We start from the raw sequence: 71876 nt of genomic DNA, 5'->3' as shown, positions 1-71876 counted from the left end.
AAGGTCTCTGTGAGGAAAACAGGCACCCCGCTACTTCGAGGACATTGAAGGTGGACAGCATTTAGCTGGCAGGAAATAGGTGCAACTGAAACCCATCCTCAAAATAATAATAATAATAATAAAATAGAAAAAATATATAAAAAAATCCATCAATCTCACAGATTTCAAATTATTTATTTTTAACATTCCTTTTGAAATACTTCTCTATGATTGTGCTTACTTCAGAAATGGTACATACACAAATATCCTGTTCTCAGAACAGAAATTACCAGGTTGGACATTGCCACGTACAAAACACACAACACGCTGAATGTCAATGGAGAGGATTGTACAAAAACACCCTACATGCAAACCACAATGTGTGTAATTCTCATCTGCCAAGTGACAATTCCATTTTTTTTGTCCATTGCAAAACAATAAATTTATTTCAAGTGCTGGGAAATTTAGGTGATGGTTCTAACACTATTTAAAGATCCCTGACTTGAAATAATACATGACGTTTATAATAGCTAATTTTGCAGGTGCTTACTACCTTTTTCCTCCTGTCTAGTTTGCTGCCGTAATTATGTTAAACTGAAGCTGAATTTTTTTCCAGTCTCTGTCTAGCTTAAAGCTCGTTGTTTCCATTTCAGACCCAAAGAAGAATCTGTGCACCCTAAAGCTTGTCCAGGTTCTAACTATATTGCATACTCTAATAAAAAAGCAGTGCATTTTGGTATAAACCTTAATTTGCTTATATCCTTAGATCGTCACCGCTACGATTAATCCTAAATTACACAGAGCTGATTATGGAGGTGAAAGTCAACAAGAACTCTAACACAGTCACTATTGCTATTATTGTAGCTGGAAAGCATCTGCAAATAGAAACCCGCATCTCAAAGGCAGCTCCGTGCCTGCCCCACCAGCACCGACCCGCGCTGCCGTGCCACTAGGGCTGGGGCGATGCCGGCTCCCCCCAGCCCCGGGAGGCTGATGGCTGTGCTGTGCTGAGCAGCGGCTCCCTGGCAGTTTGCATCCCTTACCGGGGCATTTTTAGCTGGCTACCGGTTGAGCTTGTGTGAGCGCATGGACGGATCTGACCTGGAGCTAGCAAGGCAGCTGGGTCTTTGGGAGCATCCCTGCTGCAGAAGTGCACGCAGGGTTTTTAATTAGCGGGAGGGAGCAGGCGTTCGGCACAGCTGCCTGTTCCCCAGCCGAGCACGGTGCCACAGGCATGGGTGATCGCATGTTGGTGCCTCTCCTGGCACCAGCTGAGCCCGGGCCGGTGAGGAATGGGGCCTGGCATGGGGAGGGCTCTGCTGGTCCAGGGGGGACGCAGGCAGCGAGATGTGCGTGGATGCCTGCACACCACCAGAGCTCACTCCTACAAACCATCCGAGGAGTCCTGGCCAGGAAAGGCAGGGGACAGGCTGAAGCCAGGTAATTTGGAGAAGGAAATCAACAGGCCTTTGGTCAAAAGAGCAGAAAGTCTGATTTTTGCCTTCTTATTTTCAGAGCTTGTAGGCACTTACTGTTAAGTGGCCACCAATGTAATGTTGAGGACAACATTCAAAATAAAGATGAGTTTTACCAAAGTGCTGGTTCCTACTGGTAAAGCAGGGCTTGACTGCTTTTCTTGTGCAAATGATTTTAATAGCTTGGCTTACGGAGCTTTCCAGGTCACATCAGTGCATGCTGGGCTGTATCAGACACTTTGCTGATTTACGCTGCCCTGCTTATCAACTGTGCTTCACTGCCCACTGAGTAAAATCACTAGAAAAGAGCATGTCATCTAGCTTTTTAGTTCTGTTTTGTAAGGTTTGAGCCCAGGGGCAGTTTTGGTCTCCTCTACAAGCCGCTTTGCTTTAGTTTTTGCCAGCTGAGAAAGCACACATACTTGTCCTCCATTCTCCTTTGCCTTTTCCTGCTTGGCTCCATGGAGTAACATACCACAAATCACCATCTAATTCAATCAATGCTAGAGCAAAACCTTACGGTCATCCAGTTACTGCTTGGTCTTGTTCCAGGCAATGGATCCCAAAGTCGGTGCACCGCCAACAGAGATGCAGTCCTCAGGGCTTGTTGCAGGCCTGCACGGTGAGCACCAACAGGCTGTGCCCTGCTTGAGCTACTGCAGCCTAACGCAGCTCGTCTCTTCCAGGTGGCCTCCCCCCGCAGGAGCCCATGGTCTCAGGGTACAGAAGTTGTTTGGCGGTGCCCAGGTCCCCTCAGGATCTGGACACAATTTTGCAGAATATTGGTGCTTCCATCTGCCAGATTCAAGGCAAAAATTAACCTGAGGATTTGGGACAGACGGTGGGTGGAGGGTGGGAATTGTTGTCATCAGCATTGTCGTTTTACTGAGATTCATTTTAATGCATCACTGCATTAATGAACCAAAGGTGTATTTGGAAGTGACTCACATCAGGGTAGGGGGGAGCGGTTGTGCCAGGACTCATGGTGATTTAGAGACGTGTGTTCTAAGCTGGGCTCAGGCCAGGCCTTTGAAAGGTGCACACTGCTTAAGCCCGCAGAAACAGCAGAAAGCATAGGCCTGTGCAGTCTGTGCCTCAAACTGCTTTGAGGGGCAGGGGCAAGGAAGAAAGTAGAGTGTCACCTTACAAACCAAGAGCCCCCGCCTGGCAGCCTGAATAAAAACGCCCTGTAGCACAAGCATCCCTTCGTGTTCTGCAAGGCCACACACAAAGGAAGCATCCTTGCATTGGGTCCATCCGAGGTCCCCTCATCCCCAGCAAGGCACCATCACATTCCTGGTACTAGCCAGGTTGCTTGTTCATTATTTAACACCATGCACCTGCTGCATCCCATATTTCCCAATGAACATAATCATTTCCTCATTAAGAGAAGCTATTGAATCAACAGTACAGAGCTGTGGCTGAATTTAGGTCATTTGCCTGTTAAGACCAGCACTAGTCTCGTTAAAAATATGTGCGAGTGGGACATCACAGAAGATTCTATTTTGAACCACCTTTTTACTAGTGCTTCCTTTCTGGATGGAAGTGCTCGTTCTGATCTATTTCTGAATACCACTTGTCTCCAGGCCTTTGAAAACCTCCTTCCAGCCCCAGGGTGCTGATCTCACCTCACAGAGCAGCACTTTCCCACCACAGCCCACCTGCAAAGCACCTCAAGGCTGCTGAGGGATGGGGATGTTGCTTCAGCACAGGGAACAGCAGCTCCCCCAGCACCTGCCAGACGCGGTGGGGTCTGTCATGCTCTGCCCTATTGCCACTGGCCCTGCCTGGTGGGGAATCAGCACTCATCGAGGAATGGAGCAGAAATCTGTGCAGAGAGCAAAGCCCCCGTGAGATCCAGACCTGCGATGAACACCGGTGAGGAAGGACACCGTGCTCAGCTCTGCCTCAAGGACAGGAGCCTGCCAGCAGCGCTAATTAAAAAGGATGCTTCCTTAGCGTGGTGGGACAGACTGTGGCTCTGACGCCTGTCTTGGATGCCACTGAGGGCTCAGGGCCACCACATCCAATAGAAAATAAAGTAAGGTTATCCTGGATATTTGTTGCCTTTGGCTGACAAGGTGCAAAACAGCTTTTTTTTGTATTTTCATCATACCATTATTGCTATTATTGCAGGCTATAGCAATGCAGTAAAAGGCAAGCTGCCAAACTGCCACATATTTTGATTCAAGCAATCACTTAAAACATGAACTTGTAAGAGGCTTTATGCTTCAGAGAGCAAGAAAAATCACAGAATATGGTCCTAACTAAGTGCCTAAAGGATTGTTTAAAATATTGTTAGACTGTCTGATGAAATAAAGGCTTTCTACAAGAATTCAGTGTGTACTCAGAAAGAGTCAGTGTTGTCAAATACTAAATTTGAACTCATTCAGTTATTTACATTTACTATGATAACAACTATGATTATATAAATGGATTGAAGCTCTGGAGTGAAACATCCATCCCACGCCTTTGCTTGGTCTTATTACTCCAGCCACTTTCTCTACAGCAATTGCTTGCAGGGTTTTTTTTCCTACCTCATATTGCTCCTTTTGTCCCGTACAGCCTGCAGTGGGAGGCTGCAGAAACTGCAGGCTGATTTCAGATCAGCAGCCAGGTTCCTTTTCTTGTGGAGCCGGTGTGATTGAAAACACCTAATTCTGCACTGCCTCCCTGCTCACAGATCACTGAGAGGGTTCTCTTTCAAAATATTGTCACTCAATATTTATGCAGCGCTTACATGAATAGTGCCTATTCCTCTCTTCAGTCATGCGCCTGCTGCTGTCATTTTGCACAGCAAACGGGGATGCTCCTGAGGCTGGCAGTGGCTTTCCCTGCCTTCTCCTGGCTGCTCCTTCCAGAGCTAGGCATGGGAGGGCAGGGACCCATTTCCAGCTGCAGGAGCACAGCGCTGAGCTCCAGCACCCCCTTGCTGGGCGCTCCTCAGCAAGGAGAGCTTTGTTGGCAGAGGAGAAACGACAAAAAACACAGCTCTGTTCTCCCTCCAGATGCCCTTTGCTGACGGTGTGCTTTGATCTCAGATTAGGAGAGCATGTTTAAAATTTAGTGATGCTAAAACTGGACTGGGCTTAAAGCTGCTACTCTCCTCCCAGCAGGAACCAGCAGGAGCCCCTGGCATCCAGCCCACACTGGCCAAAAAGGTTTGCTTTTCCTCCACCCCACATCTCTGCCAGGGAGCTACGAGAGCAATTAGAGGAGTCAGGCTGGGAGGGGGATGTGTTTATTCCTCCAGATTTTTTTCTTCTGTTTCCAATTTCTTTAGTTTCTCTTTTCATCTCTCTCCTTTCACTCTTGGCTTTTTGCCTTCAGGCCATTTTCCTGCTGATCCACGAGGGAAGGAAGGTGAAGAGCAGAACCAGCACACACAAAATCACCTCCCAGATCTGAAAGCCACAGAGAGCCTGTGTCTGTGCTGTGTGAGAGAGAGGTCTGTGCATCTGACACAGCACGGGAGAGAAAGGGGATGGGAAAAGCAGAAAGAAAACAAGATAAACACTCTCCTAGTGCCAGGATCTGGAGAGAAGCCTTGGGGACGATTTGGGATTAAATGCTGACAGCAGGGGATGTGAACTGCAGGCAGATGGAGCCCAGCTCCTAAATCACCTAGCCACACTTTAGAACATTCACCTCCTCATCAGTCGGAGAACCTGGGACAAAAGCATTGCTTATCCTGTGGTGTGAAGTTGGAAAACAGTCAGCATGAGGAACTGGCACTCAGGGCTTGTTCTTCACCTTTCCTCGAGCCCCCACTCCTCTTGCTCCTCCCGGCACCTCTGCTAGGGAGCAGCACGCACAGCTCCAGCTCTGCTCTGCTCCAGCCTCTGCAGGGGGTGAGGGTGAGCCATGGCTTTGAGACTGCATCCAGGCAGCTGGCATCTGCTCAAAGCCTACACCTGTGGTAGCTGTGAAATGCAGAAACCCAAAGAATGAGCAGTGCCATTGATCATTGCTGGCATTTAAACAAGCTACTGTGGTCAGCTGCAATAGACAGGCTCCTAGACTGGGTCAAGCTTTTGCCATTTCACAAGTCAAAAATGTCCAGAAAAATGTGATATTTAGGTTATCTTGGACCTGTCACAACAGACACAAAATCCTATTAAATTACGCTTGTTGAGAGAGAGAGAGAGAGAGAGAGAGAACCCATGTGAGCTATTAAGAAAAAAATAAAAGCAGATATAAATAAAGATAGAGGCAGAGAATAGTAGATCCTAAAATGTGTGCAATTTCATCTTTTGTACAATAGACACAGCTTCTTTCTTTCCTCAGACTGGAAGGCTAGGCATGACAACCATCTCATCAACAGCAGCATATAATAACATCTCCTTGCTATTAATATGCAAATTGAAATGCACACACTGATTAAAAACATATTAGACAAAGGCTATTGTCAAAGATCTATGAGAACACCATGAGGCTCGATTAGCAAGCAGCGAGCCACGAAGGGGATGCTGCCTAAACTGTTCTCTTTCAAGCCCTGGCATGGCAAATCCAGCTCGTGCCATCGAGGCAGGCAAGCTGCTACCATCACCACTGCCGCACCACTTCAGCGTGGCTCCCATCCCACCTGCCCTGGGGGAGCAGCCCAGCTCTTGCAGCCCCCCAGGGGCCAGCTGGAGCCAGGACTAGGTGGGGGTCAGCTCCAGGACCAGGGGGCTGTGGGTGTGGGAGGAGAGCCAGGAGAGGCTGGCTGGGGCGATGACGGACTCCAGCGCATTTGGTGGCCCTCTGGCACGGAGATACATCCAAGGGAACTGTTTAGCCTCAGCTGCTCACGTTCAGCCCTGTGCCTTTAGCAAAACCACAGCCTGCAACCCGTCTGTTAAAGGATGTGAAATGAGGTCCTGGCAAGGGTACAAGCCAGCTGCACTCGGAGATGATTTTGAGTTGTACTGGCAGGATTATGACATGAACAAAGGTGCTGGGAAAATGAGGAAATGATATAGAGAAGGAATTTTATAGTTTGCTTTAGCTCTCCTGTGACTGAGGGTACAAGTAATAAGTAAGAAAGAGCTATAAAAGTGTAATACATTGCTCAGTCCTGAAGAGTTCTGCAGCTGCCTCCTGGCCCAGCACTCGAAAGCCGGAACATACATAGCAAAGATAAACATCACTAGGTCAATAGGAATAGCTCCATCATCCCTATTCTGACACTGAAAATAGAATTAGACTAGAAAATTTATCCTCAAGTCTTGAAATCAAGTTCAGTGCAGTAATATAAGTGGGGAACACATTGGAAAGTCAATGGCTATTTGCTCTTTCTTAATGTTATGAATATTGAACAACCAAATTGGGTCCTTCCCGTCTCACACTACATCAGCGGCAGAGGTTCCCAATCACTTCTCGCTGGTGGGAGAGGACTTCCAGCTGGCCACACTCTGCAGGAGCTCAGAGAAACCCAGAGAAGTGTGGCAAGCTGCTAGCATAGCCAGGAGGAGGAATGCAGACTTTTGCATACATAATTTGAAGATTATGGAAGGTGGTTTTAAAGGTCAGGACTTGCTAATTAAGTTGATGCAAGAGGAACTTAACAAAGAAAGTACCACTTACATACCAGAAGTATTCTTCTCCCATGATTAATTTCTTTGTATTAAGTGGAGTGTCTCAGGGCAGAGTCACTTTACACACTGTTGCCATAGAGCTTTATTGCCTTAGCACAGGAAGCCAGTTAAAAAACATGTATTATTTGTGCTGTAATATGTCTGCACATTAAACACTACAGAAAGGTAGCGTCTTGCCTTCTGAAACATAACCTGCAGTCTTGCATCAAAGTCTGGAGAAGTGTATTAGCATGTGCTACAAAACTTGAAGAGAACACATCTACAAGACTCCAGCTCTGGTGTTTGAAATCACACTTCCAGCTGCCACCCAGTGCCTGCAGTGCTCCACTTAGCACGGGCTCCTTAGAAATGCGTGTGTGGCAAGACACAACCAGACTGACAATTATTGAGATGTATTTTCCTTACAGACTGTCTTGCACAGAATTTTAAGCTGGGTAACTTTGATCAGAACAAAATTAACTTTTGTAACGTATAGATGTGCTGCATGGAAAATGCAGCCTGTGTTGTTTTAACAAAGAAATTATAAGCAAGTGTTCTTCACCCTTCAATTTAAACTAACCTTCAGGGATGCAAGGGTTTCACTGTATCCATTTTCAAAGCTCTCCAACATATCTGCACACAGCGTTTAAGCCTGGGATGGTATACTGGTCTCAACATCAGAGAAGAGCATGCAATCTGGAGGCATTTCTGTAGGGATCACTGACTTCCCACTAGGAGATTTGTCTTTTTATGCCTTGCTTTGAAGGCCTAATGAACTTAGGAAAAGCAAGAGATTAAAAGGATTTAGGGACCAAAGCCTGATTGACTGGACCAGGACAACGCTGGCAACAGAAGCAAATATTGTGCTGCCCTGGTTACCCTGGCCTGAAGCAGGGCAGCAGAGGGGGTGGCAGGGTGTCTGGCGCTCACCTCGCATGCCTCTTGCTCGCTGGGATGTGGCAGCGTGGGACGTGGCATTGCATCCTCACCGCCTCTCCTCCTGCGCTCCCACCTACCTTCACACCACCCTTGCAGCGTCTCAGGACAAACCATCCATCGCAAAGCTGCCAGAGTGGCATAAAATGTTGCTTTTCTAACTTAGATACCGGTCTCCCACCTTTGTTCATTCTCTAAGACCAGACAAGCTCCAGGCTGGGCAGGACAGCAGGGGAAAAGGATTCGTGTGCTGGCCGTAGGGTCTGAGTTCAACCCAGCTCACTGCAGCAGAAGCAGAGCTGTCTATACACATGCCTAGGGAAAGAAATTGTGTTTGTGCAGTAATTAATTTGCTGCAATTAGCTTGTAGTGATTACCTGAGCACACAAGTTAGAGGATGCTTTTTTCTCCTTGCAAAATTGCCTCTGCAGCAGCCTAAGTGCAACCTGGAGGAAGGAGCACATGTTGCAGGAAGAATCTGGGGGGAAGGAGGCTCAAACGAGCCAGGCTGCACATGTCTGAATGATGTGCCCTATTTCTGTGCATCAGTCTCTCTGTAAAGAGGTGGCTTAGCTTCAGAAACACGGTTTCATATTATTACCCAGAACACAATAAATGAAACAGCCCCATAGCTATGAAACCTAAGGAGATGCTTACTCATCTGTGAACAACCCATTCTCTTCCACACATGAAAGGCATTGATGCAAGTGCACAAATTAATCATATAGAGATTCTTTAGGACTTTTTACCATCCCCAGAGAGTAAACAACTAGATTCTGCAGTGCATCTGACCCTCCCCTTTGTATGGCCGAAGACAGAAATGCACGGGTCATTCCCAGGGGCCGGCTCCACAGCGAGCAGAGCTCCAGGCAGTCCCCAGGATGAGCAAAGGTCCCTCACGCTGCTCGTTCTTGTGCTGTGCTTGGATCCCCCGGCGAGTTAGAGAGATGCTGCTGGCTGGAGGAGCACGGCGTGCTGCAGCGTGGACCAGTGGCACAGCGCAGGGGACAGCTCGGATGTGCAGGCACCTCCCTGCACACCACGAGCTTTCTAACAGGAGAAAGCTGTAGGTGTGGGAGCCTCTCAGTGCAACTGCAATGCAGCACGCACAAAAACAATGCAAGTATTACATATCCGGGCATATGCAAGTACAGGCACACAAATAACATGTAATATGTTTTAAAAACACAACATGAAATCAGCAGGAGTCAGTGAAGAGGTGAGAGCAGTGAAGGGACAGGTTTTAGCGATGAACTCCGTGAGTCCTCTGTAACACAATCATTTTCCTCCACTAGACATTCTCCTGACTATTATGTCCAAAGAAGTGAAGGGAAAAATCACATCAGACAGACTGTAAACTAGAGGAATTTGTAACTTACTTCAGTTGTCCCTTTTGTAAGCAGAGGATATTCTTCAAGCACATCACAGCATCCTGTGCACTTATTTGCAGAAAACCTCAGCACCTCCTCGGCACTCCCCTGACTCCTAAGGGCTGAGGAGCCACGAGCTGAGCTGTGCCCACTGTTCTCGTGGGTGAGATGATCGAAGACACCACCTGCTGCTGCTCGCCACGTGCTGAGCAGGGAGAAAGCTTAACAAGCCTTAAATGCTAATTTCAAATAAGACTGGTGCTTCTCTACATCTTTCACAAAGCCACTCAGGCTAAACTAAACTAAGCACAAACAAAACATAACAGGAAAGATTTTCAAAGCAGATAAAGACATTTAGGCAAAATTTAAAATTCCGCATGAATTTTGTGTTAATCAGCTATGAAGATAACCAATGGATCACTCCATTCTGTCAAGTCAATTAGCCCAGCTGTCATACACACATAGCATGTCCTCTGATTTAACGCCAAATGAAAATAAAGCACTGAACATTAAGTATATTTGCAAATGGATTTCGTACGGAAAAATAAACAAACAAACAAACAAAAAAACCAACACAATGCAAATTCAAAAAAGTCTCTTTTCTTCTCAGACTAGTAGGGGTCTCTTTAGTCTTCATTGCTGGCAGGCAAAATAATGTGGGCTTCTGTGGAGCAACATCTACTATTGATTTTCTTCCTGATTTAGGAGAATTATTTTCCTTCTCTCCCAGAGATTTGCAAAGAGTCTTTTCAAAATAAATCTGTTGAGTTTGGGCTTTTAATCACCTTTTCAAGGTATAAGAATCGTTTTCACCAACAAAAATAGGTTTGTTTTCATTAAAGGTTACCCTGGTAGCGAGGTAGTGAGGGATTTCAGAGTCCCAGGTGAGACAGTGATTAAAAAGCCAGTTGCACAGCATAATCCTAAGAAAGCAAAGCAGAGCAGCTTTCCCTGGCTCTGCTTCCTGCAGCGGCTGTCACGGGGCTGCAGCAGAAACGCTGTGCCACTGGCTGCAGCAGTGCAGATCAGCAGGCCCCGGCAGAGGAACTTCTTCCCACGGTGGGGAGAGGCACAAAGAACAGAACCTTGTCAGCAGCAGTGAGACTATTTCTTGTTCCTGCGGCACCACAAGGTCCCCTCCATGAGAAGTCTGCTCTTCATCCCACAGGCTCAGTTACACCTAGAGTTACTCGTAGCTACACAGTCTTACAGGTACCAGTGCAGGTTTCAGGACAATTACTGCTTAGCATGTGCTGCCTTCTGACTTAATGACTTTAAATATTGCACTTGCCACAAATATGGTTGAGCATAAGTTTACATGGAAGCTGCCTTGATTTTACTTGCACATCAGCCACTCAGATCTGTTCTGCTGTATAATCCCTTTGGGTGGTGCTTCACTCAAACTGAGACCAAAATTAAGGCGACAAGCAGTGCCTACAGCATCCTCTGCTACCGAGCTCACTAACTTGCAGGCAACTGTATTACAAACATACAACAATCAGAATAACACTGTAAACAGGCCAATGACATTTGCATCGTAACTGCAGGTTTCCAAGTGACATGCCCAATTGTCTCTCATCTGAAACAAACAGCACTGCTCAACAACAGAATGCAGAGCAATAAACTTTTTCTTTGCTTTGGTTTATTAATGTGCAGAGAAGCGGATGGAGGACACAGATTAATCACCTATGGATGATTTGTTCACTTGGCAGAAAATTCACAAACCTGCAGGCCACTGTGGTGAGCTGTGGATTAAATTAGAAGTTTCCCGATGCAGAACCAGCAGTGGCGGGTCACTGCTCTTCCATGAGATGCTGGAATTCTCTTAAATGAACTGATGGATCCATAGACATCACTGCTCGCTTCCAGACGCAAGACAGCCTCTACTTGAGTGTGCACAAAAAGGAAATGTCAGAGCCTGTTATTTCAGAGATGCAGAAGCAGGGAAATGGCCACAGTCTCAGAAGAATTGTGCTACTACACATACAAACCAACCAGACTGCTCTTTAAAGAGGTGGTGCTTAATCTCTATCAGCATTCACAAGATAGGTTTGCTGCATGCAAAGTGCACTAACCGAGTTGGTGTAACACAGGCCACAGCGAGGTTTGTTTTGCATTCCTTGTAGGACCTACTTGAAATTTGATCTTGTTTCTTACAGTTCTTTGCATTGCAATGGGCTAGGTAAGAAATCCAGTCTCCTCCTGCTGACCACAGCAGAAAACCTAAAATCATTGTGAGCTCCCTCATTTCCAGTGCATAGAGTTACTTACATATCAGCTCACCCCAAAGCCAGGGAGGAATTCACACCCTCCTCATCAACGAGCACCGAAGTGCTACAGACTGGGACCCAGCTGGGATCTGCACGGCGTTCCTCTTGGACATTCAAGGCTGTTGATTTTTTCCCTTCAAATCCTCTGAGGCTTTTTCTTCCCTGTTAGCAAGGAGCCAGTCCCTGTCGCGGGGTGCTGGCTGCGCAGTGCTTGGACCAGGGTCCCGCACACAGCGGAGCAGAGCCTGGCCTGGAGGGCTTTCCTGAGCAGCCGGCAGTGGGAGGTGTTCCTGAAGGGTCTGCAAGGCGTGCAGCTCCTACGGCTGGCTCCTGCCTTAGCGCAAAGCTCGCCGCACAGCTGCGCTCGCCCTGGCGCAGCCCCAGCTCCCGTGCAGCGAGGGCAGCTCCGGGGACAGGCACAGGTCAGGTGCAGGTTGGCCTCCGTGTCCTGAACGCAGCCTCCTCGCCAGCCTCGTGCCCGGCTGCCTCCCTGCACGTGTGGTGGGCAAAGCGCGTGCAGCAGGGGCTGCGCCACGAGCGCCAGGCTGTAGCCGTGCATTCAAAGTTGGTAAAGCGGATGGCTCCCGTCTAGCCTCTAGGAATCCTACCAGCAGGAAAAGGATCCTACTCTTTCATTTTAGTTTTCTTTGTTCAGTGACCCATTTGTTTCTCTGAAGACAAAGAGGAAAGGAAAACATTCATCCGTTACACAATCCCTGCGATTCATTTTTGGCTGTCTACGTGTTGACACAAACCATTCTGGAGAAGGTGAAGAAAGCATGTTTATTTCTGGTTGAAGACTGATTACATCACTACCGTGGATAACGTAATAGAATAATTTCATACTCTCAGAAGAAATCTAGGAATAAATATGAAAAAGTAAAATATTTTCTTTCCACTGTCTCTGACGATGAGTGATGATTAGGTGTTGTATTTACAGGATAGTTATCATACTCTAGACTCTGTGCTGAATAAATATTATCTTGAAAGGGTAAAAAAATCCATTGAAATATTTTAACTCACCACAAAATTAAAAAAAAATCCATGTATTTGTCCAAAGCGAAGGTTAGTTACATGTTAATTACCGAATCCCCACGGGATCATTGTCCAAGAAAAGTATCCTCTCTTCTCGCTACGCAGTTCCTCCCCGCAGAAGAAGTCTCAGTGCTTTTCCTTGTTTCGACGGATGAACTACTACTGGTTCTTCAGGCTGCAACACAGGAACGGAGCAGAAGTCACTCTCACCCTTGTTATTTCTGGCTTGGGGCTAAGTCCCCATGCTCCTCACTTGTATCTGCCTCTCACTGACCCCCCCCCACCTCCCCAGCAGACCAGACCCTGCCCCATGCCACCACCTCAGCTCTTTTAATGTGAGAGATGAGGAAAGCTCAGTTCTAAAAAACCATATAGGCACACTTTTTCTGCCTAAAACATTTGAAATTTTAAGCACAGAGCATAAGCACAGATATCATGAAAGAAAAGTGCTGTAACAACTTGAAAAAAGGGCACTTTCTTTGAATCCTCAGTTTAAGAGGCCAGCAGAGCCTGCAAGACTTGCCTTGTTTATGAGCTGGCACATTCTCAGCCAACGAGTTCGAGTTCCTCGTTCAGCAGCCATGGGTGAGGCCAGATTTACACTTTGAGAAATCAGGCCGCTAATGCTTTACATGAAAATAATTAATCTGTACAGCAGACAGCATGGAACAAAGTTGCACCAGTAATTCTGTGGCTTTCAAATTACGATCAAAACAGCAGATATCAGAGAGATCTTTATTTTCACTTACTTTAAAGGAAAGGGAGACAATTTAATCCTGTAATGAGAGAAAGTATTACACACTTGCTCTTTATAGGCAGTGTAATTATTCAGCTGCTCTCCAGAATCACCGAAATAATGACAAATTAAAATGCCTTTCAATTCCATCCACCTTTTATAACTATTCATCTTCTGGAGTTATTATCACTCCAAAGGATTCTTTATATTTTAGGCAGCAGCCACTATACATTACAGAAAGCACATGGAAAATGGTACTGCTACCAATAAAAGTTGCAGTCATCAAGGTAAGAAAAAAATCATTCTACTTTGTTGTGAAGCACATGATACAACTCAAGTATTTAATATAATTTTCTGAAATTCTTGAAATTTATTGGAAATGTTATCCCAGCCTGGTGAGACAGGACATCACTGCACTGCTTCTATGTGCATGCTTGCCACATCAAACACCACAGCGAGGAACGTGTCAGCCACAACAGGCTGTAAATATTTGTTTACACTTTCTTAAATAGATTGGAAAAAATATGGAAATGCAATCACAGTGAAGAGTGACATTTGTCCAGGCATGATATTTACAATGTTTTGATTAGCTCCGATTTCTGAATAGCCAAGCAGTTTATGTTAATAAATACCCTATTCCAATTAGACATCTGTGTTCTGAATCAGGAAAAAAAAAAAAAATACTCGCAGGCACTAAGCCTGCTGTCATTTGCTCCTCAGCAGGCCATTAATCATCTGGGCTTTACAATCCAACGACTGTGGGAAGGGCTGGGAGGAAAGATCTTCAGAGCACACCTCAAAGTAAACATGGCCATTCTCAACCCTCCAACATTCGTTTTGGGCAAATACTGCCCTCCTCCAGCATGTTTAGATTCCTACTGAATCAATCCTACCACGATGGCAGCTGCAGGATCAGGTCCCATCACTGCACAAATCCTAAAATTAATCAGAAAGCAGGAGTTTGAAGGGGAAACCTAGATGCGTATTAGCATCTACAAATATGTAAATGAGTGGTTATAGCAAACCAGCACACCATTGCAAATTCTAGATGTGGCAGAGAGGTTTGCCTGATCAAAGAGACAAAATAAAGGTGAGAGGATCAAACCCCTCTATGGATGCTGGAATCGCCACCCCGGTGCAGCCAGGCTCCGAATGGCCGGGGCCCCGCTCAGCTCCCCGCAGCCATGGGGTGGGGGGCAGCACGCAGCTCCCGCTGCCCCACACCTTACTGGGGCGCGAGGCCACGGGACGAGCATGGGCACCAGTGCGGGGCCGGGCTCTGCTCTGCAGCCACGGGACCCGTAGGACCTCCTCGTTTTTCACAGTGCCACAAGCTGACATCCTGCACCAGCATTTCTTTGACCCCAGAACTTGAATATCGCCTCTCCTTTCACAGCCACCAGGACTCTCATTCTCCCTTGTTTATTGAAAAGGACTTTTAGCAGATCTTCGCAGCTCACATAAACCACAAAGGAGTGAAGAGTTTTGTGTCTTTCCTATTGTAAGCAGCAAGGAGCAAGGCCAGCATGTGATTTTCTTCCAGTGTTTCAGAGATAACGTGACCTCATTCGCACGGCTCCTCACAAGCCGCATTTTTCGGTCCCCATAGAAACCAAGCCGCTGGTGCTGACCGCGGTCCAGCTGAGCTGGGCACTCGCAGCCCAGCGCCTCACGCTGCGCTCGTCCTTCTGCTGTTTTCTGCTCGTTTTGGGGGGGAAGGAAGGGAGAAAGGGGGATTAAAAAAAAATCGCACATCTATTTCTGGAAAGCAAGTCAAACAATGACTCAATCATCGCTGTGCAGTTCATAAATCCCTAATTAAAGGTTTAGCTCCCCTTCCCACTGCAGATGTTCCAGAGTCCAGCCACATTTCAAACCCCGCTTCCGTGCAGCCTGTGCTCGCGTTCCCCAGCACAGACCAGCTCCGTCGCTGCACGCCAGTAACCTGCAGCTCCTGCTCAGCTGCTGTGCGAGCGCACAGCTCCCGTCAGAGCGATGATGAGCACGGCCTGACCCCTGACGTAAACTGACTGGGTGCCAGATTTATGATGGCTCAAAAGAAATATTCTTCTGTATCTGGCTCTGGCTCCCAATTCCTCACTTTATTATATGATATTAATAAAAAGGATGCCTTCTTGCTTCATTTTCACATATACAACTTCAAGTATCTGCACCCTGGAGAAAAAAGGGGAGCAAGTAGCCATTGCCTTGCTTTGCAGAATGATTGGCCAGAGGGATAAGGACTAGCTCAGTACTAGCTACCTCCTTCTGCTTCTTTTATTCAACATCAAAATACCAGCCAAGACACTTTCAGTTATTTTTCTCCCCCACACCCATGTTTTGGTCATGCAAATAAATTCAGCAGGAAGCATTCAGATGAAACCCTGACACTCCTGTATATAGCTAGCTGAGCTCTCCCCATCAGACCCCGCCGAAGGAAGAGCAGGTTAGCCACGGGCGAAGCAGCCTCTGACCTCCTGCCCCACTGACGGGGCTCTGGCACCAGCAGCACCCGTGCTGAGACACGAGGGAAGGTGCAAACGGCACGGCCTGCTGTGCAGCCACCCAGGGGCTGCTGTACAGTGGGTTATTTAAAGCAATTCCAGCAATGCCTTGGATGTATGGTGCCCTCTGGAGAGCTCTCGAGAGCTGTAATAAGTATCCACTACTTGAGTTAGTCCTCATAAAAGTTCTTCTCTGCCAAAGCAGCTTTTCAGAAAAGTCTTCCGCCTGGTATATGTTGGGTGCTACCAGTTTCCAACCTGCAATCACCTTCCCGGTTAACCTGTCCCAAAGCTAAATCCCTCTCCTTTACAAGCTCTTTTTTATTATATTAAGTATGACAACTACGTAAAATGTTTTGTTGCCTTGGCAACTGCAATGCACTAGCTTCAATCTGGGTTATAAGGAAGAGGACAGTCTTGACACTAACCCACAATAATGAGAATAACAAAAACCAGTGGGCAAGAAGCTAAACAGGGCATGAGGCTTCCTTACTTTGCATACATGTGCAGAGCAATTTGCTTCTCCTGCACCCACGAGAGCCAAGCTCACGGACAAGGTAGGAGTGGAAATGAGTGCAGAAGAGACACATCTGGATTTCAAAATGAGCTTTCGGTGCATGAAAGAGGTAATCATTTGCAGAAAGCATAGTGTAAACAAACAGAGGCAGCCCTGCCAAAATCTGGTAGGGCTCATGCAGCTCTGCTCTCCCTTTGCATTGGAAGCAAGGCTCGGCAGAGGGCTGGTGCCCCCTTTGTCACCTGCACATTGGCCAAGATACAATGGAGAATCCCTCTTCACAATGTATTCATTTATAGCACTAGTAATGAAGATTTCTTCATCATTGCACTATCGATGTCTTCTATAGTCAGGAACGCAACCTGTAAGAGCAGCTTTACCTTTCTGAATCCCTTCACTGCGTGCTGTTACCATAACCTGCAGAGCCGGCCCCAAGCACTGTGTACGAGCTCTGTGCACGCAGCACATGGAAGAACCAGGGCCAGGAGATGCCCCAGGCTCATCGCAGGGCTGCAGCCCTGGTCCAGCTGCTTTAGCAGCACAGATGGCTCTTACAGACCCCTTAAACTGGAGTGGGGGCTGTGCTGGTTTGGGATAAAAGGTTACGGTAACTTATTTCCTCAGTCCCATATAGAGGACAATGAAGCCACAAAAACGCCTCTACACAAGGAGAGCAAAATCTGGTTACACGCTAATTACAGGGTGGGAAGAGCTTTTGTTTTGCACAAACCCAAGCTGTCGATCTATTGTCTCCCATGCTTCTGTGCTTTCCTATAGGAGCTGCAGAGAGCTGTGCAGTACTCAGATACTTAGGCTCAAAGAAAATTGTATAAGAATGAACAATGGATAAAGGAAATAAAATAATCAGAGCAATTTCCCATAGAAATTGGTCAGACGAATGTCTCTAATTGGCATTTCATTATTACATTTGTAACACACTTTTGTGTGAATTTATTACTTTGTTTCCTCTTGTACTGAATGCCCATGAAAATCCCTTGGGACAAGATTTGAATCATTACCAGTGAATGGTAAGAAACTAAATTTAGAAAGACTGATAAAACCATTAATCTGTAAAAGAAGGAGGTCCTTAAAAGTCCTGCAGGCCTTTGAGCCACTCTGGTGCTCCCAGCACAGGCTGACTTGATCCTCATGGAGATGAAAGAGGAACGGGTCTTCCTATCAATAATTCATGTTTTTTCAGAGCTCCGGAAAGCTTAGGGACCATCTGGGACTTCCACTGCGCCTCGGCCCCAGAGTTGTGCACTATCATGCAGCTTGCATCATCCACATGAGGTGCCCCCAAATGCCAAACCCAGTCCTCACTGCCCTGGGATGTTCCGTACATCATACTCTGGTGCTTTCCTATTGCTCACCCTGTGCCCTGGTGTTTCTGGTCTGGAAGAGTCACTCTTGTGACTAATTGCAGGTGATGAAAAACAAAAGGGGGAGGTGTGGATGTAAAACAGAATGAGCGGCACCCACCCATGCTGAAAAAGAAAAGTGGCACATCTCTTCTGCACAGTCCTATCTCCTGTCCGTGAGGCTGCTCTGATTTGAAATGAACTCCTTTTTCCTTTGCAATAAGAGCAGCACCAACAACAGCAATAAAAATACAAACTCAGAAAGACTGGCAGGGGAAAGACGAATTACAGCTCCATGCCCTGGCAGCACATCACAGCTGCTCTCATTTCAGGTTTCCAACAGGAAGAGCTGTCAGCTCTGTTTTCCTGCAGAGGGAATTGGTTGCGGCGGGTACCGACACTGATCCCATCGGCACCGTCCCTGCATGCGCAGCCTGCTGGAGCAGGGATGTGCCATCAGTTGGACGTACCAAAAGAGAACAGGGAGGCAAAAAATGAAGTACTGAGTCTCACAGGGCAGAGCCTACAGCCACCTCTTGACTGCCTGGCCTCAGCTGTCTCCTCTGCAGAGCCATCCAGACTGGGAGGTGCTGCTGGAGCAATTACGGCCGCTCAGCAACTGCCTCTCCCTCCACTCCATCCATCCTTTGCAAAGAGGGGGAGGCAGAAAAACACCTCATTAGAAAATCTGACGCCATCAGTTCCTTCCGCTAATTAAGATCCTGAATATGACTACATGCTCAGGTCCAGGAAGGGTAATATCTGGAAGACATTCAAACACTCTGTGTGAATAAACAGGGCAGAGATAACATGAATATTACAGGGAATCTTTGAAGGTCTAACATTAGCAGAAGAAGGGCTGCATTTGTCCTTTGGTAGCTTAAGCAAGATGAGGCATTAGCACTTACTGACGGATTTGATCATCCTCCCTCATCATTCAGACTGCACTTAAAACTACCTGTAGTATTTCAGTAACTAATGCACCTTTGATATCCCTTTTCTAATCTGGGCAGCCCTCGGTGCTTCAGCCTGAAATGGTTCCCAAAGCTCACATGTAAGTGTATTAAGAGAGATTAGTTCGTTAATCTACTCTTTGGTACCACGTATCTCTATCACTTCATTTTAATAATTTGTACTAATTGACAGAGCAGATTTCCTCTAAGACTCAGAAACTTGGGTCGTATGTAATTGCTCTAAATCATAGCACAAACATTTTCAGTAGGAAACACCTGAGCCCACTTTGCTTCCAGTGCCTCTCCTGAGGCTTAACACACGAAAGAGGCTCCCGACGCGGTACGGCATCACACGAGGTGCTGTTAACCTCTTGGTTCACTGCTGCCCCTTTGTTCTTTGTCCATCCCAAACCAACATACACTGTTCAGTTTTGTGAGGATGGACAGAAATTTGGGTTCCCAACACACTCTGATACGCTCAAATCAAGCATTTCAGCAGGGAGAGACAGCAAACCTTCCACGCGGCGATGGGCAGGGGATGGCGAACAGACTGCGCTGCCCTTGGGGGGGCACCCAGCAGCCCCCGGTCTCAGCCTGCAGATCCCCCTCCACGGGTGCCTCCAACATCCACGTGTAACACTGGCAGTGCCTCGGATGAGGGGCGTAAAGCATTGTTTTATATTTGCCTGTTCACCTAGGTGGACACAGACAGAAGGGCCCAGGAGCAATTTGATACCCACTTGGTCTGGTGCTTGGAGCCCTTCAGGTGCGCGTGGTACTGCTCTATCGAGTTCAGCGTGACGTTGCAGATGTTGCACGTGTAGCTGCGCTTCAGGCCTGCAAAGAAAAGCCAGAAGTGTTAGTTGTGCACTGGCTGAGCATTCTGGAGTAGGTTGGGGGCAAGCTTAGGGCTATGTAGAGAGAAAAAGCACCTCTGTACTGCAGAAAATGGCAGAATTTGCTCTTACCCATGAAAACTAATGGTGAAAGCGAAGCAATTCTTATCTTGCCTACAGAGAACCATTTGGGGAAAAATAGAACAGTGGTAATGCCGAGAGAAAATGCATGGGTGGTCACCACAGCTAAGGACCTATTCCTCCTCTTTTGCAGTTGCAATTTGCTATTCCTCTTTCCCTCTGCCTTTCTGCTCCACACGCCACAGGCCAGTGGCTGTCACTGTCACTGCAAAAGGCATCTGCCTTAGGAAATGTGCTGAGCCTCCTCATCCTCTGACGGAGAGAAAGTGAGACACCAAGCAGAGGACTTCCCTTCCATTCCAGGTCCCTGGCACAATCCTGCCTGTGCCACAGGCTGTTCTGAATCAAAACGGCAGCTAGAAAGTGCAAATGGATGAAGATGTCTGAAGAAAAAAAAAAAAAAAAACAAACACCCAAAAAAAAGAGCATTAACCCTTGCCCTCTGCTAGCTTCTAATTAATCAGAAGGCACTCAGATCTTGCGTTTCATTTCCAGTTTCCTAGACTTTCTCCTTACAGTAACCTTTCTATTTACTTTTCCAGTCCAGGGTACACAAGCATTAGGGAAGCCTAAAGGAATATTTGTAAAAGGCACAGAGGGAGCAGAACCAGGCAGGGTTCAGAGGCAACTCCCTTGTGGAGACCGCAGTCCCCACCGCTCACCATCGCAGGCACCTCTCTCCCACGACTCTCACAAAGCATAATTTTGCTCACACTAATGAGTACTGAGGTCTCATTTATTCCTCTGCTCTTTTGTAGCATGCACAGATCAGAGCGTTATTCCTCATCATTGCATTTAGAGGCCGGACCACTTAGGGGCTTTTGTTTTCTCCTTCTTCCTTTTTTTTTTTTTCCCCCCCCCCAGAAAGGATCAACTCCCATGTATCCACTGAAATGAGAGGCTGGATTTGCTGAGCACATCAGCTGATCTCCAAAATCCAGGCACCCAGCAGCCTGTGTCTGAAGGTTGAGCTGCAAACCTGGCACGGGTTGCCTGGGGGCCATCCAAAAGCTGGCAGCCAGGAGCTCGTTTGCCTGACAGATTTACTGTTGGCTGCAATACCTGTCTGCACCCCGACCACAGAGCAGCCTTTGCTTTACTAATTTTAGCCCTCCGTGGATGCAAACAACTATTCATAAAGGTGTTACTCTCACTGCTGGCCAGCTGAGCACCACTGAACTAACATCGCAGTGCACTCACAGTGGAAATGTTATTAGGAACTTTTGGGGTTGTTTTCATTTGTTTTGTGTTGGAGTTTTGCTTGTTTTTCATTTTTAACATCCAACAAATCTCTTAGCTGCGCCTGCTGTTTTCCTTTTTATCTATTTATTTATTTTTTAGTATGGCCACAGCTACTAGTCATTTTCCAAGTAAATACCTCACATTTCATTTTATTGTAATGTAAGTTGCAGAAAGCTAATACAAGTTAATGCAAGAGCAGGCAGCCCAGGGAAGTGCTGGTCTCCACTGAAATGCACCAGTAACATGCATGCAAGCTTTATCTGCTGCCAGCAAAGAGGACACAACTGGTGTCAGCAGCACTGAATCAAAGCACATGGGCACCTCCAGGAATACGGGACGAGGGGGGAGCACAAAAGGATGGAAGCTGCATTCCCACACTGGGCCACTGGCCCCATGGGAAAGACGCTTAAGCTCGAAGAGGAGCACTCAATTTCGTGGACAGAAAATGTACTCAGAGTAAGCAGCATTTCTCTGCTAATTCACTGCGCTGTGTCTGGGCAGAGACTGCAGGGCAAAAAAGACCCAGACAATTAGGCAGATTCATGCACATCTCAGACAGAAGCTGCAAAACAATTTATGAGCAAAGTCACAAAAACAGTCTCTGCACATTCACTGGAACACATCCAAGATGAAGAATCAACAAAAATTCACCTGTGCTCCGTCTACTGCCTATGATCACATCTCAAGGGTCCGAGACATTCACTGCAGACAAGACATTTATTCACCTCCAGAGTGTGCATGCACAGAACATGACCACGAGACCCTGCAGGGTTATCAGGGCAGTCACAACGCAAACAAGAGCATGATAACAAGAGATGAGCCACCTTTCTTTGGAGATATTCCCAAGTTACATACAAGCCATGTCTAACTGTTGTGTAACAGCAGAAAAAAAAGCAAGAGATGGGAGATGATTTATGCATACAATAAAAATTGCTCATTTAAAAATTGTAATAGCTTTTACATTGCTACCAAAGTTTTTTTTCTTTTTTTCTTTTTTTCTTTTTTTTTTTTTTCTGTTAACCGGGACTCAGACTGGGAGAGTTATTATTGCTTTTCTTCTGATACCATCCTTTCCACTGCATGTTGTTTCAGACCTTTTAATAAAGTGAATTGTCCTGGTTGTATCTCAGGGAACGGGGAATTTCGGAGTTAAGAAAAAGTTCGGGGTTAAGGGTGGAATTTCTGTACAGCAAAGCATGAGAAAAACAGGCACCTGTGATACCCAGAGAAATTAAAAAAAAAAACTATTCTAAAAGTCTTGCACTAAATAAAAACCAATTTGTCATTTGACAATTTCCTTCCCTGAAGTGTAATTTAATGATAATTAAAATATAATTTAACTTAAGGCTAAGAGCATTCTCAGTTCTCAGCAGTACAACAAAATCAAGACTTTGCCTTCTCTGAAAAACTGAAAATCTATAAATAGTAACCCAGCAGACAGGCAACAATCAGAGTTAGAGGCAGAGGAAAAAGGCCTTTTCCCAAGACAGCTTGCTGCCCAGTGGCTGGTCAAAATGACCAATAGTATTTTTGGTTCGCGTCAGTGTGTATTTCCTGGAAAGATGCTCAATTTGGTCCACTTCTGAAAAAATTTATTCCTAGTGCCCTGCTACACTCTCCCCTCCCTCTGGAAAGGACATTAGCCTGCTTCGGACATCACAGATCAAGTAATTATTTACACACTAATGTTCTGATTTTGCCTTTCTAGACAGGTTTTCACCCAAACCATTCATTAATGACTTGTGCAGTCCCATAAGAACACAATATTGTTGAGAAAGTTTCTCCACAGCTGCAAGGGCCTTTGGGCGTAGCAGATTCAATTTGTTTCTCTTTTATTATTATTATTATTATTTCTCTGTCCGGAAATGGGGAGAGGCAGACCACTCTCTGGGTTCGACATTTATTTTTTGCAGGAGGGATCAGAAGCCTCTTTTAGGAAATCCAACAGCAGTGGCGTCTCCTTGCCTTTCACAGCACCCAGCTCCCACAGGCTGCTCTTGTGCCCCGGTGGGACCTGTGGGGTCTGGAGCCCGTGGGTGCTGCAGCAGGGGCTTGAGGACGGCTGGGGCGAGAGCATCCACGCGGTGCCAGCAGCATGCAGGGACCGTACAGCAAGGACAGGCTCCGTGCCCACCCAGCTCCACGTGCTGTGCCAGAATGAAGGGCAGAAAAACACGAGCAATTTCTGGTTTCTATAAACGGAGCAAACTTGGCAACAAGGCGCCAAGGGTCAGTACAACTCAGAGTGCCAGAGTGCCCGGGAAAGGATAAGGCTCTCTTATCTCTGCCGTGTACATACCATTTAACTCCATTATTCTTTCACCTTGGGAAAAGAGTACAGTGGTTTCAAAGCAGAATTACAGAAACAGTCACTTCTGTGCCTCATCTAACATGTTTTTACTGAAAAGACAGAGTGCGGCTGAGTGTACATTAAATGCCTGTTTCCCTCCTGGATATCCTTGAAAAAGGGAGATGGCAATCTGAGTGTTCTTATTGCTGTTATGTAGGGCAAGACTTGACATAAATTAAGCATTTAAATGCAGGCCTAAGTGTTTCCAATCCCCTGATTCTGTTGCCTCCCTTAATACCCTGAATGTAAGAGAGTGGTTTCTTCTCTCCTCCCCTCTTTTGTATTTTAACATCCTAGTAATTCCCTTGGCATCACAGGCAGTATTAACATCACTGACATTAAACATACATCGGCATTACAGTAAACCATTGATGCTAAAGTAATTTCTGTCCTGTTCTCCTAGAAGTAAAGGGAATTGTGAATTTCAGAGTCTCTGTGGTCAGGTTTCTGCTTTGCACTGATTCACTTCCATGAAGATCTGAACAGAGCATTTCAACCTTAATTGAAGGGCTCAGCTTAAAATACCAGAGTTGTGGGATTCTTACCATGGGCTGCTAAGCTCTTTAAGAACAGTTTTAATGTACCATATATCCGTCTCTTTGAATTTCCACAGTATTATTTCTTCAAAGAAATTGTTCAAATACTCTGTTTAGAATAAGTAATGTACAACATTATCAAATGTGATCAGTTTATGCTTACCATAATTAACCATATAGGATATACACTAACCATTCCCCAGCTATGTCTTGCAGGCTCTCATAAAATCACATTTATCTTTTTTGAACACCAGACCCTAGCTAGACAAAACAGCCCCACTTTGGTCAAACACCTTGAGCATCTCTCACCTAGGAATTTGGCCCAACATAAAGCTAAACATCTTTAAAAATATCCAGGTGAGTACTTGAGAAAAGGGAGTAAGCTATAGGGTAGAGGTATTTAAGCAGTCACCTACATCATTGTGTGTTGCGATGTGGCATGGCAAAAAAATCACACTGCAAATACGTTTTTGGATGCTCTCCTTACTGAGTGTACTGGAGATGCAGCAGCAATGGATTTACAGCCACGCTCTGACCACCGCTGGCAGCCCATGCACGTTGCACTGGGCTCTAGGAGGCAGGGACCAGATGCGCTCATGCCACAGGGCAAGGGATGGAAGAGGCACCGCAGCAGGGACGGGAGGTGCCTCAGCACCTCTTGCAGCCTTTGGACAATGCCGTGACCCCAGCAAGGCAGACACCAGGACTGCAGCCTGAGAACCTGGCAACACTTTAAATTAAGGTAATAAGGTTCTAATGCTCAGCGGCTAGTTTAATGGCAGACACTAACAACAGCCTTACTGACCCTTAATTACTTGTGTAGGTGGAAACACCACCAGTCACTAGAGTTCCGAACTGGGGACACCGATTTCTTTCCACAGCACGTCAGAGCATCTCGCAGTTGCAAACAAGGGGTTGCCCGACCTGCCAGCCAAAATCATGAGCCCTGAGAAGGATTTGTGGAGCTGAAGCCTCAGGTGTGAAATGGCCTCCACTGAAATTAGACACAGAACAATAAAAATAGCCTTGGATAAACTGCAGGATGAAACTAAAAGCAACGATCACTCCCAAAATTAAGAGTATTGATCTCACTTGAGCTTACCAAGGTTGCCAACTCAGTGGAAACTGGTGTCATAAAATGCGCCCAGCCAAAGCCTGAACAAAGCGTGCTGGAGTTGAATATCAGTACAGAAGGTAGTCTGCAATGCCAAGGTGGTCCCAGCCAGAGTAGCTTGTTAGTAAATTCTGTGTTCTGTCTATATTCACATTTACTTTTGCATCATCATGACATATCAGCATTCTCTCCCCTGAATCATGACAAGCATGTAAAATTGAATGCACTCTTATTTCCATTAAATAAAATATTAAAAAGTAAAGTCATTAATGTCATTCTGCATAAAATGCATTAAAACACATTCCAGGGGAGTACTTGTTAAATCACTTCTTACTAACCAAAAGCGACAGCACAGTACAAAAAGTATTTATAAGGCATACAAGGAAATTACGAGCCATGGAGGAAAATTAAACTCAGCTCTTTGCCTGATTTTTCAAGATAAAGTCTGCACCTCTGACAATTTACCTTTGTATGGAGAATACAAAGACTGTAGGTGACAACAACCCTGTGCAACCATTCCCATTCTGCTTTACTGCAGAGGTTGCTATATTTTATTCTAGGGCTTCATGGTGCAATCCCTTTGACAGGCACTGGTTTGGGCTCTAGGGACTGGTGCCTTTCTTGTTCACCAGGTACCAAGTGCTCTGGGAAGACGACTCATGTTCACATGGTTTACAGCATCCCACCTACAGGCTGGCCCCTAATCTGTCTCCATCACTCTGTAAAATCCAAATTTCACTGGCAGGCACCACAGAGAGCCAGCAGAAAGGTGAGACCCAAGGCACAGCACCCTGAAAGGAGCTGCAGTGGTTCAGCTCCCCCTGCTCTGCACTCTGCAGCGCCACTGTAATGGCATTTAATTTTAATGCAATCCCACTACCTAGATCTCACACAAAATCATCATTCTCCATCACCCTGAACTGCACCTACTGCTTGGCCAAAGCATTCAGACTACGTGACCGAGTGCTCACGTGCGTCGTAGCTTTACCTTGGAACGCGCTAGTGAAATGGTGCTGTTATTGAGGCATCTTTTTGCTCCCCCCTCCCCCTTCTCATTTCTGAAAAGAAGTAAGATTTCAAAATTGCAAGATGAGCACTTGGCAAGAAGAATCAATGTTTTTGTTTCCCATAAATATCACTTGTCCAAAAATATAACTCTATTCTTATTTCTCCAAATACACATTCATATTTATCAATAAATATTTTATTATAGCCATTATCAAAGCATCAAAGGCTGCTGAAATGTTGTACTTCAACTGACACTGCTCTTTCCAGGCTTACACAACGCATCAAACGTCTCCCACAGTAGTCAAAATACAATTAATATTTAACTTGTGTTGGGAAAGCCAGGGACAGCATGGAAAGGAAATGAGTCTGCATTCTAGTGAACAGTGAGGTTTCAAAACAAGCAGAGGGAACAGAGAGCACATGGCCATGACACCAACCACGTCCTGCAGACACCAAACTGCAGGACACTGAAATCAATGGTCAGACGAGGTCTCAGTTGCCAGCACAGGACAGGTTGCCATTTGGTAACTCTGAACCTTTTTCTTGAAGTAATACTTGACACAATCTGCCAAAGTAAACTATTTCCTTGGACATCCAGGAGATTTCATTCTGTGTTTTTTGTTTGTTTGTTTGTTTTTGGTTTTTGGTTGGTTTTTGGTTGGTTTGGTTTGGTTTTGTACACCAGCAGCAGCCTGCCCCGCTTTCCTTGGCCTGGCTGTGCAGCTTGCAGCACCTAGAGCTCACCTCTGCCCACGCTGCAGGTGCTCACACCCCACACGGTCCTGCTGGTGCTGGCAGGACACACAGCCCTCCGACTTCAACCCTCCTCAGCAGGAGCTAAATGAATAAAGCACTTCGCCGTTGATTTATTTACAGTTAGTGACATCTTCAGCCACTCCTGAGCTTGGCAGAGTTCGCAGTACTAAGCACTTCCATGTTACTGTCCCAGGTTTTATTTCCCTGTGTATTTTCAGCAGTGGGCAGTGACTCAGCCACATGAATCATTTACGGCACTGTGAGTCACACCGGGTAGCACACGAAGGATCTGGATAACCATTACAAGGCTTACTGGAGATCAAGAAATGCACAACATACCGCACAGTAATTAGTATTTAAAGGAAAATTATTTCATTTAGCAAGGAAAAAGAAGGTATCTTAAAATGTTAATGCTCTCCCATATGGTTTTGAAAATCAAACCTGTAGTTTTTGCTCAGCACATTTCAGTCAGACATACTGTGTACATGCAGGATTATATCTGGAGACCACAGAGAACGCTCTTTCAAATGGAGGTCCTTACCTATTCTCCAGTAATTATATCTCTATATTAAAAAGGAGCTTTGTTCAGAGTTCAGTGTGAGGACACATCCTCAGGTGGTTTAAATTAGCACATCTCCATAAACACACACAACTTTAAGTGAGCTAATGACCAGCATCTGCCTGCCACCAACACGATACACCAGCAGCAGGCACGGCAGCTGAGGAGGGCTCGGCTCGCTCACTGCCTGGACCAGCCCAGAGAGACACTCTCCCTTCAGCAGGAAAACAGCAAATCTATGTTTAACACACCGATAGCAAACAATCAATACTTCTCTTGGGCCCAGGGTGCTGCAGAGTTTCACACACACCAATTAAGTCACATTAGACACTGTGTGCTCCCTCTCCCTGCAGCAGGGTCGGGCTCTGCCTGCAGCAGTGGAGCAGCCCCGCTCCTGGGCTCCCAGCCGGGCTGAGCTCTGCCCTCCTTTCCTCTAGGCTCAGAGGGATCATCCAACACTTGCTCAAGGATGGATGTACTAACAGATGAGACTACTTTAGGGAGAGGCAAAGAAAAGCTTAGAAAACAACTTCTAAATAATGCTGCTGAACCGCAGAGCGCCATCTCACAGCAGCATCCGACTCGGAAGGCAGCAGCAGCCCCCTGCTCTCCCCTTGCCCTCACCTCTCAGCTCGCCGAGGTCCAGGGTCTTCCCCAGCTGCTCCAGCAGGTCGGCTCTGGCCGCGTTCTTCTTGTGCTTCTTGCCGTCGTAGTGCTGCTGGGCCATCATGGGGTTGTTGAACCAGGCGGCGCACAGCTGGCAGTACCGGTCCGAGTCCCTGCGCTGGTGCGGCGAGGACACCACGGGGGGACGGTCCGTGTGTGGCTGCTTGAGGGAGCTCAGGGCGGTTTCTGCAGAAGGGAACACTCGGGGGTTAGCTTTCCACAGCTGATAGCCCCAGACCCTGAAGCAGATCCTGCACTGGATGCCGGGAATAATCAGCAGTGGTTGCAGTGTCCCACCAGATATTCCAGATGGCATTGCTTGAAAATCTACCATTTCTCATAAAATAAATAAATAACATAAAATTTAAAAATTGCCGTTACACATCTCATTGTTGTGACTGAATCTACTGAATTTCTCCTCCTTACATTGCTACTTCCAGGAAAAATTGCCAGTGGAGAATAAACAAAACATGCCAAGCCATCAGCTTCTCAAGATAGAGAAACAGATTTATAATATCTCAGGATTCTTATTTTTCAGTGTATTTGGTATTGGAAAGAACAGGGAAAACCATAATAATTTTAGTGTAGCAGATGGAAAAAGATACTCTATATTCAGACCCCTCATTCAAAGGTTTTCATATTACGAAGTGACAAATGCAGCAATCCACGACCTTAATTTAGTCCCATTTCCCCTCAGATTCACCACAAGACTGTCTGTGATAACAAATGTGATCCAAATACCTTCAAAAGAAAAAACAATGACAGGTCCTCACATAATGGAGCTGCACCTTGTTTGCCATAAGTTTCCTGCTTTGTACAGTATTTTTGTACAAAACCATGGGAAAACAGCTTCAAGTAGAATAAAATTTAGATAGCATTGGAATACAAAAACACACAACTAGTACTTAATTATCACACCTCATTCAAAAATTCCATTTTATGTGACTATTTTTTTTCCAGATGAAATCTCTGCTATCTAAATAATTAACAGACTGCACTCTCTCTGTGCTACAAGGATAGGCAACTTTTAAGGCTGCAGGCAGGAGCTCGAGGCTCGCCTGTGATGGGGAGGCTCCTTGCTGCTCCAGCTGAGCCCCAGCAGAGCACAGGATGGCAAGCAACGGAACCACCTCAGTGCCTGGTGCCAGGAACAGCAACAGGGAGCACAACAAACCCTATTTAGACACATAATTATGACCTGAGCCCACTGCACTTGTCTCCACAGCTCCAGAGAGTTCACGTTGCTGCAGGTCTTCTGTTGACCTACTCGGGATTGCACGTCTATTAACCTTCCTCAAGGAAATCATATCTTACTTATCATGTTACTTACAACCTTATCCATTTCCAGGGCTTTATAAGCCTCTATTGTTTTGATGACACCTGCCAAGGTATCAGGTGTTCTCTGCCCGGATTATTGCTGGTTGTGAGGCACTGTCATCCTCCTGTCCACGTCTCCTTTGGAGAAACACCTGAAGAAGAATTTTCTCACTTCTGCTGATGTGACCCACGCTCTGCACAGCGCTAGCAAAACGAGCTCTTTTGGGCATTAGTTAATAAAGTGACCGCCTAATTGACTCCTGCTGAAGATGTTTATTCTACTCGTTCTGCTGTCTGGCCAACTGCCTCCTCGTTGTGTGTGGATTTATTTCACACAGGGCTGCGATGCACAGCCTGCTCCTGCTCCAGCAACAATCTGCACCTCACCAGGAGCCTTTGTCCTGCTCCTGCCTCTGTCCTTGGCCACAGGAGAGGCCACAACCAGAGATGTGCAGGCTTCTGGCACTGCCCGAACAGATAGCTACTGCGGCAGCCCGGGAGCTCTGTGATGTATTCAACGTGCCACTTGCCAGGCGCCCCAGGCTACAAAGCCAAATCTAAGGGATCCTTTACTCAGCTTTATCCCTCTTTACGTTAGCTGCCGCCAGAGGGGAACCACGGGGACCAGAGGGGAAGCTCTTCGCTCTGCAGAGCTGGTGGTGTCCGCAGGAGTTACGTCTCCCACTCGCTAAGGAAATATGACAGCAGTATGCCATGCTGCTCGGCCGCCAGCTGGACAGCCGGTACCGTGGCCATGCATCCAGGCCTGTCCTGATGCTGTTGGTGCTCACCCGATAGCAGAGAAGGAGGGAGGGTGTCCGCAGGACACGCTGCTGCTGCGGGGATTGTGCTGGTACCCCCCGAGGCTCGCATGGACCCAGTGCCTGCCTCACCCGCGTGCTCTGGCACGGCAGGGATTTCCTCTCAGCTCTCACAACACAAAGCATTTTCTTGTAAAGCCATGTTCCTCAGGGGCAGTTTACAACTACAGGCAGTCCTAAGGCGTGCTGAACCCAGTCTGACAACTAATGAAAACATCGCGTGTCTTCCAAACCCTCCTGAAGAGAAACAGATGAAAGTTGACTTCCCCACAAACGTGGATTTATCGTTTTGTTATTCAGCACATAGCTACTACAGAACAGGAAACATCATCATTCCCTGAGCGGCAACATGAAAATTAATAATAAACACTCACAAGACGTCAAATGTTAAAAACGTTGCTCTGTCCTAACACAAACATAAAAGCTGCAAGTTTGACTATTTCAAGTACTTCAAAATGCTAAACAGCTCACGACAGTCTGCCTTACATTCCTGTTTGCTGTGGGAGGGAAGTGAGAAAGTCTTACTTTGCTGCATGAAGCAAAACACAAAGTTAGAAACAATTTAGCACTCTGGCAATGAACTAATGTTTGACTTATTTCTTGCATGCAAAGCTTTTTATTCATAGCTGTACTTAAATGGCACCTAACTTGTCGTCCTTGCCACTCTTCAGGAATGGAGCACGAGAAGGAGAAAGCAACTGAGCCACAACAAAGGGGCACTGCAGGCACCCACACCTGGATAAATGAAGGTAGCAGGTATTTTTCCCCTGCAGTTCTTTATAACTCAACCTGGTGACTGGATGCAATCTGATGGAAGATGTTGGAAATGATTGGAGAAATTCATCAGAAATAGTGGTGACATAAACCCTCTGAGGGCTACAACCTTGTACAGCAGAAGCAACAGAAAATCATCACCAATATTTTGCTGTAGCGATGAGAGATCACTTTCCTATTGTGAAAAACCTTACGGCTAAGGCACCCCTCCCTTTTCTGAAAGCATCACCGAATGAAGTTGGAGTTCGTTTTTTGAATGAATGACAAAATTATGAGTGTTCAAATATTTGTGTAGAGTCTTTCTCGCTTTTGTTTGATAGCAAACGCAAGTTAAGAAATAATAGTGTCAGAGCTGCTGCCAAATGTTCCCAGGCCGTCTGGCAATCACGGCTTTAATGATTATGTAGAAGAACCTCTGGAGGGGCCTCCCATGGCACTGGGGAGGAAAAGTGCTGGTATCCCTCAGTACTGAGTCTGTACTGAATTCAGCACAGCCAGCCCTCAGCTCCTGCACAGCCTCTGGAGCTGTCTAAGACTGCAGCCTCCCCAGCTGCGCCAGCCAGGAGGGAGCAGGATGGCATTCCAGTGCAGGAATGCTGAGGAATGCTATAGGAAGCCCAGAGAAATGCTATGTCCAAACAGCACATTTCTGAGAACTGCTGGAGAGCAAAAAGGTGCTTATTAACATATTCCTGCGGCTCAGCTTCATCAGATCAAGTATCTAGGGGACTTGATGAGTCCTGAAGTTATTCTTTCCTAGTGATTACTGCAGCTGAAGAGCCCATTACTCACAGAGCATGTGGTGCAGATCACTTATTGCCTCTGTGAGGCTGATCCAGATGATTAAAAAATTAGATAAAAACATAATGCAAAGCTGCAACTCTTTGAAAGTCATGCCTGGACACAGCCCTGCAGCCCCTGTACCAGCAGCATAGCACAGCTGGTCACTGCCAGGACACAGAGACCCTCCGTTAAGCTAGCCCCGTGCTGCTTCAGAGGTCTGTAGCACAGCAGACCGTACAATTTGTCTTATCTGCTCACTGCCTGTCCATGCACATCTCTGACTTCATTTACAGAGGTGCCTATCCCACTGTGCTGGCTCCCATGGGTTCCACAGCCACGTGCCCAAAGGACCAGCGAAGTTCTCAGGTGCATCTCAGCAACCTCAGCAGGGATGCTGCCACACCTTCTCTTAACGAGCCTTCTGAGAACATCCTCCTTAGCTAAAACAAGCAAGCCATAATCTAATGCAAGTCCCTGTATACCCTCAGGGAAAGGCAATAGCATTTCCCAAGCCAATACTGATAGAGGACAAATGATATGCATCAGCATCATCAGTCTGTAAAGTTAAAAACAACAACAAAAACACATAGGCAGACAAAAAAACCTTATTTAGTCACTTCTAAGATTTATGCACATCTTGTTAGGCAGGATATAAAGTGCCCAGCAAAATTTATATTGTTCTAAAAGAAGCACCACTGATACTAACAGTGAAATACAGACTTCTGTCTGCAGGGCTACAGCACAATGGTGCTGCCTGTTTAGCATGAGGAATACATTGTTCAAGTGTCCTCTGCCCTGACAGCCCCAGAGGAAGTTTTGTTTTACAGTATATTAGTGTTTTGCAGGGACTTTATGGTCAAGCAAACAATAAGATGGTTAAATTATCTGATTCAAACATTTGACGTTATAAAAGTGAAAGTTAATAGGCTCACATTATTGGAATCACTGTGGAGGAAAGCGTGAATACCTGTCTGGGCAAAAATCAAAAGACAATTGATCCAAAACATTTTTAAAGACTACGTTTCCCTCTGAGGTAAAAGCAAATAGGATTCTGCTCTGTACAGTAACAGGAAAGGTTTATTAAGTGTATTAGCTGAGCTGTCAAATAACTTCTGATAATTAAAGCGAGGCTCGGCTATTTGTGCCCAGCGGAGATACTGTCTTCCACAGAGCAAAACATTTCAGAAACACGGAGCCAGACACAGAGCTCTCACAGAAAGGCCAGCGCTGGCTGATAAGCCACTAATCTATGTGAACAAAGCAGACAATAACGAGCATCAGCAATGCTTAAAGGTTGTTACAAGAGGGGCACAAGCAAGGTGCCCGTGCGCTGCCCCAGCCCGCTCCAGCCCCACCGCCTCACACCTACCTGCGGCCTTCAGTGCCGGCGGCTCACCTAGCAACAGTTTTAACCTTTTGGCATGGATTTTCCCTTGGTAATGCGATTCAGCCACCACTGCTGAGGTAAAGGACATGTTACATAGTGTGCAGCATTTGTTCTTATCCACTGTGTCACCATCACTGCCCTGGATGGAGACAAAAAAACACAAAAAACAGGTGCATCAGCCCACCAGGCAGCCACGCGGAAGCAGGAGAGGACTCCAGGTTATGTCGAGGATGTGATTTCCAAGGGTCTCCTGCTCCATTTCTCCCCCAGACTCCGTGGGTATCCGCACAATGAAGCATCTCAGCGAGAAGGCTGCGTCCCTTTGCAAGCTCCTGGATGTCAGCTAACAGATGAGCAGAAGTTTTAAAACTTCAAGAGCGTGACTGTATTTCAGTCCCAGCAAGAGGTTCTCTCAGCCACAGTGATGTAGGTAGGGCTCGTCCTTCACAGTCACCAGTAACTGCATTTTTATTTTTACAAATAAGCCCCGATTTAATGAGAATATTGTCTCCGTCACTCACTAATGTTATTCTTGAAAGAAAAAGAGCCAGCATGCCTCTGGCCAGCCGTGTAGCTGAGCTGAGACCTATCGCTCTTAGCACACCCTGTGAGAAGAAGCAGTTGCAGCTGAAGGCTGTCAGCAAAATATCATTAACTCTGCTGCCAGCAAATGTTTGCGAACAAACAGTATCCACAGATACAAGGGTAACCGTACAAACAGCTATTAAGGGGAAAGAGGCACATTTGCACCATTAGTCACAATTAATTATTCAATCCATCCATAAGGGAAATAAGGATTGCATTTAGGACCATATATGCACGGCCTCTCTTTTCAGAAGATCGCAGTATGGCAGGTAGGTTGCCTAGCACAATTTCTAAACGATCACTTTTGAAAATACTGCTCTGTGAAGAGCAAGATCTTTCCAAAGCTGGGAAATGACCTGCTGTATGCATGCAGTTAGCATCCTGGTTCATTCTCCGGGCAAGAGGCCCCATGCCATGGCAAGACTGCCTCCAGGGACAAGCCATCTGGAGGCAGTCATGTACTCTGTTATTCTTTTTTTTTATTTTTTTTTATTTAAACAAATATTCTTCCAACTGCTGGTATATTGTCAAAACAGAAAACAGTCTGCTTTAGAGGCTGCACTCTTCACGAGTTGCAAATGAGTTTTGCAATTCATCCATGTGCAAAGATAGAAGATGGCTCAGGCGTTTACTGGGGCACCCTGTTTAGCCCAGTGCTGGCCACACAGCAAAATCACACTCAAAAATCCAATTCCCCTTTGTCAAATTTCATCCTTCTGTTTGGACAGAGAATGAAGGTCCCAGCTTTTTAACTCCCCCATGCACGTGTGAGACAGTTCCAGCCCAGACTTCTCCCCAGGTCACACACAGCACCGCCGGAGCCCCAGTAGCGCTGCCACCACCAGCACATCCCCACCGGTGTCCAGCCGACTCCTCCAGACATGTCCTCAGCTCACATGGACAGTGCCCCAGAGTGCCAGGCACACAAGCTCCTGCCCCGCACAAACCTCACGCAAAGCAGCACCGCATGCAGTGACCCCGAGTCACGCACCGGAGGGGCCCCTGAGCCCCCCAGCAGCTGGGGAGCAGGATACAGGCACTGGAACAGTGAACTGATTGTGCAGGGGCACCCAACCCACTGTTTAAGGTCGTCTTCTCCCATGAAATAAGAACAATTAGAAGGAGGACTGATTTTCATTGCTTTTTTGTTGTTGTTATTAACTATAAATCAACTTAAACCTTAGGGAGAAATCTCAAGAGGCGATAAGTACTGTTCTGGGTGTAATTTGCACTTCTTTTAAATAGGATTCTCTCAACATATTTTATGTCTTCAAAGAGAAATCACTTGAAAGTTAAGAGCCGAGAAAAAATTCCCAGACTCTATTGATCATCAGCGGTGGTAACATATAAAGAGACTCCAACAGAGCTCGTTTGAAAACCTGATACACTTCAGTGTTTACGCACTAGGGTCCCTTCCTCTGCTTGCTCTGCTCTTCAGTGATGTTTTTTTCTTCCCAACCTACTTTCATAGCTAGACTGCATCTAAAAAAAGAAAAAAACGGTGAAATGACCCTCAGACCCCCCAAGTTCACAATTAAACCGAAGCACTACACATTTATCCTAGATCACTACCCATCTTATCTAAGCTCACTGATGTTTCTGGGTGAGCATCTCAAAGCCTGGGTGGGGATTTCACCACCAGCCTGGCATTCACCTGACGAGCAGTGGCCCTCATTTCCCAATCAGTCCGAGAGCCAGGCTCTGCCTAAACCACAAACAGACCCTTGCTCTAACAGCCAGCCGTCTTTCACACCCTGAATGCTGTTCTTCATTAGCAGTATCAAGATGTTTGGAGAGACCTTAGGTACCCACACTTGCAGCATTTGTCGCAGTATCACCTTCCTTGGCCTCTGCGCTACCCTGCCCAGAGGCTGGACCCAGCCCTGAAGGGTAATTATGCCTTGGTGCTATGTCAGCGGCTGTTTTACCTGTAAGCAGATGGGCTGGGGGGAACCTGACCCCGGTGTCTTTTGTCACCTGTTGAACGACACCGCGTTGATAGGATTGTGCAGCCAACCAGTAAAACAACGTCGCTTGTTGGCCAGGTCGCACAGGGACCAACGCTGCCAGCAGCCCAGCCAGCCCGAACCAGGGCAGGAGCCCCCCACAGCACCCTTGGGCTCATTCCCACTGCTCACCTTGCCCTGCTCAACCTAAAGCTGAAAACATCTCAATTTAGCTTCCATAAAACCCAGACCAGCAACTCTAGCCCTGTGTTACACAAGCTGAGCCAACGTGCAAGGATTTTTTTCTATTGTTTGTTTTTGCAATTTTCTCCAGGCAATCCCCTCTCTCTAACCTTTGCAAAGATGTACCGGTGACAGGGCTAATGACCTTGCATCAGCTGAAGCACAGCACAACATGCACAGCCTCGGAGATCAAGTATCTGTTTCCCAGCGCTGACATTGCTCCTCTTTCCCCCCGCTCTGCAGCAGCGCAGGCCAGCCTAATTCATAGGGCTTCTCTTTGTAATGTTATAAATTTCAAAGCAAATCTTGTACATCCACCAGAATTAACTTCAGTTATTCAGATGCCTGTTAACAAGCCACTAAAAGGCATAATCCTCATGCAGGGCCAGGCAGTTGCAGTCCTTTACTGGATGTTGCTTAAGAAATCCTCAAGAAAAAATGTGGATTTTTAATCCGTAGATGTAAATCTGCTGTCTTCATTTCCTAGTTTTTATTAAGAAGAAAAGATTATACAAACCCTTGAAATACAGCAATATAAAACATACCACTCCAGCCACTGCAAAGTGTCTTTTAAATTTGAGTTAATTTTCTGTGCATGAAGAAGGTGCTGCTGTTAAAGTGCTATTTCCACAATGCTCTGTGTGAGGTTTAGACCACTTGCCTGCTCTTTTGGAGCCGGCTCTTCTTGTGGTACAAGCAAACAGCAAGTACCAATTCATGGCAATCTAAATCCAAAACAGGCTTTAAGGAGCATCTTAAGACCTATACATTCACTGAAAAAAGCCAACCCTAGATGAAGTGAGGGATGCTTTTCACAACACAAGCACGTGTGCCAGAAGGAAGATGATAGTTAAAGCAACTCCACCATCTTACAGTACAAATAGGGCGAGAAAGAATTGGAAGGCTTTTCTCCCAGCCCAAAGAGTTCATTTCCTAGCAGATCAAAAATTTTCATCATGTTTGCCCTGATTATAAGTGGAGCCCTACTTTGCTGTTTTTTTCTTCAAGTGAGAACACCCTGACTAAAACTAATTCTGAGACTTGAGGATATGACTCCTAATTTCAGAGTGGCCTTGACACAAGCTGTGACTTCCTCAGATTGCTTTCAGCTGAAACACTAAATGGAAATTTAAAATGAAATGTTAAATCAAATAATAGCATATACAACCCTTCACACCACTGAGAGGCCAGGTAGAAAATGCTGTCTCTCAAACTATTTCATCTACAACTGCAGAAACTTTTCTTTCCTATTGTCATGTGGAGAAAGACAAAGTATTTTTGTTTTGTGGCCAAAAGGATACTAAAGAAATTGCATACAGTCATGTAACAGTGCAGTTTTTGATGAAAGAAGGATAATACTCCCTTTTTAGTTGCGGAAATTTAATTGGTTTGCAAGGATTATTTCTAATATTCATTTAAGTCAGTATGTCATGGCTTGACTAATGTTGCTAGATATCTGAATTTGGCAATACAGCTGCATTCTGTACACAGTAATGATGTTATCATGCTGCCTCAGAGATGTCCTAAATATTTCTGTTCTATTTAAACGCTGAAAGCTTGGATAATAGCTGATCAGCAATAGGGCTACTTTGCAAATACTGCGCTGTAAATGTTGGCAGATTTTCCCTGCTACATTTTTATAATATAAATAATTTCAGAATGTAGGTCTTGCGTAGCATATCATTCACCTGTTTCATAAGAACTTATTCAATTCATGCCCCATTAAGGGCTGCCCTTGGCACAATCAAACACAAGGAAACATAGAATTACCTTAGTCCTCACTGTGCCCTTTCATAAAATAAATGGGAATTCATTCAGCTTTGATTTAAGGTCTGTTTGGTTCTCTCTGTCCACCATATCCATGTGCTAAGGTGCACGTGCAGGCCTGGGGTTTCTTGTTTGATGTAATGGAGCTCATAAAAGAATTATGTTTCAAGTCTATATGTGCATGTCCACTCTATCTTTAACATCCTGTAATTAATAATTCGATAAAAATAGTGTGAGATTCTGTTGTTATGGGGTAGATTGCATCTGCAATTACCCTGTGTGCAACATAAAAGTTCTACTAAAATTTTAATTACTGTGTGAAGGAGCTTTCAGATCCCTTTGGCAACACTCGCAGGCTTCCTCCTTTAATTAGAAGATATCTTGCTAAATATTGATAGCATTAAGCCACAGTCACACTCGCATAGATCTGAAATGGCTTGGATACTATCTGCTGGAATCTCATCGGCAGCTCTCACACAGGCCTGGAACACGGGAAAGAGCTGACTGAATAATTCACTGAGAATCGTTCACTCATAAATGTAGTCTGCCTTTATTGCCCGACAAATGGCTGTGAGCTGCTCTGATTGCCTCACGCCTGTTTGTTTATCTGAATGCAGCTGAAGAACCAATCGCATTTTTTTTGAACTGCAGACAGATTGCAAAGCCTCCACAAGGAGTCTTTCAGCCGCAGCATTCCGCTTCCATTGACCCATAGAAAAAATCAGGTCAGAGGAGACCTGTGGAGGTCACTTTAGTCTCAGGTGACCTTTCTGGTCATGCTGTGGTTTCCAGCTGCATCATTGCACAGGGACAGCAGGGACACCAGGAGCTGAGTCCGAGCGGGGAGCACAGGGTCCAAGGCACAGTCCTCACCTTAAGGCCTAGAACACGCTGCACGGCACCCAAAGTGCTGGCCAAACAGTAAGTTTTGCAGTTGCATACGAAAAGCTGCTGGCTTCAAGCACAGCAGCTCTAAAGCCTCGGCCAGAGCCACCGAGGAGCAGCCTCCACCCTCCCAAACACTCAGCCATAAGCCTCCCTGCAGCAATTTACCCTTTCTGACTTTTGCAGTCGCTCACCAGCAAAAACCAGGCCATTACAGGTAGTTTGGTCTTCGTTAAACTAAATAAATGCTGGATATCTGCAGCGAAAGAGCATTCAAATAACTAAAAATGCAATTACTGTTGCTGACATGCATAATATTTCTTGTACAGTTTATTGAAAATTATTTCCAGTTACTTAGCATTTCAGCTAATCTAAATGTTACCTCTGGGTACTTGATTATCTGTAGCTGTTACAGAAAAAAAATGCACAGAGTCAATGATTCACAAAGCAGTTGAGTAAACAGGGACTCAAATTATACCCACATTTTCTGATCGGAGCTTTTTAGCTGGACAGCCTCCATCTATGGGATGAAGCATATAATAGAGGCGAACTTTGCTGGCATGTTTCCGACTCTGGAAAAAGAAAGAAAAAGAAAAAGCAAGAAATGAAGTTACAAAAAAAGCAAGATGCTCTACTGCACTGCACACAAAACCAAACTGCAGTAAGACTTCACATCCCTCTGAGACGTGTATACAAGGTGGGAGGAGAAAAGGGGGAAAAGACACAGGTGAGAAACACCTGCATCTTGTGTGGGTTTCCAGGAGCTTTCACAGAGCTCTCCCCCGAGCCGAACTGAGCTGTAGGGAGGTTAGGGCACCTGCTATTAGCAGGAGAAATGGTCCACCTTCACCCCACGCCGTGCGAAGTCCTGCTGCCTACAGCTCCCCAAAGGCACAGAGGAAATGAAGAGGTAAGAGAAGAGCAGTGTTTGTTATCGGACCATTTCCACACCAGGAGAGACTGAAAAGATCAGGGTTATTAAGCTTCAGGAGAGACAGGATGGCATCATAAGGGATTAGATGCATACACACAGACAGAAACCCACAGTTCCTACACTTCCAGAAGAATAAAATACATAAAGGGAATAAAACCTCACTCTCTAGGAAATAAGCCAACTGATACCTGCCAAAGGTTTGAAAGAAATTTCTCCCATGGGTAAATTATCAGATAATTGTGCATTATATGAAATCTCCTGCTTTCCTTAGAAGCAGCTGGGGCAGGCTCCGCATCGCCCTCCAGCACCAGCACCGCATTGGGCGCAGCCAGAGCGTGCCGGCAGGAGCACTGCCCTGGTCACACCAAGAGGCAGAGCCATCCCCAGAGCTGCCAGCCTGCAAAGCAAGATGTAAAAGCTGCTGCAGCAGGAGCACAGACACGCACCTTCAAAAACACTACCTCGCAATCGGAGCTCTCGCCTTCCAGTAGATGGAAGGGGAAAATAGCCTGTAACTACTAAATAGGTGCATCCAGAGCCCAGACATGCACGGCAGCTATTATTATGCAAATGTTTTCTCAGAATCTCCATTTTTGATTGCCTCACGGAACAATGGCACCATAATATTACAATTTCAGATCACAGATTTGCAATTTTAAAATATTAAATTATCATTAGCATGTACTGGAACATTCTTTTTCCTGTGGCGTGAACGTGGAGCTAAATTTGCACAGAGCTAAATTTGTATGCATAAATGTGACTACGCAATATTTTTTTTTAATGGAGCAAATCAGTCAAGATAAATAATGGCAAATATCTTTCCCTAATTTCACTTTCTGTATCCATTTAGAAAATGCAATTTTCCCTGACAGAACTCAAGCTCTCTTTGAACTTGCTGCTATCAGAGCTTAGCACAGGAAACCCCAAAAGCTTCAGCTACCAGTGATTAGCAGTCCAGATAGCGATGGCATAATTAAGAAACAACAACATAAATGTTTGAAAGGCAAACAACAGTTGTGGAACATCAGCCTCACTATCTGGTGCTGATCCTGCCTCAATGTTTTCTTGTCAGGTTTGGGCTAATCCTGCATTTCTCGATGTCTCCTTGTATGCAGCTACAGCCTGTGGAATTTATAGGTTACAAAGTTTTTCCGTCTTTTGGTTTGGGTGTTTTTGTTTTTAAGTCTTTTAAATATGAAAAGATTTTAACACTAATCATTCCTATTGTTCTTTTCTGTGGCACTCACCTGTGCAATACATGATGTCTGAATGGCAGCAGTAAAAGGCAACAAAGCTTCAGCCTTTTGTAAAACACCTCTTACTTTATTTACACATTTGTTTGGACTTATGAATGCTAAGGAAAAGGAATAACTTATGTTTGGCATAATGTTGAACTACACGGTCCCTGTGCAGCCTTATTATCCTACGGACATAAAAGCAGAGCTTAAAATCATCCCCAGCTTTTGCAAGTAAGTCATGAGTACCTCATTCCCTCGAAGGAAGCAGAGGTAGCACAACCTATTTGTCAAACCATTTTATCTCTGGTCTTTCCTACGTTTACATGTGTATTTATCATCCTAACACCACAGCAAGAGTGAAATGATTGTTCTTGGTGTGCTGCTTGCAAAGAGCCCTGCTGGTTATATTCTCTCCACAAAGCCACCAAAACCCACTGCAGCAGTGATGCGCGGAGAAGGTGAGTGCTGGCAGCGGCATCGATGCTCCGTGATGCTCCATGGCCACTTCTGGCAGGACAGCTTGTGGCGTGGGCTGGGCTGGGCACTGCTCACTTGCCATCCAAGTGGAAGTACGTGAGGAACAGGGGGCAGAGGAACAGCCGAACACAGGAACCACCAAACCAGCATAAATGGGATCAGGGCTCACGCAGCTCCTGTTTTGATCCCCCTCACAGCACCCATGAGCCTTAAAAAAGACAAACTTTTGTCACAGCTGTAAATCTGTGGTCTGGAACAAGAACACCGCCTTTGAAGGTATCTGCCTGCTCATCAATAGCCGCCACAACTTATCCTAGGGTGCACTAAGACAGTGTTTCTGTGCCTGTGAATATTTCCTTTGTAGCTTTACAAAGTGTTATGCCAAAGGCACTTTCACTTGAATTCTGTCTCTAGTGTCTGGAAACAACTCCTATAGCAGGGAAGAAGTCTAGCTTAATACTACATACATGCTTTAAAAACAACCCTCTCTGTGTGATGTGGGGGGGGAGCTCAGAAAGGCAGTTTTCACATAGCAACTGCAGGCTTCTGCATTGTAAGCTCATGCTATTGTTAGAAGGCTCATCAATAAAAGTAAACAGATCATTTCTATCTGTATCAAACCTATTCTAATACCAAGGACTATGGCTGAGGCAGCAGCATCCCAGCAATGCAACCCTAGCACAGAAAAGAACAAAGAGGAGCTGAGTTGCGCTATGAAATGCGATTTGATTTTGCATAAATCAAGTTTTGCAGCACAGTTCTGTCCAGAGCGTGCAGCAGGGAGGCGAGAGCAGACAATCAGGGCTCTGTGGGAAGGACAGCAGCTGGCAGGACCCTGTGAGCTGCAGGCGAGGCTGTTTTCGGACAGAGCAGATGATTTCTGCCTCTGGAGCTAGGACAGCAAGGGATGAGAAGTGAAAGCGCTGGCTTATGGAGGATTTGCTCACTGCTGCAGTAATTTAGCAGCTTTTTTTTGTACATTTACCAGCAACAGCAATGTCCTTGGGAAGGACTGAGGCACCTCTCCCTCTACAGGGCCAGTAGTCTCTTGAAGAGGCATTAGCTGGGGGTTCACTGGGCTGGGCAGCACCCGCAGCGATGCCTCCTTCCTCCTTCTGGCAGAGGGTGCAGGAGGCTGCCAGCAGCCCCAGCCCAGCAGCCTGCGGCAGCCCAAGGGTCTGTTCCCACTTTGCACTGCTGATTTAAGCTGACCTGACAGTCTGAAATATTTCACCATCTTGCAAGGGATTTCTTCCCTTACCCCAGCCACCTCACCAGCTTCAAACCAACTGCTCTGCTCCTTTCCTCACTCTGTGATTGCTTCTGATCCGATTTCTCTATTCTCCACAGTTCTGTTTATCATCTGCTTTTCACTCTTCCGCTCGCAGCATCATGTTTTCAGTCAGCCTGCCTTTCCTTTCTTGCTCCCCACTCCTCCATGCCCTGGTCTTGAGCCAAAGCCACCAGACCCCCTTTTGCTGGGGACACGCAGTGCGTCAGGAGCAGGCAGAGACGAGCAGGAAATGGGAAAAGGAACTGTAATGGCAATGCTAATGGCTGTGGCTTCACTTAGCTTGCAATAAATTCTTTTCCAGAAGACCGTTGGTTGGATTTTAATCCTTTTAGTGTGTACTGTGTCGATCCTTTTTGTATGCTGGCAGTTTCTTAATTAAATTGCCACAAAACATGCAGTCATATGATTACATCAACTTTATTATCTATATGTGCCCTACTTGTAATCTCATCAAAAGACAGAAAGTTATTTTGGCTAGACCCAGTTGCCCACACCTCATGCAGAAGGCCAGTCACTCTGTCTGCCTGAGACCACGCCGTGCAGCCCCCTCCGGAGGGGCTCTGCCCCCCATCACCTCCAGGAGCTCCCTGCTCTTCCCAAGGCCTGACCAAGGCCAGCGGTGATGATGCTGGGTGCGTGGCCAGCTCCTTCCGAGCACTGGTTTGCAAATGACTGGACTTACTGATTCAAAAAAGCAACATCCTGGATTTCATAATCGTTGTTTAACAAACTTTCCAATTCCTACTGGAACGGAACCAATTTCTCCCTCATTCTGTGATATAACAACATCCTCTGCTTTTCTAAAATAGAGGACAGAAGTATTTTCAGAAAACGCCTTCCTTTTTTTGCCTCTCCTACCCACACAACGAGCAAACACTATTGTCAAGATCCCCGTTGTTCGCTGCAGAGACAAACTCCGTCTGTTATTCCAGACGCTGCTGGGTGCCAATGTCCTTTTTCTCTCTTTGTAATTTTTGCAAAGCCTCATTTATAATTTATGGTCATTTCTATCCACTTCCCCTTTTCCTCTGTGAGTTAATTTTTTAAAATGTGTCTCCTCATACTTGTTACTTCCTGGGCACACAGATACGTGTCCGTAATTCCCAATTACATACAACTGGATTTACACTGCTAGGAAGCTGGCTTCTTTAAAGCAACAGGTAGACACATTTCCAGTTTAGACATTAATTTGCTCACACATAAAGGTAATTAACTGCTGATCTTCTCACCCAAACAAAGTGGAAGCAACCACTGGCCCCTTCCATTTCCTCTACATCCATAATCATTCCCTCCCTGCCTGTTTAGTCCAGAGAATTCCCCAGCCCGGGGGCTCCGATGTGCACCAGGAGCAGTCCCTGCTACATGCCATGGGGACCATTTCACAGGCCCCAGCAGCATCTCCTAACTCCTTATTCTGCAACTTAAAAAATGAAACAAAAAGAAAAAAAAAAAAAAAAAAGACTTCAGATTCTCCAAGTAAAACAAATAGCGGTGACCTGCTGCACCCAAAGCCGGTGACTTGTAAGGGATTAAAGGGGCTGCTTTGTCTTCCGCTCTGCTCAGCTCTGCAATCATGCAAGGTCGAAGTGTCCAGCCCAAGCCTGGCAAGTTTAATTAAAATCAACATTGTTGTTGCTACAGCCACCTTAACAAGAGAAAAGGGCCACCTACTTGAGGCTCCTTTGAGGGTGGCCCTGGATCAGACCCAGCGCCGCAGCGCATTTCCTGAGGAGCTCAGAACCGGCACTGGGACCACCTTCCCCCCTACCTGGGCACCAAACCTAGGAGGAGCCTCAGAGCCTGAGAGAAGGGTTCCTGGGCTGATCTTGTTCAATGGCAGAGAAAATGCTGCCCTTGGGTTTCTCCCCTTGGTGCAGTCTCCAACCCACAGGCAAACCAGGGGGGTTGCACCATGCCCTGTGCAGCAGGGACAGCACAGGCTCCAGGGCTGTGTGATGCCTGCTTGCTTACAGGATTTATTCCATAGCTGGAAACCCCTGCCCTGCCATCCTACAACTGCCCATTCAACCAGGACCTATGCTCAGCTCTGCAGGCTCCTGCATGATAGATAGCTGCAGGCCAGCAGAACAGTAAGGCATGAATTTTCTGTCTCAGGAACCACCGTTTCATCTTTAACTTCACCGTCTCCTATACCGATTTCAACTGTAGCCGAAGTATCTCTGGTCCTGCACACCGCAGCGCGCCCTGTAGAGAGAACAATCACTGCCTGCTCCCAGCTGCTGCTCACAGAGCATGGGGTGGCATGGCTCGGCACTGTTCCTCATCCACCCTGAGTACCCGTGGCTGCTGCCAGCTCCACTTCTCCCCCAGACACACTGAGAGTCCCTCATCACTCCTCCAGCATTTCTGATATAGGTGAATTGTAAATTCAGGCTAATGCAAATCGGCATTTACTTTTCTCTTGGTGTTCTGGGATTTTTTTTTGCAAGCAGTGCACATCCCTGAGAATGTGCCCAGGGAAAGGGGAGCTGGGAGAGAGCGTGAGCAGGGCAAGAACCTGAGGCAAGCTTCGTGCAGCAAGCTTGACCTTTGCTGTTTGCTCGCAACCAGCTTCCCAGCTGTATGCAAGCCCTTTATCAAGGTCTTTGTGGCATTTAAAACCCTTTAAACTTGTAGAAAAGCAGTTCCTCACATGTCCCTGCTCAACATGCCTTTACCCTCAGAGCTGTGCCAGGGGTGTGTACAGAGGTGCCTTGGTTGGTGCCTTCGCTGCAGCCATGGGTTTGCTCTGCTGCCTTGAGCCAAGCCATGCAGAGACATCAGGTTCCCCCGTCAGAAACAGATCAATTTCAAGCAGCTCGAGCCCAGGTTTCTCGGCTCAGGCTGGTCTGCCACAGGTACTCAGGGTGCTTACGGCTGCATTAACCTCACTGTTATGGTCCTGACACAATGGGACACAGCACCAGCAGAGTTAACTCAGATACATCTCGTTACGAAATTTACCCAGCACAGTGCTGCAAAGCAGCAAACAGCAGAAATGCCTGGCTGTTCTCATTCTATCTCTGTGTGTTTGAAACAAATCACTTTTTAAAGTATGTCAGTGCAACTCGCTTCTGAGAACCTGCTCAGCCCCGGTGCAGTGCGTGGGCGGATTTTGTCACAACACACAAAGACAACTAAAGACTCTGCTTTCAAACACCTGGAATCCAAATCCAAACACAGCTTTGAGTTTAAAATATTAAAGAAAAGCAGGAATCAATATCTGGAACAAACAAATGCCTTCCTGTGCATCAGCACAAAGGGGCTGCCGCAGGAAAGAGAGGCTTCTCCCCAGTGATGGTGTGGCCGGGGACTCATCCCAATCACGCAGCTGAGCGAGGTGCCCTCACTTCCAGCCCAGGAGCCTCCCTGGCTTGATGGGGCATCCCTTGTGCCTCTCCATCGCCTCCAGCCCCAGGATGGATCTCATCCCTGGTGGGTTTTACCACTGCTCAGTGAGTAGCCTAATGAACTTCAGCTATTTTTAGCCAGAAATGGGACTCTGTGCAGAGGGAACCTTGGAAGGGAGCTGCATGAGAAGTCTTTATCTGTTCTGCTGCTGCTGCTTAGCAATAGGTTTGGACACTGGGAGTGCATTAAAAATAATGCTTGGCCGTTAATGTTTACAACAGTATAGCAACATGGAGCCTTGTAAAATACCAGTTTAAATTGGTTTCCTGGAGCACACTACTCCAGTAGCTAATACTGCCCTGGTGAGTATGTACTTACTGTATGCAGAAAGGGGAAGAGGTATCACAGCAATCTCACCATAAAAACTGACACCCACGTATATCTTTCATATATGCTGTGAGGTCGCATTTACCTCAACATATTTTACTTGCTGCTGGTAAATGGCACGACGCAAAGTGGATGCCAAGGCAATTTGCAAAGGTCTGTATGTGCACATACAAAAAACAGAATGGCACCTACATCACTTTGCAACCAAACAACACACACACACACACATTAGAAGCTTTCTTTAGTCTGAATTTTGTTTCCCAAGCTGAAGTTCTACCAAACACCAGTACAATCTGCAGAATAACCTGTAGAAGTTTGAGCAACCACTTGAAACTATACACTGTGCATACAATGCAGCAAAGCAAATTCTCAGCAGTTGGTGGGAAGGACATAGGAACAACAGGTAGGACATGTCCCATCCTCCTTCATCCTCTGAAGTATTTGCAGGTTTTTCTCACTACAGCAAACCAAAACTTTGCAGGTAGGAGACATGGCACAACAGACCAGCTAGCGATGCTAGCATTCCTTAGCAGCACCCAACCAACACCAACAGACACCTTGACAGACCAGAGCCCTGTGTAGTTTCGCTTCCAGCTGAAATGTGTCCTCTCTGCTCCTCCATCCTGGAAATGCCCGCAGCACCTCGTGTGGAGAGCTCACATCACACACAGAATATTCCAGCTCCTTGTGTTCTGGTGCAGCATTTATTTTGTTAACTGGAATATATGCTCCTTCGCTGCATTAATATTTCAGATACAAGATTGCCTCTCCGAGCACACACATTTTGATCCTTAAAGCACTGATGTGCCAATGGTAAACAATGTTTATTATTCCTACTGACAAGCCATCATTTTATGCAAAGTTTCCCAGAGCAGGACAGCCCAACTGGAAGCAGATTAACTTGAGCACCACTCCAGCCCGTGCAGACAGAGTATTGATGGGGCTGTCGATACTGTGCGCCTGCTTCGCCCACTGTGACAGGGTGAGAAATTCCAAAGAACACTCGGCTCCCGGAGATGAGCCAAAGGGCACAGCACTGTATTTATTCTCTGGAGTTTGCTCTGCATTTGAATTTTAATACACTTTTCCTCTGCCCTCCCCCTGCCTCTCAGGCTACACAGCGAGCATTTAAACATCATTCCTTCATTTCGCAAGGTGAGCCAATAACAGCACATCCACATGACACTTTCCTGGGCTTCTCTTCCTTCAAACCTGGTGTATTTCTTCATTTTAAATGAAAAAGTAAAGTACCATCTGAACACCTGAAGCAATAAAGATTACAATGAAGAAAAGCGTTATAACAGCTTAAGGAGCAAATGTGGTGATGAATATGCAGCTCAAGGTGGAATCTGAAAGCAACTTTGCATATTTGGTAATTTTCCTGCAGGATTTTCAAGGAGAAACTTGAAAATAAATTGTACCATCTTTCTGATGGCTGTGAATAGTTCTATACAGCAATGAGGATTCAGAACTAACTAAGAAACCTTATCATTCTAATTTACAGAGCAGCACACCAGAGTGACTGCTACAGCCCTCTCTCAACGACAGAGCTGGTAGAGGGTGTTAAATTATGGGTAATCAAGACATTATTCAGGAAAGAGGCCTGCCACTCCAGAAGGATGCAGAAATACCTAAATCCTCTCTGGAACACAGGTTTTCAATGCACTTTCAGCAAGTAAACCACATCTTATTTCCCCCCCTCCTCCTCTGCTTGGCACAGGCCACTTCCACAACCACTGCTGCCCGCTGACCTTCTCTGATTTCTCTGATGCTCTTCCCCTTGCAGAGGGATAACAGCGGTCGCTGAGCGTATTGATCCCCTGCTGAAGTGGTCGCACATCTGCAGGGGCTTCTGCTCAGGGCAACAGCCCCAGTTATCCCTCTGCAATGCTTTTGAAGGGTGAAAGGTGTTGGAATAGCAATGCTTTGCTGATAAAAGCTGCAGGAGCTGATTCACGACCACACTGCGGTGACACAAGCCTGAACCCCAGCCTTTCCACCGGCTCCCACCTCCTTGCAAAGGGCTCTGCACTAAGGTGTGGACTCTGGGTCACTACTCTTTTCCTACTTAAAAACAAAAATCAGCCCTCTCATTTCAAAGTTGTGTCGGAAGACACACACTGTGCAAAGAGAGCAGGAAGGTGCCTTCTTGGTGTGCTGCCCAGCCCCACGGGAACCCTACAGCAATGCCCAGGACCTTGCCCCTCTCCCCTGACTCTCCTCAGCCTCCAGACAGAGTTGCACAAAGCATGTAAAATAAGGGCAGTATTTTGCTGTATGTCACGTTGGTAGCAAAAATATGCTGCAAATACTCTGATTCTTTTGTCATTTTTCCACTACACTTGCCCTTGGAAATAATACTGCTTAATACTGCACGACTGACATCAAATTATTTCTTATTCCTGGCAAAGTCCTGCAGCAGAAAAGAAGAGTTATTGGTTGATGATTTGGGGAAGGAGACGAGACAGCGATTGGAACTGACTACTCCTGTTTGGCAAGATAAAAACATCCCCCTTTCATACACTATTTCCCTCCTTTTCTTACAGAGAAACGTCTTATTTTGCATGCGCAAAGGAGCCAAGATTTCACCGCCTGGCACAAAGGCTGCAGGCCTCCCTTGGCTGTGACGAGGAGCCAGGGGATGAATTCCCCAGCTCTCCCAGCTCCGGCTCAGTCACGGTGCTGTGGACCCACACAAACCACGGCACAGAGGGAGATGCATTCCCCACACAGACCCTGAGCCTCAGACTCCGGCTTTGCAGTCCAGCCTCCAGCCAGTGCCTCCCCCCCCACTCCCAGCCTGGGCCAGCACCGGGCAGCAGCAGAGGGGAGCACCCGCTGGCCCAGGGTCCCCATGCAGCTCCCCAAGCAAGGCTGGAGCCCCCTGGCAGTGCTGAGGCACCGGGATGAAGCTGGGCACGTGCTGACGGCAGGGTTTTGCCTTCTGAAGCGCTGCACTTTTCCCTGTGTCAAGGGCTCGCAGCTGTGGGCAGCACGGAGCTCTCGTACCTTCACCAACAGAGTTTTGTAAAAGAATGGTCATGTTGTGAATCCAGACATTACAGAAGTGAATACTCTCACCATAAACTCAATTTGTCCATCTGTCCAGGGAAAAGAAACACCTTATGACTCAAGTGTCTAGCAGGAAGAATGGCCTTCTCCATTCATGTAGCAGATCCTCGGAATGAACCGCTCATGAAACAGTGTCAGAGCAAGAATTATTTGCAGAAATTATTCTCCAATAATTTTCCATGATTAATGTATACGGGGAAATCACAGACAGCCTGTCCAGTGTCTGAATGGAAAAAGCTAAGTTCGCCTAATAAATGATTCACTATGTATTATTTGCTCGGGTCTCTCAGAACCAAATCCAGCTTGCATTGGGAAAGAGACTGGAGCTGCAGAAAGATTTCCAGTTTGGTTTTGCAGCCAAAGCATGGGCTGCCCACAGAGCCTGCCCATGATGTTCGGTGCCACACCAAGCCACAGCAGGGCAAATGCTGCACGCATTGACAGCACGGGGAGAAACATCCACAACGCTGCCCTGCCCATGCCCCGGTGACATCCCCCTGTGCAGATGCACCTTATGCAGCATCGCCTTCCCCAAAACCTCAGGGCAGGTCTGCAGACCTCCTGCCATGCCCGCGGTTTCCTCGCACTGGGATGAGAGCAGAACACGCGTTCCCTCTGGGGCAGCACCCGGAGCCAATGCTCAATAGTGCCATGTCCCACAGCGAAAGGATGCCGCAGAAGCACCGCTGCAGGGCAGAGGCACAACCAGCTTCCCACGGGGGACAGGCCAGGCCGGGCAGGGGACAGTCCCGTACCCCCCGGCTCCCCCCATCCCTCCAGTGCCCACGCGCTGCTCTGCGCCACGCGGCCCAGTTGGGTAACAGCATTGTTGTGCCGAGCGTCTGTGGCGTCTGCTGGGATTTCACTGGGGATGACAAATGAGCACAACACCTCACGCTAGAAATATACAACAGAAAAACATGCCGTTTTCCACATTTTGAAAACATCTGCTACAAATTAATGATTCAGCTCATACCTACAATTACAGACACAGAAGAAAAGAGATTGGCTGAGCACCCCACTGCTCTCACGTCGCTACTACTATTTTGCAGCAATGCTTCTGCCTCCTGTAGACCAAAATTTGGCAGCCGCACCACCCATTTACCAGGATCTGGAAGGTGTCCCTACAACTGCAGCCTTTGACTTCGCAGTGGCTGCTGTGGTCTGTGCTGCACAGAGGGCAGCCAAGGGAGTATTTACAGGAAATGTCTCAAGGAATTTGCCAAGACAGACATGTACGGTGCCTTATAAATAAATGTGCATTATTGTTGTTGTTATTTATTAATGCAGCACAGCATCCTTGGATACCATACATTGATTAAGCTTCCTGCATGTCTTCACTGGCCAGCACCCAACCTGGGGACTCGACCCGTGCTGCCGCCGACCTCCCCAGCCTCCAGCATTGAGGCATGGGTGGCAGCAGCTCTCCTTTCCTGAAGGATTTCACAGCAGCATATCCTTCAGGAGTTTCCTCCCTTGTTTAATATGAATTTATTTAATTTTGTTTTGAAGATATGCAGTGCTGTTAATTGCTGTTCTAACATGTCTCTAATGATATACCCTTCTAATTGTTTATTGCTTGCCTACCTCTTAAGTGCTTGAATACATTCAGAAATACTAATCTATTCTCTGCACAATCAGTGATTCCTATTCAGCCAAGCATAGTGCAGCACATTTAATATAAAAACTTGAGTTTGGTTTGCTGAACTCTTAAGTGATTCCTTGCTAGCTACATTTATTTGAAAACTATATTTTATTAGAGGTCAAATTGTAGCCTGACTGCGGATTTAGGCAGGACAAAAAAATACATGCAGCAGACAACGTTGCAGTAACATCGTTCACGGAATAATGTGCCACCAACAAAAGTGATCTTTTGAATTTTGAGTTTTCAAAGAGGAATTTTAAATGCTCATGTAACTTGCTTACTGGGAATACAGTAGCCAAAGCCACGCTGTAAAACACATAACTGAAAGAGGCATCGATGGAGGAGTTACAACCCAACAGACTGATTAACAAAAAGCATCCTACCTCGTAATGGGCCACGCGCTGGGACTCGGATATTAGCTGTGCGCTGCACACTTTGCAGTAACTTTCAGTGAATAATTCCTGGTCAATGTCAGATGATTTCATCTGTTCACAGCAACAAAGAGAAGAGACAACAAACAGATTTAGTTCCAAGACACAGGTAGAGCAGGGCAGTTGTATTTGATGAAGACCCCTAAGGAGACACGGGCCAAGCAACACCTGAGTTGCGGGGTTCTTCTCACAAGAACCACAAGTTCGGAGTTCCCAAGATTTTCACACAGGCAGTCTACACCGAACACACGGTCCTAGCCCTGCCAGCACCACTACCTGCTCCTTCCAGCACCCTGCACGCCCGCGGGCTCCTGCTTTGAACCACTCAGGCACATCGGAGCAGTGCCGTCCTCTGCCCTGTCTGCAGGGTGGTGCAGAAACAGACTGAGGTCAGAAGTAATTAGGCAGCAGTTGTCATCAATGAAACAAGAAGTGCTGCAGTTCCTCAGCCTTAAAAATAATAAATAAATATATGCGGATATTACGAACTGGAGGAAGATGTTTTCGAGCTGGAAGGGTGCTCTGCTGCATTTCTCAATTTAGACACTCTGCTATATTTCTCAATTTAGAAGAAGGAAATTGCTTAGGTGATTTAGCAGGCTGTGCTGTTCCCAAGCAGCTGTTTAAATATTTGTGCATTCCCCACAATTTCCAGTGAGGACACTTGCACTTCCAAAAAGAGCTCAGTGTGTGATCTGATTCATAGGAACACTTCACTTCTCTGTTCACACCTGCTTCCTCACCATGCAAGCAATTGCAGGTATCAGCCTCTGAACTGATAATCACAGTGTGCATCAGGAAGTTTGAGGCTTATGAAAAACTGAACCCAGGCAGAGCAAAACCCACCAGATGTAGCTTCCCATAAAGGATATTTAAAACAAAACAAAATACATAAACTGTGCAATTGAAGAGTGAAACAGAGGGCAGTGCTTTCTAACTAATGCCAAGGTAAAATCTCTGTTAATTCACAATCATCACAAACCCAGGCACAATGAAGACTGATAATTCAGTTTTTATAGTGTTTATTCCACTGACTGGGAAGAAAAGTATCATGGAAATAATCAGGTTATGATACCTCACCAGCAGAAGAGCTGCAGGGTTTGGGGACACACCAGACCTCTGGGGCTGCTGGGTCCAGCTGTGCGGGGTCAGGATGGGACAAGGAAGCTCCGTGGGCTTGGCTGCTGCCAGCCCGCTGCAGGTGGCTGCACCACGACCCACACACACTGCAATCTCAGGAGCATTAAGGTATGTGTTACAGGTAACACATAAAACACATAAAAACGAGCAGCTGAGCAGACACCTGAGGGTCTCAGCCTGGCTCTCACCCCCAGCCCCATGAAAAAGGTTCACTTTGATGTTTGTGATTTACCAGACAAAAGATACAAACCACAGAGCTCTTCTGCTGGTGCCCTCCCGCTCTGATTCCGCAAATTACTTGCTTGTTTTCCCTTGTTCTCTGCCTGGGTTTAATCTTCATTTACTCTGTCTAGAGAACTGCTGTACTGCGAAACTTTCAAAGACACCAAAAGATCCTTTTAGGAGTACAAGAAGTGTTGCAAAATTGCATCAAAGGCAAAATAAAATGGAAAAAAAAAAAACAAAAAAACTCAAAAATACAACAGATTGACACAAAACAAACCAAAGAATCTCATTAAATCTTAATCCAGCATCCAAGATAGAGGCATGTAATATCATTTTCATCTGCATGCAGTTTGCAATGCTCACAGTATAAACTCTCATTGCAAAAATCAGATTAAATCAAAAGCTGCTCAGTATTACCTTAGCCCTGCACGATCTGATAACAGATCCCAGGTCTACACCCAAGCATTCACGCAAGCATTGCACTGCCAGCACCCATGTGTACAAATCACCCTTGCAAAGCTACCACGAAAACGCAGACAGCCTGAGAAAAAGTTTAAACTCAAGTACCAAACAGACTTTGACCTGTCCCAAATAACTATAATCGAAATGCAAAAATCCCCTTCCTTTCTCACTATGCCACTTAATTGCCTCTCTGCTGCTAGAGAGCTCTCACACAGCTTTACTGCCCAGAGTGCCTTTCTGCGGACTGACATTAAATTTGGCTGGTGCAAGCTGCTAGCTCTGAATAAAGCTTTTATGTTTGGTGGCTGCTAGCTGGGTCCTTTGCCTTTTTTTTTTTTAATATTTTTTTCTGTACCATTATATTTTCCCTTCAAGGATAACATGCTGTAGCAGGACATCAAAAGGGAATCAAGGTAATACGCAGTGAAGCAGATGGATGAAGACACACCTCTCCATGCCAAGTAAACCAGGGTCATCGCCCCGCTGTGGGGCCCAGGGCTGGTGTTCCCTGGGAGCCCGTGCAGAGCCTGCAACAATGCAAGAGCCAAGAGGGGCCTGTCTGCTTCCTACAGAGGGATTCCTACAGAGATTCCATAATGGCAGCAAGGTAACCTGCTGATGGCATCTGTGCATAACTGCAAGGGCTCCCGTCTGCAGCAAAAGGCAGATTCCAGACATGAAGCCTTGGGAAAAAAAAAAACAAAACAAACAAAAAAAAAAACAGCTTTGTTGTGTCACTACCTGACCTAAAAACAGTGCTTTCTCAAGCTCGAGAAAAGCTCCTTTCCTTCCCCTCCTCTTGCCTTGTTTCAGATACACTCTACTTTATTGTTTTGTGGGTCAATGCCAGCAGTGATTTATTAACTTCTTCCACCTGCAAGTGTCATAAAGGGAGTTCACAAGCAATTAATATTTAAGTATTCCTAATCGCTTAATTCCATTTTAACTCTTGCTGCCGACAAGTGCCTACCAGTTCCCAGAACTGACTAGTCTGGCTGATCTTCACGACATAACCTGTCTGTCAGGAGGCAGAGTGGAAACAAGGCTTTTCTGCACCAGCAGCCTCCAGCCCGTCTGGGGCTGCAAAGCTCCGCACGCCTCCAAGATGCTTGAGGAGAAGCTGACGCTGAGCAAGGAGGGATGTGTTCCCTGCTCACTCTCAAAGGCTTTTCTTGCTGAGAGCTGAGGAATTAATGTGTGATTCGCACCCTCACCAGCCGGACTCAACAACTCAGCCAAGTGGAAGCACTTGGACTGCACACCAAGGTCTAAGTACCCAAAACTCTTCGCACCTTCCCCTGGTAGAGACAGGAGCTGTGGTGCCCCCACCACAAACACTGCTCACCTCACCCACCTTGCCTCCTCTTCTTGCAGTGGGTTTATGATTTATTATTTCCTCTCGCATCGGTGCTTGAGATTTGGAGTCCCTCCTCCCCACTGCTGATCAGTAACCTCTGCACATGTCAGCTCAGCGCCTCCAGAAGTGGCAAACTGTCATAAGAGACTTCATTTTGAATACCTTGTGCCATATGGTGACGATTCTTCTCAGCAGTTTCAGTGACTGTAACAGCTTAATGAAAATCAATTTGATGGGGCGGACTCCAGTTTCTGGCAACAGCTAGAAAGATGCTAACTGTGTTGCACTAAATTTTAGAGGAGAGCAATCCACATATTGACATCAGAGACATACTCAAAGCCGAATTGCCTCCTTAAGGAGGTGTGCTGCACCAGACACAGGCATGTGCTGAATCTGTGCCTGTCACAAAGGACAATGATGGAAGTGAACCTGCAATAAAAGCTTCTGCAACCCAGACCCAGCTGGGACAGTGAGACCACTGCTGCCCAGGCCCAGAGAGCCAGCTGGAAGCCGCGAGCTGCGGCCGTCCCTTGCTGCTGTGGCAGCTCTCAGCTCGTCCCTTCGGCACAGCAGCCAAAGCACAATCTGCAGTCACTGCTAGCAAATACTTCCCTTGTGTTTCTGATAAATACTTTTGTGATCTCCTCTCAGGCAATCTTCCCCCAGCAAGCTGCTTCTATTTTTATTATTGCACACCCCCGTTATCAAATGTTTCGCCCCCTTTTTAAGCAATGAGCTCATTAGAGTAGGGAGAAAGAAAAAAAAAGAAAAAAAGCTCTTTTAATAACAGCAATTTTACAAATGGTAGCAAATGTTCCAGAGTAACTGGCCCATATTCCAGCTCTTAAACATGAATGTTTTTTCTGATTCCAAGTTTTGCCTTTTATATCCCTTCACAGACTACCCTTGGTAATTTCTACTGTCAATTATTTCCATATTTCAACAACAATAAGCAGAAAAACACAACAAACACAAAAAGCTGCAGACGACTTCACGTCACTTCAGGGCAGGGAGTTTGAACATGCAGCACCATCCTCAGCCTAACCAGTCTGTTGTCAAAAGCAGTCGGCTTGCAGCTTTTCCAAACGCTCTGCCTTCAAGTGCCCGCACCGGCAGCTCCCACAGCACTTAGAGCAACGGCTCAGAGGGGGACACGTTAAATGGAGACAGCAAATAAAGGAGCTAAATCTGAGATCACAGACAAATCCCTGGGTAACTGCTGCCTAAACTTTACAACACACGCCTCAGGTATACATATAGAAGGTACAGGCAAACATCAAAGAGGTCGCTCCCTCAGCTGCTGTGACCGCCGACCTGCCAGCCCCGTGCATCCTGCCTCTGCTTCCCTGCGATGCGGCCCCACAGACCTCAGGGTCTGCTTCTGCATCATCGTTTAGCCAGCACATATTAGGGACTTGGGAGTGCACCAGTCCCATGGGTTTGGTCCACCCATGGTGTTCAGCACACAGAGGTGCATTTTGTGCCGTGCCCACTGGTGGCGTGGGGCACAACCCCCCTGTGCTGGGGTGTGCGGGAATGCCTTGTTCTGAGCCCAGCCACAGAGGTGCTGTCTGATCACCTGCTTGGTGTGATGCACAACGCATTTCTGCACAGGCTCATTTTTCATATGTGCAACCAAGGACAAGGAATGCTACACAATAAAGCACTGAATTCAGCAACTTGGTTTCTTGCAGTCAAGAGGGAAAAAAAAAATACGGTCCTTTATCCAATTTACTCTCAAGGGCTTTAATCACCTTTCCCAGAATTAACAGCTTCCGAAACCTCTGTATTGAAGAACGAGAGAAGTGACAATTGAGCATGTGCATGAATGCCAAATGCAAAGAAGCCAAAAATTAAATGCCCTGATTTTCATGTTATGATTTGTGGCTTTTGCTGCTGTCACTCTCCCATGGATTAACATCTCGTGTAACACTTCCTGTTATCTTCAGTTGTTTAATTTGTCTTGGAATTAAAAAAAAAAAAGTCTTTGCTAATAATTAATGTGCTTTCAGCAACTGTGTCACTGCGCTTACAAGGCATCTGAAGAAATGCAAAATACGGCCTTTTGAAGTGCCTTATTTCACAGCACTATCGGCACAATGGATGGTTGAGCCCATTCCATGAGTTCAATTCTCCTCAGGCTCTTATCACCCCAAGACAGGAGCTCTCTGGGCACTGGAGACCACAGCAGCTCCAGTGCAGAGAGCACCGATGGCCACCGATGGGGCGGGCAAGGGGAGCAGGCAGCTCGCAGCCGTCCCTGCTGCTGGCTTGCCCCAGCGAAGACCAGCAGACAGGATGGGATTTCACATCCCACCGCCACCATGGGACCCGCAGCCCACCCTGAGCCTAGGGCAAGATGCTCGATTGCACGGCCACGGGCTCGGTGCAGGGGGATCCGCAGCCTCCGCCTGTACGAGCACCTGAACCAGCCTGTGCTGCTCTGCAGCCCCAGCAGAAGTGGGACGTGGGCACCTGGAAAACCTCACATCCTGGCAGTGACAGCAGCATGTCATGTCCCTAACCAGCAGCAGCCCAGCATGAGCCACATCCTGGAGGACGTGCACGCCTCTTTCAGCTTGCCCTGTTCTCCTGCCAAACCAAGGACGCTCCGAGTCCCTCAAGCTGTGCTGCACATCTGCCCACATCTCTGCCACGCTTCACCTTCCCTGCAGTTCTTTCTTGGCTCAGGGTTCATCCACCATCTCCCTACTCCCCTCCCCTGAAATCCTCTCCAGAGTCAATTTGCTTCACTTCTGCATTCAGCCTTTGATGCATTTTGACACGCTTTATTGGAGCTTTGAAAATCAGAACAAGATTGTGTGTGGCATGAGCCGGGGAGCAGGAGAAATCCTGCACGTGTCTGCTGCATGTGTCAAAACAGAGAGGAAAGGCTGAGGAGAGCGACACGGAGGAGACAGAGTCTCAGTGTGGGCAGGAGTCCCAGCCTGAGCACCCCACACACCCAGCTCTGCGCGACTTCCCCCAGCACAAGCAGCCCCTTGCTGGGACCCACCTCGACGTCTGCCAGGACAAAGAAAGGGGCAGCAGAAGGACACCAGCAGCGTCCTCTCAGCGGATGGTGAAGATGTCTTTGAAAGGAGCCTGGGAGCTGCCAGGCCGTGCCCTCTGGCCGGGGAAAGCCACAAGTTGTGGGCGATGCCTTCCAGGCAGAAAAGCAGCAAAGGCAGCGCTCAGCACCTGTGGGAGCGAACAGCAGAGACGCCAGCTCCTGAGCAGCAGTAAAAATCCAGCCAGTGCCTTTTTGACCTACTGCCTGCCTGAGGTGGGAACAAAGGGTGAGACAAAGAAACTACAGGCACGCAGACTTGAGAGCAAAGGAAAGAGCTGTGCATGCAGCAGAGAGCAAGCCCTCCGTGCCATGAATTGCCGCAGGGGGTGACGGAGGTGGGATGCTGCCAAGTTTCAAGGGAGCTACACTGCAGTTTTGAGAGCGACACCATCCCTTCCCTACAAATGTGTGTATCCGGTTATACACATGAATTATTTTGATTATTCACACTACATGGTGTGGCAGGATTTAATTGCAAACATGTGCTGACTTGAATAAAAATATATTTTAAAAGGAGATTGATATGTTGTGCCCGATTTACTAAAGTTTGTAGGGACAGAACTAAGAGCAACCACATTTTGTGTCTCAGGCCATTCGTTCTGTGTCCTGCACACTTCAAGGACGAGGCTTTGGCACTTGCCCCAGAGCAGCCCGGTGGCACAGCTCAGCCCTTGGCAACCCAGGAAAGTTCTCAGAAGAAGGGGTTAAAGCAGGCTCTGGCAGGGGCTGCACTCTGAGGGAGAAGGGGCTGATGCAGCCAGATGGCAGGGGGAGAGGACTCGCACCAGGATGCAGGAAACCGGGCACCTCCCGGACCTGGCACCTCTCCGCAGACACAGATTCCCCTCAAGGGAGCCCTGGCCAAGCCCCACCTTGGGAACGAACCCTGCTCCGACACAGCCTGGCACAAAGGCGCAGCTCTTTCCCTTCTGACCCCCTCCACCACCACTCGGGGCTGCATTTCTGGCCGTTCCGAGCCGTGCTGCAGGCACACAGTCGCTGCCCTGGCCCCCCAAGGGACTGCAGCCCCTCCAGCATCGCGGGCGTCGCGGGGCTGGCAGCGCGCGGGCGCAGCGAGGCGCCTGGCGGGATGGCATGCTGCGGAGCCAGGGCTACCATGTGATGCTCGTGGTTGCCATGGAGACGGTGGTTTCTCAGGAAAAGATGCAGAAATAGGCTCTGCGCCTCCCCGGAGGGCAGCTGGCGCTGCCAGGCTGCCCAGCCCTGGGGCACGGGTTTGGGCTGCCCAGCCCCGGGTGTCGGGGCCGTGCCGCAGCGCAGAGCCACGCTGGCAGAGAAGCCCCTGAGCAGCTCCCATGTGCGATGTTCTGCGGCGATTGCCATCAGGATGCTACCTTTATTTTTGGATAAGCAGGACCTACTTTTTGCCGTTGCTCCCTAATATTGTACAAAACGGTAGGAAGCGAGTGAAGCTGAATCCCGTGCCTGCAGCTCGTAGCCTCTGGTGCTTTGCATAATCAGGGCTTGTCAGTCCCCATCAGCTTCAGCTCAGAAACCCAAGAGGCAAAGCCATGTAAGGTGGCAATGAGCTTAGGAGAATCCTTTGGAGAACAAATCTGTCCATCACTGATGAGGATTATTTCAATACTGGATTCCTTGATAAAAGTCTGCGTATGCTGGCCTCACTGACTAAGCTAAAGCACCTCTTGCAGAAAACAGCTTCAGTCTCACCACCACCAACCCCAAATCAGTTTAATGTCACTGCTTGTTTGCCAATGGCACTAAAAGCTGCCTGTCCAGCACAGGTTAACAAAGTTAGCGACAGCAGAAGCAGAGACGCTCCCGGTTCTCCTGGTTCCCCCACCTGTCCATGACAGCCGATATTTGCCAGCCAGAGCTGCAGCACCGAGGGACCCTGAGTGGACCCAGCCTCCTGTGGCAGCCCATGTCCCAGCACCCGGCACAGCAAGGGTCAGCAGCCGCCCTTCTGTCTGCACACCCCGGGGTGCATGAGCGCATCCTCCCGCTGCCCCAGGAACCCACGGATCTGCAGTGCAATGCCACTCCAGACTGTGGCTGTCAGGGTATTTTATTGTGCTGGCTGCTGCAGGGCATGGGGACAGTTCAGGCCACTTTTGTGGGCAAAAGGATTTATAAGAGCCCAAGCCTCCCCGAGGTAGCCAAGTAGTGCTGGCTGGAACCCTCAGCTCTCGTAATGACTGATGGACTCCATTCCCTTCAGCTACAGCTCCCTTGCTGTAGCAGAGCTTTTCATAATCAATGAAGTGATTTAGAAACCAGACAGCAGGAATGCAAATGCTGTGCATCTTGGTCCCCTAGTTAACATGGAGCAGCTAAACTTCTGGCCTAAATTAATTGCACTTCCAAATTCCACATCCTCTACAGGGTATCGGCAGATTTCATTAAATTTCTTCATATTATCATATAATCTGTCAATTAACTTTGCATGCAACAGCAAACAGCAATGAGCTTTATCTCAAGTAAAACATAAGACATTTACATCCCTCCTACAGCTCTTTCTTTTTTTTTGTCTATCTTTGATTCTTAAAAAATTCTTTTGTTTGCATTTGTGCATTCTTTTGAGAAGCAGAAACATCTCACATGCTCATCCACAGAGAACAGAAGCAAGCTGGACTTCAGACCTGCCTTGTATTTGGTATCGTTTCAGCAAGCCACTCAGATAATTCATGCTGCATTTTCCCCTCTGGAAGAAAAAATAATAATAATTAAAAAAAAAAAAAAAAAAAAACACTATTCCACTATTCTCTCCCTCATCACCAGATGAACAATGAGAAATGGTTAATCAATGCCCATTGTATTACTCCAGTTCCTCATGTGAAAGGGTCTCCAGAAATGCAAACTGTTCTATTTTTGTCAGTGAGAAATTAAACTTCTGTTGCAGAATGACCAGAGTCAGGCAGGCTCCAGGCTGGGCATTGCCTGCTCCATCCAGAAACAGAGCTGACACCAGGGGTTGGAAAGGTCTTCTTCTCTCTGCATAGTCTGAGGACTCCTATTACTCAAGGATTTATCAGCCATCCTCCGTGGTACTGAGAAACAACAGAAAGGCATTAAACCAGGTGGATGTGCTTCACAGAACTTCAGTTTTCAAGGTGGGGTTTGTGAGTTATCCTTCAGTCATGGCCATCAGACTTCTTCTGTCACAAAAAAAAAGTAAGGCTGAAAGAGTTTTTCGTATGTTCTGCAAAACCAAAAAAAATCCATGAGGTTTGGTGGATGGAGGGGTACAACTGCTCCTGTATTGCTCACACAGGTCCAATACCTCTAAAAAGGTGCAGCCTTCTCCAAAAGAGCAGGCTACAGAGACGTTCTGCAGTAAAGACACAAACCAGAAGCTGAGAGGTCAAGACCTGGCAGCAGCAGATTTCTGAGAAACGGGAAAGCATCCATCAGGTTACACCAGCTTCCCAGAGCAAAGCCTCATCTGGCACAGTCAGGGCTGCAGAACAAAACGCTCCTTAAATCGTGGCTTATTCCTGAGAAGACTCTGTGCAGCGGGGCTCAACATGACCTGCTCAAACTGCCATGGGTGACATGAAGCAGCCCCGTGACCCCTCAGCACAGCAGCAATGAAACTCGCTCAGCTTGGGAACCTGAAAGCCTAAAATGCTGGGTTGAAATGGTGGTGAGAGTGCCTGTCAGTTATAAGGAGAAAATAACGGGTAACAGACCCCCAGGCTCCATGTGGCTCCTGCCCCTACCATGCCCTGTGCACTACAGCTGAGCCTTTGGAAACTGGGTGGATTAATTATTCCTACAATTAGAAGTATCATGAGGCACCTCTGGTGGCAAAAACTAATACCGTGATAAACTTGTATAACTGCTCAATATTTTCAAATGAACAGTTGGATCCAGTTGTCATCCTGATGCTTCCATCGTTGACATTGTAAGGTGGAAAATACAAAACTGACTAATTAGTTTTCATTTTAAGTCAAGCCAGGCACTGGCTGCCAATGGCACGCGCTGCCACTGAAGCCAAGAGCTCTGCAAAATCCATAGGGGCAGTGAGCATGTATGTGGAAAATGCCAGCACCCCGTGATGTAAAACCAGACCAGGAAGCAGATCTGGCATCCCACGAACTGGGTTGCACAATTTGACACCAACATTTTGACATTTTTTGCATGGTTGTAAGGAAAAAAAAAAACACATCAACTGCTCCAGTCTTCTGCTGGCTTGCAAAGAGGGCACAAATGCATGCACACACCTGGGAGCAAAGCCGACATTTCGAGGCACGGGACAATGGGCAGCCCTGTCGTGCTGCACCCACACCAGCCTGAACACAGCACACCAGCTCAGAGAGGCCAGGCAAGGTTGTGCCTCTCTTACTAACACTGTCAGCTCGTATGTGCTTATTATATTTCAAATAATAGAGGAGCTTGCACAGCATCCTGTACAACAGGGGCTTTAACTGATTAATTTACGGCTTCAAAAGCAGTGGGTGTTCAATTCCATCCCATTCCCGGGGTTTCTGACAAGCTGCTCCGGGTGCTGAAGATCCAGCGTTCGGAGTTTTTCCCATTTTCTTTATGTAATTTTGAAACCGGTGCCTGCTGAATATTAGCAGCTAGCTGCTGTGTGTCGTGTCTGTAGCTGTACCCTTCAAGACAGCTTTAAATACCAATGTCTCACTTTGCCACCGAGTCCACCCACTGTTTTTAAGCGGCTGGATCAAATTTAGGAGCAGTTTCAAGTTCACACTGCAGCTCCCTGTGCCTCCCAGCACTGATATCACTTTCATGAGCCACACGTGCAGCTCCATCGCACCCAGCTCCCAGGCAGCCAGGGCCCAGGTCGGGGCGCACACCAATGGTGTCTGTGATCTATAAGCAAGCAGATCAAAGGGGGAGGCGAGCGGCACCTCCTGGGCCTCACGTGCAGAAGCTGGTCCACTGGAAAGGTTTATTAACACTCTCCTGCCTTAAGGATTTGTTTCACCAATAAACGCATAATGGCAAAAAGCAGGTCCAAGCTTAACTGCATCTTCTACCCCATATCCCCTTTAGCAAGTCAAGATAAACATATTTATGCTTTGGAATTAAAGAGAGTCCTTCCCTACCTCTTTCCAAATCAGGTTGCTGAGGGCCCTGTCTACAGCTCTGTGCTGGCATTTCCAGGCTCTCCCTCCCTGCACAAGTGGCACGGATCAAAGGAGCCCTTTGAAGTGCTGCTGCCTGCCAGCCCCGCAGGGTGAGCTGGGCTCAGCATTTTGCCTCGCCCTGGAAGGCAGATAATGACCAGAGCCACCAGCAGAGCCCACCTCCTGCCTCCCCTCACCCTGCAGGCACCATGGGGGGACAGGGCTGGACCCTGCATCCCTCCCAGTGGGAGGCTCCGCTCTGCCTTGGGGGCCCTCATCATCTACCACACACCCACCTGCACATCCCTCATGGGACCTGGTGCCAGCATCGTTTTGGTAACCTGCCCCAGGCCCTGCATCCATCGCTACACCACATGGGGATGAACGGGGGGTGCACAGCCCCAGCAGGTCAGATGGATGGCTCACCAGGATGCTGGCTCCCTGGGGAACGAGAAACCCCCAACCCTGTGTGTCACCAGATCTGCCAAGTCTTTGGAAAATTCCTAGGACTGAACCTTGCACACATGGGCAAAATGCTGCCATGGGGCGAATGCTGCACTGCATGCGTCAATTCACCCCACACACAGTGACAGCCAGACCGGGCTGAGCGCTGGCATCTCCTGCCAGCACAAAGGCTGTCAAGCATTGCACAACAGGCAAGTTTTAATATTGAGAATATTCATCTCCAGCCATTTCTAGTTAATGGAACAAAACAAACTGTCGAGAAAAATGGGAACATTACAGTAAAAACAACAACAAATTAAACCCTAATGCAATTAGAGAGCAATTAGGGATCTATCCTCTGGGAGCATTTTGGAACTCAGGGTCTTTCTCAAAATCTGATCTCTCTGCAACTTTATTTCTTTCTAATTAATAAAACACGATGTGAATGGCATGGCTCCCCCCAGCCCCTGCATAATGCCATCTTCCTGCTTGGCAGGAGTAGAAGGTGGTGGCAGGTAGAAGCATTCACACCTCTGAGCTTAGGAGAAATGCAGCTGTCAGCAGAATGCGGAGCAAAGGCAGTGAGAACAGAAATCACTGCGTGCATCTGTTGCAAGGTGACCAGAAACGCAAAGACCCAAACACTCTCCTGCAAGAGCCAGGCTGAGTAGGCATGAGCAGAGAGCAGAGCATTACTGACCTCTAGAAAATCCTTTTTTTTTTTCCCATGCGCAACTTCTACAAAAGCCACAGCCCAGAATAATAGGCATTTAGTTCCTCTTGACTTTCTAAACTTACCCACATCTGCTGACAGATAAGCACCCGCTTATCCAAATTGCTCGAGTATGCTGCAGAAAGAAGCAGGAGAGCCTTTGGGCATTGGTGTATGCTGCATCCTGCCCAGGGCACAAGGGGCTTTCAGCAGCCCTCAGGTGCCACAAGACTTGAGAACTTAAAAGAACTTAAAGGAAGGGGCAAAGATGCAGCATCCCATTTAGCCAGCATCTCTCCAGTCTCATGCACAAGCTGCCTGAAGGTCACAGCTGCAAAACCAACACAGCAATGCCTAGCTCCATTAAACCTTCCTTTAGCAGATGCAAATACAGCAAATTTTGCTATGGAGGAGAAGGTGGCACAGCCTGGGGGAAAACCTTCCCCTTGTTTCCCAAAACTGCCGCTATTCCTGGGATAGGCTCTTCTGCACTACACGACTTCTGTACCTTTCAGCAAAGGGCATTTTTCAGACATTGTAAGGAATAATAAAACTTCCATATGTTGCTGTCAGGAGGACAACTGCCTCTGCACCCATCAGAGGATGGTACCCAAACAGTAGAGGGAGATTGGACCCCTGAAGTTTATGTATTTCTGTACCCAAATCCACCCTGGGAATGTCAGTGGGCAGGTTTTGGCCTAGAAATTGCCCCACTTTTCATCTCCCAAGACAGTTCTGGGTTTCAAGTCCCACCCTTCTCGGTAGGAGCTCAACCCAGATAAGGCACGACACCCAGCCCTGAGGCTACCCGGGCAGCCCCGCACAGCCAGGACAAGCCCCTGGCAGCGCCGGCCTTGCCTGGACACCTCAGGCTCCTCAGCAATTCCCCTGCACAGGGAGATGACAAATCCATAACTGGGCTAGCCCGGCCATTCATGCTCCCACATAAACCTCTGGGCAGGGAGAGGGGGCATCACTGGGGACAGGGCTGCACAGCTGGGAGCGAGGTGCTAAGACAGCAAGGATCATCCCTGCAGCAATCCCACTACAAACTGGAAGCAGCAAATACAACGGATCCTGGCAAATAACAGCAAAACGCCTCCACACACATAGAGGACACTTTTCCAAGAAGGGTTAGTTTGCAACACCATGAATAGCTCAGGAAACCTCAGCACACCTGAGGAAGTGGAGATGCAGCAAACTGTTCAAACTGTTCTGCACTTTTTGTGATTCCAGCGCAGCGAGCAGAGCAGGGCAGCAAAGCACAAGGGAGGGAGGTTGGAACTGTGAGGAAAGTTAAAACAGGGTAACGCAGACCAGAGTAAAGTGACTTCTGAAACATGCGTACCCAGGTTGGCCAGGTACAGGCAGAAATGCAGGGCTGACCGCTACACAGGGACAAGGATTAATTATTTGAGTGACTCAGAAGTGACTAAGGCTGGTCAGAAAAAAACGGTTGGGATGGGGGGAAATCAAGCCAAGTTTTAGAACACAGTCCCACTCAGGGATGTGACGGGAAGGCAGCATCCTCCCCAGGGAAAGAGATGCAGAAGGCACCAAAGCAGGTGCAGGGTCACTGGAGTTAGGAGGTTTCTGATTGATAGGTCTACTCTCCTGAAGGGAAAAAATAAAATAAAAAAATGTCCTGCCCTCACCATTTCTGACAAAATGGGGGGGGGGGGGGGGAAGACCCTTTTGTTTTTTTACCCTAAAAAGCTCCTGCTCTGCCCCTTCCTACAGTAGATGAGTCACTGTCTAGCAACCTTTATCAAAATATCTCTTACAAAATTGTTTATATCGAGTCACTGCCACTCCCACCCCACAGCACAGTACCAGGGAAGCCGCAGGAGACCCCCATCACCGTCCCTTTCCTGTGCAATGACGAGAGCCTGAAGCAGGTCCCCCTCTGCCCAGCGCCCCCGCCACCCCACTCCAGCTCAGCTGTGCCCCATGGCTCCCCTGCGTTCCCCTCTCACATTTCAGGGACGGTTGTTTGTGTTTTGCAGATGGATAGCACGTGCTCATACGAGAGCCAACAGCACAACCTCATGCAGAAAATGCAAACTGGTGATTTTTTACTGTCTACTCAAGGCTTCGCAAACCTTGTTCTGCGCCCAGTGACGCACACTAAGGTCACTCCAGCACCAGAGGAGGGCAAAAGGAGCATGTGGCTGCCTGAAGGGCAGTGATCAGGGAGATCCCATCAGGAGCTGACAGGCACTGCTCAGGTCGGGTATTACTAGTCAATGGGTATGGATCACCAGCAATTCAGACGTCTCAGGAGTCATTACAAAAGATCTTTCAGGCAGCCCCAAACAGCAGGCACCTGGCTCGTGCTGTATGAGGGACGGACAGAGCTCAGGCTCTTGGACCTATGGACAGCCCTGGTGCAACACGTGTGGTCAGCCAGCCCCAGGGGACACAGACCGAGCCCCTTCTCCAGCAGCAGCCACCGGCATAAGTTTGCAGCTGCTTTCCCTGCGGGCTGCTGCAATGAGCCTGTTCGGGGCTGCCCCAGGGTCAGCAGCCCCAGCCCCAAGCTACCTCCCTGGAAACCCACTTTTGCTCTCTAAGTGGGGCTCGCTCGGGAAGTTCTCCAAACTTCACAAGCAGCAGAGAGAATAAGCTGTTTTCCTGCATCTGCAGCTATCCACACTTCCACCTGCAGCCCGAGGAGCTTGCTTTCCCAAGCAGGGCTGTGGGAAATGCTGCACAAAGACCTTTCGGTAAAAGCACCCCGAGTTCCCACTGGCCACCCAGCCTGGGAGCTGCCTCACTGGGGAAGCCCTCGCCAAGGGGCCCGCTCGGCTTTGGCCACCTGCTAACAGGTGGATGCCTCGCTCACTAAAACCACCACCAGGAAAGCACCCTGACAGCCGGCAGGCATCCGAATCACGAGCACACCGTGTGCCAGCCACCTCTGACCTCCCCCCGCGGCACGAGGGCAGCGCAGCGGGTGCCAGGCTGGCCCCCGAGCCCAGGCTCTGCTGTGGCAGCGGCGCCTGCAGCACCGAAACCGCCCCAGCCGCCTCCTGCACCTGGCACCTCATCCCGGCAGCGCAGCGCATCACCTCCCACTGCTCTCCCACAAGCACTGTTACCTCACAGCTCTGATTTCCCAATAAACTTTCCTCCAACTCTAATCAACACAGATCCAAGCAACAAGCAGCACACAAGCCGGGAGGGAGGGGGCAGTACCTTCGTGTCGCTGGTGGGGCTGGCGCACAGAGGATATCGCAGCTGCTCCAGCGATGCTGCCGGGGAAGGAGCACACTGGAGTTGCAATTGCAGCTCTCCTCTCCCCGCGACCAGATCTCGCAGCCGTCCAGACCAACTGTGCTGGAAAGGCACTCGGCGATCATCTGCTGGAGCTCCAGCTCCACCCCTAGCAGCAGCGATTGGCTCTGTGGTGCTCTGCAAGGCTGCACTGGCCTCAGCAGCCTCCCTCCGGATCCAGCTCCTACTATCATCAGGAGCTTCCCCAGAACCAATTTCCACGGCCCAAGGCAGGCCCTGGTCTTGGGGCAGGCTTGGCAGGTCAGGGGGAGGCAGAGCTGCCCAGCTTCACGTGGTGCAGCCCAAATCAAAGCACCTGGGAGGGATTTTCCTTACTACGAGAATATAAGGATGTGCAAATCTGATTTGTAGGGCAGAGGCTGTGAAGGATATCGCAGGCTCCAGGGGAAATATATTTAATTCCAGTTTCACACTTTTGCAGATGACGCACTTATTTTAGTACCCTGGGTTTATGCAGCAAACACACCTTGCACCGCAGGCTCCTGCCACACGTACCATTGGGCTACCACAGGAGGCAAGCCCCGCACACAGAGATGAAGGGCAGGAGCAGCTTTCCCAAGCAGTAACTGGAGGTGACATTGTCTCCCCTTCCTCCTTTCTGCTCCTAAGGGGAAAGGGTGCTGAGGACTGGCTGGATACCACGGGGGGGTTCTGCTCCCACCTGGCTGACTCGGCAGGCACCTCATTTGCCAGCACGGGAGCTTCTCCAGCTGGAGCAGCTGCAGCATCGGCAAGGAGCCGACCCCACACACTGCAGGGAGCCTGTGTGATGGGACCCGGGGACTGTGCCCAAGCCCAGAGGTGCCTCACGGGTGACCAGCAGCACTGGCAGCTCTGAATGCTCACAGTCCCTCCCCACAGCTTTGCCCATCTGAGACCAGAGACTGTTTGGCTTGCACAAGACTTGGGAGAGTATCAGAAAGCTAAGGGTAGTCCTCAAACCGCTGTTTATCCCTCTGCCTTCTCAGCAGCTCATAAATATTCTCTTTGATGCCTGGTAATTCCTGTTGTATTTCACAGGCCAATTAATTTGGAGACTTAGAAAATACACTTTAAAAATATCAGAAATCTCTTGCTATTTTGATTTGTATTTAAAATCAGAACTCCTCAAATACACAACAATGTTATAATGACACTCGGAGCAGTGATTGCTCATTTCTGCATGAAATATCTGAGAAGTTGAAAACATTTTTTGCCAGTTCATCAAGACAGAAAAACTCACTAAGGTGGGGCAGAGACATGCTAGCCCGTTTGGTTTTAGAGGACATGTGAAGTAGTGGTACGAGTTCATTCCTCAGCACCATACAAGACTGCTACATCACGTCAAACCCAAGCACTGGCGTCACCAACGCAGATGTTGCCCTCCCACATCCCCCACCACAGGGACGATCAGTGCCCACGTTTGCCTGTCCACCTCTTTCCACTGCAGTCCAATTCCTCTTTGAGGTAACCCCCAACCAGCATCCCTCCTGTTACTCTGTAAGAAGGGCACCTGGATGCGACAAGGAGGAAAGCAGCAAGAGAAATAAGATCTAAAGAACAGAATTTTTACAGAGTGACAGAAGAAAGATGGAGAGCTCTGAAAGCTCCATAATTAACAGGGTTTGCTCAGCACAGGTGACGAGCTGAATCACCCTGGTCTGATGGCATCGTTGCTCGTGTCAGGGCAATTCCTTAGCACTTGCTAAGTAGGAAATGAGGACGCGATGGGGCAGAGAGGTTCTGCTTCCAGCCTTGGCAGGTGATATTTACAGCCCATGACGCACATGCAGACAGCCAGGAGAAAGGCAGCTAACATGGCTCTGCTCTGCTCTGCCCTGCCTGTCCTATTCCCGGCACGCGCCTTCGCAGGGACCAACGTGCTGAGTGCCTCAAAGGCCTGCGCTGCTCAAGGCAGCAGAGGGCCTGGAAGAACTGCAGCACACCCACTTGTCCTGCATGCTGACACAGGCTTCTTTATGCCTCTACTTCCAAAGCCAGGTAAAAATGAGCATACTTTGTTCCCTTTGTGAACATTTGGCTAATCAAAGAGATTACAGACCTCCGCCATTCCGCACGACAGAGCTCTGCTGTCTAGCACCTTTGCCAGAGCCGGATAAAAATGCTCTATCTTAAGTAATATTTCTTGCCAGAAAGCATATATTGCATACGGAAGAGAGCAACTGCCAGGTCTGAGTGGTACATGGGGCACGAGCATGCCCAGGTTCCTGCAGTGAAGCTGTGATGATGGGGCTGTAAGGACGGAGCCAGGCTCTTCTCAGCGACATCCAGTCACAGGACAAGGGGCAACGGGCGCAAGCTGGAACACAGGGGGTTCCGCTTAAATGGGAGGGTGACAGAGCGCTGGAACAGGCTGTCTGTGGGTTTGTGGAGTCTCCTCTGCGGACATTCAAAACCCACCTGGACGCGTTCCTGCGTGATCTGATGGAGGTGTTCCTGCTCCGGCAGGGGGATCAGACTGGGTGATCTTTCAAGGTCCCTTCCAATCCCTCACACTGTGTAACTGATGGTCTCAGCAAGGTGGTGCCTTTAAGAAGCAAGTTGATTTAGTTTGATTTGTTTCTGTTAACCACACTTTTTAGAAGGTCTCAGGGATCTTGCTTGTACAAAGTGGCTGAGCCACATTGCTGCACTTTTGCTGCTGGGTGTCTGGAACACTCACCTAAGAAGTAAAATGCTCTTTAAATCACCCAAAGGACCTCACCAGCAATTTTTCTATTTCCAGCTTAATCTGCCTGGCAGTAGTTTTACAAACTGTTCAAGCTGTGATGCCTCACGATCCTGTTTGGCTTTTTAGCTGCAAATGCTCCTTAACAGTTAGGGGTTTAAGCCATGCATCTAAGCCTCCAAAACTGACACAAACTCCTCAGAGCTGCCACCTGGAGCCTCAGATACTTCAGTGCTAAGAAGGGCAGATCAGACAATATTTGCAATGATACACCTGCACCTGCCATCCAGGGAAGAGATATTTCTTAAATCTCTTCCTTTTTTTTTTTTTTTTTTTTTTAAGGATTACTTAGTTCCCAGAAGCATCACATGCTCTCTTTTAATGGCAGCATCAGCATAAGAAAATTTAGAAATAACTTACAAATTAATAACTCTTTTGAAATTGTTCAAGCTGCACCCTCCCAACACCCGGCACGTTCCCTCATCTATCAAGGAGCGCTAACCCCCTTTCTTTGGGTTTTCTTGTAGCTCCCGGACTCAGGAAGCAGCCACCGAGGCTGCCTACCTCTCAGCCCCCAGAAAGGGGCACGAGGCTGCTGCTGGGAGAAGCCAGGCACCAGCATCCAGCAGCAGCCTCGAGGCACCGTGATACATTGCTGTACTGAAAAACACAGTGAGGCTGGGGAAACGGTGAGCCAGCCCAGAGGGAGCAAAGCAGCAAACCACCGCACAGGACCAGGGGTAAGAGCCCTTAAATAAACCACGGAGAGCAGCTGCCCTGGCTCCTGCACTGCGTGGGGCCGTTCCCTCCCCTGGGGCTGCAGCGTCCCAAATGCTCTCCCAGAGCCTGGCAGCGTCCCCGTGGCACTGACTCCACACAGCTCAGGGGTGGTGCGCTTCAAGGCTCCCCAAACAGAAATGCTTCCCAGCAAAATTCCACTTGCAGAAAATAATGGCAAGTCTGAGTAATGTTTTACTGCCCTCCTTTGTGCCAAGCAAAAAGGAATAGCTCCCCACAGCTCTCCCTGATAGACTTGGACAGCCCCGGCTTTGTCTGAAGCGCAGCACTGGAAAATTCAGCCTCTGCTCCATCCCAGCACCCTGCCAGGGCTTCGGAATGTGTTTACTGGCCCTGAACTGGGCTGCTAATTATGGAACAACCTGAAACGCATCAAAATATGGAGCCGGAAAGCAGCAGCTGTGATTGATTAACAGTAGTGAAGCTGAAGGGTCTGATCATTCTCAAAATCTCCTTAACATCTCATTCTCCAAGGAGGGAGAGGCAGCTGCAGCCACAGAGCAGAGCAGAGCTCAGGTCAGGGCCTCTTCCTGCCTGGATGGGCTCTGCGCAGGCTGCGCTCTGCCCTGCAGTGCCTGCAGCAAGAAGCAGACCAGGAGAGATGAGCGAGCTCGGCAGGCTGCCTGCCTGGGAGGGAGGTGATTGCACTGACTTGAGGTGCACATGTGCCACCGGCACTGCTGCGTGGGCAGACCGCTTGCCAGCATGCACGGCCTGAACCTGGGCTCTTGCAAGCAGCTCTCGTTCAACACACACAGACCAGAGGTTGCCAGAGCATGGCTGACCCAAAAGCCCAGCACCGCCACAAGCACATTTTGGGTACCCGACATCCCCTGCTCGTGGTGCTGCTGCCAGACTTGTGACCTGGCAAAAAATAGAAACCAGATTTTTCCTAAAGAATCCCTGGGTCTGACTGTCTGCTACTGACGTACTGCCTTGCTGTGACATCCAGCTCCCGAGGCACTACATAGCTCAGTGAATAATTATAAAAATCTCCAGAAATAAACAAGATTTTTGTCACAGTTGTAAGCACAGCCCCATGTTGCTTTCCACCAGGGAGATCAAACCATTGCTTTGCTTCTCCTTTGTGCTAAGGCCACACAGTGGTGAGTGAGGAAGCGGGACTCATGGCTCAGTGTGGCCAGGGGACAAACAAGAACTGGGCCCTGCTGGACTGCTGATTTCCCCCAGAGCACATGCTCAGCTCCCCCCTCTTTCCCCAAGGGAGGAAAGATGGAAACCAGCTCTCTTCAAAGCCATTTTGTTAATTGGCAGTTGCTGCACAGGTCAAGGGGCATGGCAAAGGCACTGGATGGAAGGGAAATAGTCAAAGTAAAATTAATACCCATTTTTTTCCAGAAGGCCCAGCTCATGTGTGCA

The 71876-nt window shown here is 47.6% G+C and overlaps 1 protein-coding gene across 1 annotated transcript; it reads right to left on the bottom strand.

Annotated features, from left to right (window-relative positions):
• Nucleotides 1-12352: 12352 nt before the first annotated feature.
• On the bottom strand, nucleotides 12353-67100 carry ZMAT4 (zinc finger matrin-type 4). Its single transcript, XM_005029474.6, has 7 exons — nucleotides 66932-67100; nucleotides 51192-51293; nucleotides 38893-38982; nucleotides 32967-33123; nucleotides 27861-28088; nucleotides 19435-19531; nucleotides 12353-12798 (listed from the first exon to the last, which is right to left on the bottom strand). The coding sequence occupies exons 2-7, from the start codon at nucleotides 51291-51293 to the stop codon at nucleotides 12783-12785; spliced, it is 690 nt and encodes a 229-aa protein (XP_005029531.3). The 5' UTR covers nucleotides 66932-67100; the 3' UTR covers nucleotides 12353-12782.
• Nucleotides 67101-71876: the final 4776 nt, after the last annotated feature.

The sequence above is a fragment of the Anas platyrhynchos genome, chromosome 23 (assembly GCF_047663525.1).
Source record: "Anas platyrhynchos isolate ZD024472 breed Pekin duck chromosome 23, IASCAAS_PekinDuck_T2T, whole genome shotgun sequence".
In the NCBI taxonomy this organism is placed as follows: domain Eukaryota; kingdom Metazoa; phylum Chordata; class Aves; order Anseriformes; family Anatidae; genus Anas; species Anas platyrhynchos.
Note: the sequence above shows the minus strand (reverse complement) of the source record. Positions and strands in the feature narration are given on the sequence as shown.

Excerpts from the sequence above, each read along its gene's own strand:
- ZMAT4 (XM_005029474.6), bottom strand. The coding sequence starts at position 51,293 with ATGAAATCATCTGACATTGACCAGGAATTATTCACTGAAAGTTACTGC. Across the intron at positions 38,983-51,191 it reads AGCGCGTGGCCCATTACGAG|AGTCGGAAACATGCCAGCAA; the intron begins GTAGGATGCTTT and ends TTCTTTTTCCAG. Across the intron at positions 33,124-38,892 it reads AAAAGCTCCGATCAGAAAAT|GGCAGTGATGGTGACACAGT; the intron begins GTGGGTATAATT and ends GTCTCCATCCAG.